This window comes from Schistocerca americana, chromosome 2 (genome assembly GCF_021461395.2).
Source record: "Schistocerca americana isolate TAMUIC-IGC-003095 chromosome 2, iqSchAmer2.1, whole genome shotgun sequence".
Taxonomy (NCBI): Eukaryota; Metazoa; Arthropoda; class Insecta; order Orthoptera; family Acrididae; genus Schistocerca; species Schistocerca americana.
In genome coordinates, this window is record NC_060120.1 from 134,365,667 (window position 1) to 134,437,755 (window position 72,089).

Consider the following 72,089-nt stretch of genomic DNA (forward strand, 5'->3'; position numbering starts at 1 on the left):
GTTGTTCTACCAAGAACCGACGGAAGATTCTGTTAACATGATTTTCATTTATGTTTTCTTGTTGGAATAGTACATATATTTGATGATGAAACTGTATGTAACTAGTTGCAGCACTGGATGAATAATCAAGTCCATAATGACAACACCAGTTAACAATAAAAGTAATATTGTAGAACAAAAGCAAACTGGTGCTTTTCATTTATTATAAATGAAAATGATTAGGAAATGAAACGGTAAACACATTTTGCTACTGATTGTTAGCTTCCAGGTTTTTATTAGTCAATTGTCTTCAAAAAGGTCCCGCTGTACCATTTTTTATACACCGAAACTAACAAATTCAGTGGAGTAACTGATGCAATGCTGAATGATAAAGAAATTGGTCAATCACATACAGATCATGTGGTTAGGAATTGGATACCCTTTTGGACGTGATATTTAATGTGGCTTTATTGTATCAAATTTTACTGTGACACTTTCCCTCCGCAAGACAGCCATAAAGCCCTCCAGACGACGTCCACAAATACTACGTACTTCAGTTGGATCAACATTCGTCCACCAATTGCAGCGCAATTCCATGACTTTCTGAAAAAAGTGGTAACCATATCTTCTGTGTTCGGCACCCACAACACTTTCTTTAAGTGAGAGCCGATCCACTGGGGTACTGAAACCAGATGGTGAACAGTTAAATTTGGTTCACTGTGTCGTTTGCCGTACAGTGCCCTGCAGTGTCTTGCTATATGAGATCAACACAGGACGCAGACAATTTTTTCCAAAATGATTGGTATAAGAGGCCTGTGCTCAACTGGTAACCGCCTAGTGTATGTACTTAGACAGACTGGTAGAATCCACGGAGCTGTGGGAATGGAAAAGTGTCACCGATTTTAGGATGAGTTATTGTCCATCAGACTCACATATGACTTCATCACGAAAGTATCGCGTTCGGTTGTAACTGATTATTTTTGTGTCTGCAAGGCGGACACTAATGAAAATACGTTTAAAAGTAAAGCTATACAGATAACTGTAAATTGAAGCATGTGAAACACAGTGACGCAATGCCATAAGAAGAAACAATAGCTAACTCCCAATGGCATTGTGAGAAACGCTTTATTAGTGGGTATGAGGGAGAAGTCTCATGCACCTGAAGGGTAATCCGCTGGTGGGCATTTAAGTAACTATTCATGTGTGCTGTGCCACGTGCAGTGACATACTTCAAGAAAATTAAAAGGCTTACATAATAATTTTTAATGAAGATAATCAATAACTTAGCACTTAGACATCTGAAACTAGTTAGCGCGTTACAAGTTACAGATGTTACGCATCTGTGATGAGAAGAAACAGTACGTAAAAAATGTGGCTGTTCGGCAATAAATTTATTTTTTATTTTAAAACCATTTAAAACTGCGTAGTGTATAAAAACACGTATAGAACAAACAAAGCAGTTGCACTACAACGTCGCAGAATCTGAAGCAAAGTGTTGCGGAATCAGTTAATGCTCTAAAAGACAGGATCAGCGTCTGACTTTCATGGTGTTAATATTACCTCAATCAATGCATCATTACGATCTTGGCTTCATCATTTACCTGAGGCAATATTACCTTGCTCATGGTTTTGGATTGGTCCTGTTATGTTGTCACAATCCATTATTTGCTAAATTGGTTATCAAAAGAGAGAGAATATCTTAAAGGAGGTGTTTCTCAGATACTTAAAATTAGTTTCTGATTGGCTGAAAATTTTACTTAACAGTAAGTGAAATACAAATCAGTAAATTAAGCTGTTCCTGAAATGTAAATTTTACGATAAGTAGAGGAATATAAATTGTCGCTTTTCTTGTACGACGTATTATTATACATTCATATGCTCATCTACACTTTTTGTCTAGTTTTCTCAGACATGGTTCGTCGTATCTAGTTGTCACACGTCCGTTGTTCAGATTCGTTGAAACCTTTTGTTGTTTTGCCTAGTGGTCAAACGAAGATCGTTCTATAATCCTGAACGCTATATTATGTAAGATTAGATGTAATTAAGCGTTAAAGAAACGTCGTGGACTTGCACCAGTAACATGGAAGATAGAATTCATGTTCACTAAGTACTTAATTTCATTTTTTTCGTTTTAAATTCGGTCTGTGTTATGACATAAATTGAATCACTGGGTAATCTATTTTAGATTGCTCATTTGGGAATGTTACGTGCGCAGTGTGCCCAATACCTTCGACACCTACGTGGTGATAAACAATTTTCTCAAAAAAGCGTTGTCCTGTTAGACTGGGCACTGATTTATTTTTAATTTAGTTACCTCGGTACTCGTCACTACCTCAGAACTCGCGTGACTGACCTACTTAGTTTATATTTCTAACCCAGCATGTTATCATATCAGTAACTAGTTTTATACTTTCGCAAAGTGATTAAATTTTTCTCTTTCGGGATCTATGTCTTTTTCACATCCAGTATACAATACAGAGCCATGTCTTTTTGGATCGTTATTATAGTCTGCGTCACCTGGAGTAGTCTTATACACTGGCCACCTACCCAATAGCCAGTATATCGACCTTGGCACGGATAAAAGCGACGACGCGCGTCGTTGCATGGAAGCAATGATGCCTTGGTAGGTCGCTGGAGGAAGTTGGAAGCACATTCGGTGCACTGTACGTTGAGACACACTTGTACTCTGTTCTGCATTACAGTTTGACGTTAGTTTCGCCTCCTTTCAGTCACATCCCAGATGTGATCGATCGGGTTCACATCCGGCAAGCTGGTGGGTTAGCACCTCAATTGGAACTCGCCACTGTGTTCCTCGAACAACGCCATCACGGTTCAAATGGTTCAGATGGCTCTGAGCACTATGGGACTTAACATCTGAGGTCGTCAGTCCCCTAGAACTTAGAACTACTTAAACCTAACTAACCCAAGGACGTCACACACATCCATCCATGCCCGAGGCAGGATTCGACCCTGCGACCGTAGCAGTCGCGCGGTACCGGACTGAAGCGCCTAGAACCGCGTGGCCACCGCGGTCGGCAACCCCATCATGGTCCTGACCACGTGACATGGCGCATTATCTTTTTCAAAAATGCTATTGCCGTCGGTAAATATGATCGTCATGAAGGGGTGTACGTGTACGACACCTTTTGGCCGTTGTGATGGCTGGCACGAGCTCCACTGAACCCATGGATGCCCACGTGAACATTCCCCACAGCATAAGGGAGCCGGCGTCCGCTTGTCTCTGCCCCGTAGAACTGTCGAGGAGCTCTTCCCCTGAAAGACGACAGATTTGTTCACTCCCATCGGCATGAAGAAGAAGGTATCGGGATTGATCACACCATGCAACGCTCTGACACGGCACCAACGTCCAGTGCCGATGATCACGTGCGTATTTCAGTCCTAGTCGCCGATGTCGTGATGTTAACATCGGCACAAGCACAGGTCGTCGGCTATGGAGGCCCATCGTTAGGACTGTCCGGTGCACTGCATGATCAGACACACTTGTGCTCTGCCCAACATTAAAATCTGGTGTTAGTTCCGCCACATTTCGCCGCCTGTCCTGTTTCTGATATAAAGCTGTGAGTGTGTGCTTTCAAAACACATGTTCCAAGACAGAGCAAATCATGAGAGTTCCGAAACATCTCCTAAAGTTGTGACGGGAGATGACCGCCCAGTCCCATGAGGCCTGGGCGTCATTTCATCTTAGTTTCGTCACGTGTTGAAGGTACTCACCGCAGTACTCCTCGAACACCCGAGACGTCGTACAGTTTCCGAAATGCTCTTTCCGAGCATCCGGTCCATCACAATCTGCCCTCCGTCAAACTCAGATAGATCGAGCGCTTTCCCCCATTCTACAGTCAGACAGCACGCTCGCTGATACTAATGCACCATGCGTGTTCTGACTGGCAGACATTCCTCGTCAGGTGACGCTGCTATAGCCTGGACGGGTTTATATCGATAGCAGGTCGGTGGTCATAATGTTATGGCTGATCAGTGTAGCTTCGCATTCAAGCATTCTTTCCAATGATCTTCAATTAGTATGCAGCTACATTGCACTTATGAATTGTCTGCATATATTTGGTCCAAGCCACTCTATAATGATGCGTGGTCTGGAGACAGAGGTGGCGGAGGGGGTTCTTTATGGAATATTTTCGTTCGTTTTACGCATGGAGCTATATCTCAGTGACCTCTGCATATGAATTAAACTATCGTAGCATATCCTTACAGTATTTGCACGAAAGGTGAAATCAGAATGATTACTTTAGTGTCTATCTAAATTGCTTTTTCTCTAAGACCACATGCTAGTGTTTCAGAGAACGTTTCTTTCATGTGTGTTTTGGAGTGAGCTTCATCAACTTGGGATGCTATTTTTTTCTGCCAATTTCGCCCCATAAATAATGCTGAAAGTCGTTATTATAAGCTGCGTAATTCTGTTTGAATATATCGGGTATTACTGTCATTTATGCTTGGTAAGGTATAGGATTGGTAAGCAGGGCACATGGGCTGCCGGAGTGAAATGCTGACCCCATTTGAGGATACAAAAATTTATTTCCACCGCGTTAAGTAAAACAGAGCTTTGGTAACAACACAATGATTAATTAGCATTTGCGAACTGCGGTGATCTACACCGACTATTCAACTGTATAAAAGCAATGAAAATTATTCAAAAAAATTTAACAGGGAAACAGCTTTATGGCCCCAACTTTAAATTAATAAAAAATTACTTTACACAAATATAACTTTAACATAACTGCAGATCTGAGCTCACCAGTTGTGAAATTAAGTCAATTACCAGGCCTTGTGAATATGAAAAAGAAAAATTTGTAAAATCTATCAAGTGTCAAAAATACTTAAATAGCAAGATCTCATAAATACGTGAATCATTATGGAAAACATTCGGCAATATGATGTTATGATAGCCTGAAAGATCTACGCAGCAATCAGCACTTTCTCGACGTTTGGCGTTCACATCGGCCGCTTGTGTGAATTCCGTGCTCGAGAGCTCAAGTGACAACAACAGGCAGGAGGGCCTCCGTACACCAGTAACGGCTTCTAGAACACACAAACCCAGTGTTAATACACAGTTCACTAAAATACTAAAACCAAGAGCCAAACACTGGCCAAATGCAGGAAGAGACGTTAAAGGTTATATTATGGCAACTGCAGTTACTATCAAAGCAATAGTTCACTAAACGATGTCCCAATACGTGAAATTTCACTAGAGAAATTTATAAACCACAACTAGCTCGAAGTCATAATGACCAGACAATCCGCACACAACCTTGAATACCAAAGCACCGCTCTACGGCGCAAAATTGTTACTATTGTAGTCGCCAACAAGAAAGAAGTTTGCAATACCAAATTAAATTAGCTCCTGAAGACTAATACAGAGAATAAAGTTTGATTCATAAAATTGACCACTTAACATATTAACAATAATAATAAAAAAAAGGAATCGCCGAATATCGGTCACACTTGTAATTAAAGACAAATGCAACGGAACCAGGGCTTGGCATAGTTACGTGGACTAGCAATACCATGTATACCGGACCCTGGTCCAAGTGGTTTAAGTAATGACTAGCGAAAATCGGGATGGCTACACGGAGCAATCACATCCAAAATTTCCACTAGAAAATGGCTCACCATTTAAAGTTAGTCCAGGAGCTCGCTGTTAACATACACGGCAGGGTGAACTCCCGCGCTCTCGACTCGCGATAAACACGGCTCATAAACAGAGCCTATGTTGACCGATGACTGCTTCCGCGCTCCAAGTCCGCCCGCCGCCGGACCCAGGCGCCGGAATGTCAACACCGCGCGTCCTCGCGGTACACCATGCGCCGATTGACTACTCGCGATGCTCCGTGCACTGTCTTCCCTCCGTCACTGCCCCGACCGAGTCTCACCTTGCGAGCCGCGGCCGTCATAAATAGAGGGCGCTAGCCAACAAGCACCCAGCAAAGTGCGTAACTTCGACAGAGAAACTATCCTGTCAAAAGCATCGCAGGAAGTCACTGCTCAGTGCTCTTCGTTACAGCAACATAATGCAAATAATACATAAGCTGAGATTCTCCACCGGCCGTGGTGGCCAAACGGTTCTAGGCGCTTCAGTCCGGAACCGTGCTACTGCTAGGTCGCAGGTTCGAATCCTGCCTCGGGCATGGATGTGTGTGATGTCCTTAGGTTAGTTAGGTTTAAGTGGTTCTAAGTTCTAGGGAACTGATGACCTCAGATGTTAAGTCCCATAGTGCTCCGAGCCATTTGAACTTTTTTTATTTATTTATTTATTTTTTTTTTTTTTTTAGATTCTCCGCTGTTAGCTTATTTTACACAGGCAGTGTCGTAACTCCGGCTACAAAAGGGTTCTTAAGTAAATCTGTCAGGGAGTGTAATACAAAATCCACTTATCTGACTTAAATTTAGCTGTGTAGGCATCCTACAGGCTAGTACAGAACAGCCTGAGAGATACACATACGGTCGAAAAGGTACCGTAACGTAATGATTGGCAACGTAGTGAGTTCGGCAGGCAGATTTCTCTCAATGGTGAACTGCGTGCTTTCTTCACGTCCATGACACTGCCCGTGTTAGTGGACCATCCACTTACGTTTGGGTCAGCCGCACCACTAACTTCGACTCTCGCTGTCGGCTCCACGTGCTCTGTCCTCCCAGCTTCCGGCATCGCCCCCCTGCATTGCTGGAATCCAGGTCACCCGCTCACTGCATCCGAGCTGCTTCAACACATCCTTCCGCCTCGTCCTCAGCCTTACATTGCAAATCACAGTAAAATACCTTTCAGGTGCAAATTAGTTTCATCTCAATTAATTAATTATTAATTAATTAGAAGTTCCATAGATTATATTCACGGCAAAGGTTATGATGTGGAACCCGTCAGCTGAACGAAGACGGAACGCGTATTTAATAAAAATGTCCAAAATCTCCGGATTTCTTTTGAAAAGAAACACTACATAATCTGCAATAAAGAAGCACAAAAATTCACGGACGGCTTATATAACAAAATTAAACAATCTCTACAACTTAAATATGTCAGTGAAACCATTGAGAACAATGGAATCGATTCGAAAGCCAACAAAATGAGGTGCCAAAAGATGCATACTGCACACAAAATACTTGCAGCAAGAAATTTATCTCCAAGCACACCAAACTAAGACATTACAACAAAGTAATTACACCAGAATGCCTCCATGTCTGAGAAACAATTATTTGAACGGGAAAACAGACATTGGAAAAACTGAAAGAAAGGAATACAAAATTGTAAGAAATAGTAAAGACCCAAAATTTGTAGACGAACAGTTGCGGCTGAGTAGCAAACAGAAAATCAAACAGTACACAAAAAATCAATAGTGACATTAGATAACTCAGGTTATGATTCCATGGGGACATTAAAAGAATGAAGCAATACACATTTACAAAACAAATAGTCGATTTCTTTGACAATACGAGCAAATCCGAAACGGACACAATGAAATGGGTTGACGAGATTAAAACTGATCTGAAATTGACAAGAATGAATCTGGAATACGTCCAAAATCGTGATATATTCATCACAAGTGGCTAGTTCACCAAGAGGAAAAAACCAAAGCAGACTGGAAGAACATGGTAAGAATGGAGAAAGGAAACCTACACGAAGGGAAGGAAAGAAATATGCAGACAAAGGAAGAGAATTGCTTACCTCTGAGTACTTTACGTAGTCCTAATGGGCTTATTCGCAAATAATAATAACAAAAATGAAAGATATATTACAAAGCGTCCCTTCTGTCTTGAGCACCATAAATGACTTTTTCTCCACAAGAAAAATAGAAAAGATATGTGTCAAGTGAATGCTATTTACCTATCGGTAGAATATTAGCCTGTGTGACTGCTTTTCTGTCACTCTGTTACCAAGGCAGGAACAGCAGTATGTTGTTTTTAAGCAACAACCTTAATTTTTATTCTGTAACCCACATACGACTTTTCCAGCTCAAGTTTTTATCAATAAACATACCTAAGAGTATAGAACTTCCCACCTTGTATACTGTATAATTCTCTTTCGATATACGTGGTTAGTAGGAGGTGGTATGTTTTTCACAGCGCAAAACAGGATGAGCTGTGTTTTGTCAAAGGTAAAAACCAGACCATTTGTTCAAAACCAGGAGGCAAATTTAACAAAAACGTCTTTGAATTTTTTCTTTGTTGATGCGCGTTTGTTCAGCTTCACAACAATTCTCATATCGTCCGAAAACAGGACTAATTCTTCCTTCTGAGTCAAGTAAAACGGCCGATCATTAATATTAAACAAGAGCAGTAGTATGGCGTCCCACTCTGTATTATTATTCTATTTGTTAGTAAGAACTAAACCAGGTATGTTCTGAACTACATTTTTCATAATAATTTAATTTCTCTAATAGAATGCAATGAGTGAAAGTATTAAAAGTGTTCGAAAAGTCACATAAGATCCAACCGGTGATACTATATCGTTAGCAGATTGGAAGACACGTGTATCTTTAGAAAAGCGCGGACAGCTCCCATTAGTAGGGACGTCAAGCCCAGATAACTCCAAGATATGCAAAATGTATAATTCTAATTCCCCAGTAAACAATCCGGAAACGTCGTAAAGTTGAATAGAATTAATTAAAAGCACACATATATTTTTTCATCAATTCAGGGCAACAGAAAGAAATGGACCATCATATCTCGTACTTCTATATACATGGTGAGTACTGACTCGTAAAGACATTGACAAAATTGAACGTGTCTTAGGCTTCTGCTCGTTGGGTACAACTGTCCCGTTAGATGTTTCCTCGAATTTGTGATCACCAGTTTGATGTACAAAAATGATTAAAATCATCTGAGAAGGGGCCTAAATCCTGATTCTCAGTACTACATAACACGTAGCAATAGAAGTAAGATCATGTCGCACAATGTCCGACAAACAACAATCAGCAAAACAAAACTCGTCGACCTCCTTCTTTCAGAATCAGGAACCGAATGGCATGCAAAGGAGAGCTATTTCTTACTGGCGGTTTATTTATCAATTAGAACATACGTGAGTCGTGAACCGAGGTCACACCAGTAACAAGACGGTTGTCATGCGACGTGACACAATCCCCGGCATTAGGTAACAAAGCATGTCCAGGTATTTTTGAAATAAAGCCGAAAGAATTAGAGCAGCAAATAATTGTATTGTCTCAGCCCATAAATAAAGAAACTTACAATCCAGCACAGGCACTCAAACCTAGAAGTACAAATTCATATTCACGACAAAATAACACATCATCATGTTCGCGTCTCACGATTTTTCAGCAAACAAAAATCTGTTTTATACTTCATGAGAGTGTAAGAACCTTGAATTTACAACACACTGAAGAAAACAGTTACTTTGCGTTGGTATAACCAACTTCCATTCAGCTAACTATGAGAAACCATTACCATCCATTTTATTATGCGCAAGTGCGTCGCCTCATGTTTACCAGTGGGCTGATCGCAGATAAGTAATGTCAGTCTAAACTTGCCACCTTCAATACTTTTGACCAAGGTAAATAAATTGAAACAATCTCACCAAATTCCTTAGTCATTGTAGAATCTGCATGATAAAAGCAGTCCAGTCAAGGCTCAACTAGCCATTCGAAATCAGAAACCAGAGTGGTGAATTCTCTTTCAAATAAGCACAACCTCAAGGTCTGATACCCACGAACAAATCTCATCGTTAGAAAGCAAAAACTGCGCTCCAACAGACTTAAAACTGTCACAGTAATCAGGCAAGGTCTGCTACAGTGCTTATAGCGACTAATCGAAACTTATTATAGCAGACTAGGGTAAATTATGGCGAAGATCAATATCGCTTTTCCCTAGAACAAGATATAATGGGAAGAAATGAAAGAACCGAATAAGCAGGCACCTTTCAAGATTTTGTCATGTGCTGATGTACAATACATGTTACAGTAGTACGGTTGTTTTGAAATTCAAATTGTAAAGGCTAAGACTGTGTAAGTTTTTACTGGTGGGTTATGTGGAAAGTGATTACTTACGCATGTTCAGGGCAACTACTCTGAAGGCAGGCTGTAAATGTTTTACACACATGATGTGTTCAGCTCGTACGGATCTCGGGAACTTCACGGAGACTAAAAGTCGACCTTGGCTGCACTGGATTTACTTTTAAAAACTTTTGAGCCGGTGTGGTATGGAGCCTCAGTGTCGTTTTCAGTTGTACTCTGTAACTATTGTTACTGTCATACGACACGTCTTTCCTCCTTAGTGAGCATTGCCTTAACGTAGCGGGCGAGGCGGTCTGCGTGTTACGGATCCGGGGGTGGGGGGGTGGGGGGGGGCTATTCCTACGGTAGCATAGCTGCCAAAAGGATCACCCAAGCCAGACAAGCCGAAGGGGAGCAGCTAGACGCAGTGTGTCCCACAACTGACTACTGGTCTCTCTATACTGTCCTAAGCCTAGCCTTCCCATATCCCGTTTTCACGTGACTTCCGCTTACAGGTAAAGGGTAGGGAAGACCCTTAGACGTCCGGAAGCAACCTCCCTAGGTCAGTAAACCCTTAAAAGGAGATCAGGCAGGTTGGAAAGCCCCAAAGTGGGGCACCACTACCCAAAAATTTTTGCGCAGCATTCGTAATGAGGTCAGGTGAATTTTACATTTACTACTAGTACCCAAAACAGCCTCGGGTCAATGTCAGATGCGCCGAAGAGACTAAGAATAAATGGATTGTTAATACAATCAGGGTAGCAACATAGAATGCCAGAGGTTTGGCAAACAAAAAGGAAGAGCTGTTAGAAATTTAACAAAATGCCACGGTAGATAGCGCTTCAGTAACACAAACAAAGAAAAAGCTACAGAGTAACAAATATGTAGGAGACTATTTGATGTTACATAGCGGAACACAAAAACTGGATAGAGAAAGCAAAGGGGTTACCATTTTCATACATAAGACATGGGAAAAGAGAATTATAGGGTACAGTTACTGAGGCGTGTGCGGCTCGCGTTCTTGCTATTCTTAACCTGGCATCTTCTAATAGCGGTAGTGGCGTCTCGTTTCCTTCTTGTGTTAATGTCAGCACTGAGTTTGCTAGTGTTGTTTGTCCGCGAGTGGCAGCGGCAGCGGTTATGGATAGCCTGTACTGTGGTACTATCTTTGGTGCGACCACTTGTATTTCCGGGTCGTTGTGTGTGTCAGACAGTTGGACTTCCGACAGAGCAGCGAGGAGTGGGCAGGCTGGGACCACTGGCGGAGTGCATGGGCTGTAGCCGACGATCGAACCCAGGACGTTTGAAGTTGAGTGAACCTTATCCAGTAGTGAAATCTCCACTGTTTGAGATCTTGCGTTGTTTGCATGATGCTGCTTCCAGGGTCGGTGAGATCAGGTTGACGGAAACTATTAGCCACCTTCTACTGTTTGATATTCGTTTGAATTTGATGTTATTATTGGTGAAGTGCAACCCGCGGTATCTTACTGCCTAGTAGCCGCTAACGCCCCAGTTATCTGCCCTGGAGGTTAGCGTAATTTACAGTAGTGTACTTTTCCTCGTCTTGCCAATGCTGTCGGACATGGCGTGTAATTTGACAGCATCCTTGATTGGGGTATGAATAACTGTTTCCTTGTCTACCTTGGATATAGTGGCCGGACTCTGGAGACGCAGAGCTGTCTGTAACTTCGCCCTCGCCTGAATTATTCCATCGTTGTACTGGCTATTTGGCGTTAGATGGATTTGGTAAGAATGTTGGTCGGCGTTTAAGCCATCTCTAGTTTGAGTTGCCCTCCTTAGGTGAACATTATTCTTGGCTGCCAGTCTCACCGCTTACACAGCTGTAGCGACCTGCAGGTCGATCCAGGGCAACTCTGTCTTACTTGGTCAAGTTGTCATAATTGTTTAAAATTTACCTTAATGTTTTAACATGTAATTGCTCTCCGTGGCCTTCAGCTGACAAATAATTTTCAATTCTGTCTTAATAAGGCCTTCAGCCATCACTATAGCCTGTTACAGTTTGTTAAGATTGTTTAAAAAGATTTTGGTATTTTTAACGTGTAATTGTCTTCCTTACTTGTGATTCAGGCCTTCAGCCGTTGAGTATTCTGAAATTGCTTGTGGCCTTAGCCGACAAATAATTTTGAATCCTTTCTTAATCAGACCTTCAGCCATTAAATGAATGTAACATTGCTTGTGGCTTACAGCCGATAAATAATTTTCAGTTCTGTCTTGATAAGGCCTTCAGCCTCATTAAAGTTTGTTACAGTTTGTTAAGATTATTTAAAAAAAGGGTTTTAGTATTTTTAAAGTATAATTGCCGTCCTCATTTGTAATTCAGGCCTTCAGCCATTGATTGTGTGTAACATTTCTTGTGGCCTTCAGCCGACAAATGATTTGCAATTTTTTCTTAATGAGGCCTTCAGCCGTTACTATAGCTTGTTACAGTTTTTGATTGCTTAAGAAGAAAATATCTTAGTATTTCTTAACGTGTAGCTGCCTTCCTCACTTGTAATTCAGGCCCTCAGCTGTTGAGTACTCTGAAGTTGCTTGTGGCCTTCAACCGACCAATAATTTTGAATTCTTTCTTAGTAAGGCCTTCAGTTTTCAGTGTGGTAAATTCCTTTAAAATGATTTTTGAAAATTATTTCTTCAAATAAAGTGTATGGGTTTATTGTAGCCAACGAAAGCTGATTACGGCCCCATCCACAATCCTGCCTCTGCCTGACTACCACATCACAGTTACATAAATAAAAGAATTACAGTTTTAACTGTCAAAGTGGAGAGATAGAACTTGACTATTATTGAGGTTTACGCCCCTGATGAAGAGAAAAAAGGAGAGTCTATAGATTTACATGACAAACTGCAGTCGATTCTGGACAAGTTTAACAATAAGCATCAAATAATACTGACAGGAGATATAAACACAATGATAGGGAATACACTCATCCCAAATATTGTAGGAACGATAGGAGAAACGTCGTAAAGAATAATGGAAGATTGCCTAGAGATTTTGTTCCTTTTAAGAACCTACTGATAAACAATATGTTCATCCACAAACATTCATGGCTATCTTGAGGATTTACGTCTCTTACTGACTAAATTATTGTTACTGAAAAGTTGGAAGGAAAAGTAAGAGACACAAGAGTGTACAGGGGATATAACATAAGTTCTGTCCATTCCTTGGTGATATCTCAAATAGTGTAATACATAGGCTAGGCTGCTACAAAGGAACAAATTCACTGCTTTGACAGGTTACAAATAGTTGCTGCGTACGGAATTATAGTGTTTTAAATTCACAAAAACGCTATTACAAAGGGCGTATAAAAAGTTTTCCACAGTCGTCTCTAATATTTTTATTCTTTGCAGGAGGAGAATGAAATTTTTTGTGAACATACTTGGAACATTTAGCTGTACATTGAGACTACTCATTGTAGTCTCCAACAGCTGTGACGCATCTGGGCCAACGTTCTTTCCATGATGCAAATGCACTTTGGTAAAATTCTGGGGATTGACTTTTGCACCATCGCCTGACACAGGAAATAAGGTCTTTCTCACTATCAAATGTTTTACCACGCAGGTGGGTCTTCAGACGACCAAAGAGATAAAAATCAGACGGAACCAAGTCTGGACTATAGGGAGGATGAGGACCAATTTTCCAACCCTTTTCCGTGATTTTCTCCTGCGTCATAAGGGCTGTAAGGCGTTTGACATTGTCATGGTGTAGTCTGATGAGCTGACCCTGAAGCTGTGGTCTGTGCGTCTTGATGGAACCTCGCTGAGTGTCCAGTGACAAACAGCAACGGTCCAGGTTAATTGTGGAGCCAGGTTCCAAAATGTCAATGAAAATGACACCTTCTTCCCAGAAGAAGGAGGCCATCACCTTCCGGCCTGCTGTTCGTGAAAGTCTTGGTTTCTTCTTCCGAGGGAGCCCGGATGACGCCACTCCATGTATTGGGTTTTGCTCTCAGGTTCGAACAAAAAGAACTATGTTTCATCCTGGGTAATGACGCAGTGTAAACACTGTTTGCACTCTCCAATAATGGTTTTCATGAGACCCTCGACAACATTTTTCCTCATCGTTTTGATTTCTCTTGTCAATAATCTAGGCACCGAACGTGCACAGATTTTTCTGTATCCTAGTGACTGTACTAGTGATACCACACTACCCAATGACAAACGAGTCATTTAAGCAAGCTGTCGTGTCGCTACACATCTGTCATTTTGGATGATTTGATCAATGGTCACCTTATTCATATCACTTACTGCCGTCGATGGTCTAACGCACTGTGGATTCTTGAGTAGAGAGAAATCACCTTCTTAAAACATCTGCAACCACCGCTGGATACTGCTGTGATCCACTGTGTCCTCCCCATAAACAGGGAGCAACTTCCTGTGAATCTATGTGGCAGAGTCAGCGCCGGTCTTGAAGAGGAACTCCATTACCGACCGTTGCCGCAACCTTACATCTACTTCACGGTTCATTACGGCTCACCTGTAAATAAAAGAAAATACTTTTATATGTCAACTTGTAGGTAATTGTTCCAAATATGTTCACAAAAAATTTCATTCTCCTCCTGTAAAGAATAAAAAAATTAGATACGACTGTGCATAACTTTTTGAACGCCCTTTGCATATCGTTGTTACAATAGTTATTTGCCACTGGATGTATACATAGAAATCCAAAAAAAGCAAGCTTTCTTCTTAAGCAATATATTGCACGAAAGACAAAAACGAGAAGGAAGTCAAATGTTTAAGGCAAAGAGAAGGCCATTAGAGACGTGGTCTAAGTCTGTTGAAGGATAACGAATAGTGGAACTGAAATTAAACTATGTTTGAGTTGTTTAAACTACAGGATACATAATGCTGGAGGGTAAACTTTCGTTTGACACCCGTTATTCTTGAACTGCATCGAACGGGACGGACATAGGATGCAACTTTATACTTAGCTGTGTGCAGGTGAAGTACGAGTATAGACGACGTACAGATAGGATCAGCAGCACTATAGACATTTCCACCATTTGGCTGTATAAACTTCTTTATTTTACGTTACTATCATGATTTCAACCTTAAGTCATAGTCAAATAAATGGCGGAAATATATTTCAAACAGTATAAGTTTGTTCGTTGACGACTTGGCTGTGTAGAGGAAAGTATCGCCTATGGAGACTCCTAAGGAATTGCAGAAAGACTTGGCCTAAATTTTCATTTTTAATCTGGACTAATGTAATAACAATAAGAAAGAGTAAGAAGCTCGTATATCAAATTAGAAGATTAATTGTGAACATCTTAAGCAAGTGGGATCGTACAAGTCCACTCTAAGAGGAAAAGAAAAACACGCGCCATGGGGGAATTATGCGAATGGGACGGACGTTGGTAGATGTGATATACGGGTGTAGACAAACAAATGGTTAAAATTTCAGAAAAATTGGATGATGTATGCAACAGAAAGTGCTTCAGAAATTGAGCAAGTTGATAACGCGTTAGTCCACCTATGGCCCGCTTGCAAGCAGATATTCGGCTTGACACTGGTTGATAAGAATTGTTGGATATCCTCCTGAGAGGGTACCGTACCAAATTGTGTTTAACTAGGGCATTAGGTCGTCAAAATCTCCAGCTAGTTGGAGAGCCCTACCCATTATCGTTCTCAACTGGGTGGAGATCTTGCAACCTTGCTAGCAAAGGCAGGGTCTGGCAACCATGGAGACAAGTAGTAGAAACTCTCGCCGTGTGAGGCCGGGGATTGCTGAAATGTAAGTCCAGGATGTCTTGCCATGAAGGGCTAGAAAACGAGGCGTAGAATACAGCCGACGTGCTGCTGTCCTGTAACAATGCTGCGGATGAAAACGTGATCTTGAAATGAAAAGAAATGGCACCCTAGCGCCTCACTCCTGAGTGTCGTGCCGTGCTGCAGGCGACAGTCAGAGTGGTATCCTGTTCAGGACATCTCCAGACACGTCTTCGCTGGACATCAGGGCTCAGTTCGAGGTAGGATTCATCACTGAAGACAATTGTACTCCAGTGAGATCCCAGGCTGAATGTGCCCGCCATCGCTATAAACTAGCTTCTTGGTGTACAGATGCTAATGGTAAGCCGGGGTAAGGCACGCCGTGACCTTAATGTTTATGACGACATATCTCCTGAATTACGTGCGCTATCATGATATAATTTTGTAGTTGCATTTAGCGGCCTATGTGGATACTGTTTGCTAAATTATTGCGAATAGAGTTAGCAACACAAAAATAAAAAAAAAAAAAAAAAAAAAATAGACGTCATGCATGATGAGGTAGTTTCCCATACATCTCATTGTTTATGACGTCATATTTCCTTAACTGTCTGTTCTATTGTCTGACAGAAAGGCATATACGTACCTAGTTTGGTTCAAAACGGTCCAGTGATTTAGAAGGAGATGTGGATCATACATACTTTAATGAAATTAAATAAAAAAAATAAACAGCTACCCTTTTTTAAATTTGTTTTTAGTTAATTTGCCTTTCTTTCTTTCTGTCAGTACGAACTTCGTTGTAGAACCTCTTATTTACGTGTGGTAATAAAAATTCATTTAGACAGAATTAAGTACATTTGAAATTACGTGAACTTAGTCAACCCTCTCATGCTGATAAATTCACATTAACTGATTAAGAATATTTAGTTGAGAATTAAATCTTGTACATAATTCGGCCTTGGCACACATTTTCTAAATTCAGTGTTTTTTTTTTTTAAATATTTACTGAATTCCTTCCCGGCGGTAGCTATGGAACATAAGACTGTCTCTATTAGCAGAAAATGGTTAAATATTGCCAAGCCGACGTTTAATTATCATTGATAAAACACGCTTCACTATACATTTAAGTTATCTGAAAGAACCAACAAATCGTTAAATTTCAACGTTAACTATCCGCCTATGAATGCACAAATGTGAAACTAGTAATAAATTCCGTCAGTCTCAGGATCGCTGTAAAAGAAAAACATTTTCTTAATTCACTGCTAATTTTTATCTGCTCCCGATTTACGGGTTTGGTTAATTTTTCTTAGCGGAACAATTTTTTAAATGTGCCGCCGCTGCAAATCGTTCGGTCGCGGCAGAGCCCAGCAACACCGCTAAAAATGCTGAAAATTCTTTAAAGAAATATTATAGATGACGTGGGCAAGCTAATTTACATTAGTAATACACAATTTTGATAAATTATAATGTATTTAGACCACAACAATAATTCAACTTAGTTTAGTTTTTAATTTCTCCTCTAATGGCGGCTAAATCTAGATACAGACAAATGAAGTCTACCCATTCATAAAATGCTACATCACAGGTTCCTCTCTCTCTCAGCTCTCGAGGAAGAAGACAAAGAATGCACACTATGTATTCCTATTTATATCACTATCAACCGTCAATGTCTCTTTGCAATCTGCGTCTGTATTTTACATTTTTGTTATCGCAGATATTGACACATTTCGTAATTACATTATGAGTATAGAAATATTACAATCATAAATACATCGAGAATATTTCTACAGAAAATATTACAATAATAACGAATGTCCTTTACACAAAATTAAATAATATTTTTTGTTAAATAATTACAGTATATACAAATTGCTTCATAGCGGCGTATATAGTACAATTAAATTTTAGTTTATTAATAGTGTGTGTTTTTCCAGGGAACGTTACTATACATACACACACGCAAACACCCACACACATTTTCATTTCTTTTTTAAGTAAACAAAAATAAATTGCCGCATATATGAAAGATAATCACCTGAAAAAGGGTTGGTTGGTTGTTTTTATGTGGTCATCACTGTCAGGACAAGGTTCATATGGAAAAAAATTGGAAAATCCAACGAAAAAATCGTAAATTAACATTAATTTCTGCATGTATGAAATATCATCAATTATGAACGGCTTCACAGATTTAGTTTGTCTTTCTTGTGCTCGTAATTGTCAGGTCAAGCCTTGCATGAAAGAAAATTAGTGAAAAATACACCACAAAAGTCGAAAATTAAATGAACTCCGAAAGATCATCACTTGAGAACAGCTCTACCGATTTGATTGATTTTTTCCTTGTTTTTGTGTGAGTGTAATTGTAAATTTGTGGGAAGGTCTTATGGGACCAAACTGCTGAGGTCATCGGTCCCTAAGCTTACACACTACTTAATCTAACTTAAACTAACTTACGCTAAGGACGACACACGCACCCATGCCCCAGGGAGTACTGGAACCTCCCACAGGGGAAGTCGCGTGGACCGTGACAAGACGCCTCAGAACGCTCGGCTACCCCGCGCGGATTTGTGTGAGTGTGTGTGTGTTCGTAATTGTGGGTGGTAATGGTACTTTTGGTACGAAAAAGGAAATAAAAGAGTTTTTATGTTCAGTTTGAGAATTCTACTGTCATGTTTTAATAACAAAAAATGATCAGTTTGACAGTTATATGTATAATATGAAGGTTCATATGTAATATGTAAGTGTGGAACGTTGTGTTGGAGGATCTCGAATGTTCTTGTCGAATTTACTTCAAATTTCTACATGACAATAAGGAATGTTTGGATTGAAAAGCTTTATAGTAACATCGGACAGACATGGGCTACATATTTTTGTACTATATTGCATGTATAAATATATATGTAATATTTAAAGGGGAAATGTTGTTAGCACAACTCTCGAAAAGATCTTAACAGATTTACTTCAAATTTTTACACGATTCTCTACTGAACCTGACCTAGGGAGGTGGAGGAGGAGATGAACGGACGAAGGAAGAGGAGATTGCGGGCAGAGAGCTGGAGCTGGGGGATGGGGGTGGGAGGAGCAGATGTACGGAGAGAGGGAGAGGGGGATGATAAGATGGGCAGAGAGAAGGGGGCTGGGATGTAGGATGTATGTTGAGTTCCAATTCATATTTAGCAATTGCGAAGCATTGCCGGATTCACTAGTTTGTAATATGTACGGATATGAAAATGTAATTGCCTTGTGGTCTCGCTGTGAATGGTGGAAGATCGAAATCAGGTTGAGGGAATGAGACAGCTGTTACGTGAACTCATTCGTCATAAAGTTTGCAGCGCCGCCCCTGCTACGTGACTGGTGCAGCCGACAAGCTGTGTGATTAGGGCAGCGGAGAACCCAGACGTGCCTCTCCGCAGGTGGCAGTTAGAGCCTTCCTAGGTATCGCAGCAGACATCTAATCACGGCTGCGGCCTACCACAACCCATTCGATCGCCAGAGTTATTCCCTTCCTAACCGCTGCGAGGCCATAAAATGATGCGCATTTCGTTACTTCTACGCGTAACTCTTTCCCCATGAGTTATGGCACATCTCGGGATCTTGATCCGAGGACGCGAGTATAGCGATACAGACGAGTGGAATGAACGCTGTAGCATCTGCAATTTGTTCTTCATTCTCGCTTCTACACAATGCAGGTTTGATCCTTATAAATGCCCATGAATACTGCGCCAATGATAACTTCTGTACGGTGTGTCTCATGAAGTTTATGGGTTTGGATGTAGAATAGAAACCGAAGGCAGCGTTTAATAGTTACATAAACCTGAAATGGACAGGTCTTATATTTCGACGAGAGGCAAAATATCAGCCGATAACTGTTTTCAGTTTCTGCTCGAATGGTTGCACTTTCGGTATGAAGTTATGCTAACTGTCACTTCTTGATGTGAAACGACTTAATCATGTTACTTACTTTTGCTCTTCTTTCATGCCCCATCTTTTCTTCAATTTTGTGTCCCATTATTAGAAGTGGTAACTTCGACGTAACAACTAGTGGAATGAAGTATCTGATCTCTGAATGTGAAGGAAAATTTCTGTTACCTTAGATATTCTGTAACCGATCGTTACAATAGTTTACAACAGTTTTCGGTTTTCCTTGGGAATTTTATATATACATAATCAGACAAATAGAAAGCCTTCCGAAAGATGATACCTCATATAAGGCAGCTGTATTTCATCTTAAAATGTATTACCGCGTGACATGAACCAACATACCAGATAACACTACATTTCAACTGCTGTGGTCAAAACGGACTACAGTTCCAACACTGTGCTTCACTGACATGGACCGCCTAGAGTGCGAGGTCGCAATATGACCGTGTAGTGCATAAGAGAAACAACGGATATTCGAGGGAGGACAAGGTGCACTTGTTACAAAAACTGGTTTTTGTGCGTTTCAAGGATGCTGGATAAAATTTACAGGATCTGGATCATAGTGACGTACTGCGTTATACACATCAAACTGCGCGCGATATAGATCATACTGATTTAAAGGGAAGCAGTGAATAGCTGTATAATTTCAAACAGTGATACAGGATTGGGCCAACGGCCTTATCGCAGTAATAGCCTCGGTTCCCGTCAGATCACCGAAGTTAGGCGCTGTCGGGCTGAGCTAGAACTTCTATGGGTGACCATCCGGTCTGCCGAGCGCTGTTGGCAAGCAGCCCTTGTGTGAGACAAACGGAGAAGCCGCTTGGTCGAGAGGAAGCGGCTCCGGTTTCGTAATCTGACATATGGCCAGGAGAGCGGTGTGCTGACCACATGCCTCTCCATATCCACATACATTGACGCCTGTGGGCTGAGGATGACACGGCGGCCAGGCGGTACCGCTAGGCCTTCATGGCCTGTTCGGGCAGAGTTTAGTTTTTAGCTACAGAGCTGAAAGATGTAATATAACGACGACGATGCACAGCGAACTGCGGAGTCGACCCAGAAATTTGTGGATGAGAAAAGTAAGAGGTAACAAAAGAGTTGTATCAAGATCGATTATATTGAAAGGGTCCTGTAGCCACCTTTCATTAGTCCGGTAGCCCATTTTCATTACCATTTCTCTTTCTTTTCCTTGTTTCTCTATTCTCTTTACTCTCATAGTAGTGTGATTGAATGAATGTGGTTGTGTGTCACGTTGCTAGACGGTGGCGTAGTCTGCTGCAGAAAGTCTGCGATAGTCGTACAGATTCAGCAGCAGTTGCGCAGAATAACCAACTCTCGTAGTGGGCAAGTCGGCAAAGAGGTTTCCGCTACTTGTGAGAAATCCACCTGCGTTAGGTTGGTGGCGGAAATGGCATCTTGGGGTTTTTCCGGTCCACGCGGAGCGTGGAAGAGGCTGGAGAAGCGGGAGGCAGTCTGCCGCCGGTACGGGAAGCGTCCACAGCTGTGCTCCAGTCGAAGAAGGGTGAGTTAGACTGACCGCGTGGCGCGTTGTTACTTGGCGAGGGGAGAGCTGTTAGCCTTTGGTCTCGCTTTTCAAATCTGGAAGATTGCTTTGCCTTGTCGCAGCAAGGAATGCAAAACTTTGGCAGATTTTTCTTTTAGCAAATTTCTGTAGCAGACTTGGATCCGCCGGAAGAGCGCCACACAAAGTTGTCGATAAGAGGTGAGCACTCGCTTCTGTATGAATGCCTGTTTGCCTTCAGCTGTGCCTGTAAAAGCTTTCACCTTTCTAAATATTTAGAGTCTTGCCTTCTCGTAAATTTTCCTTACTTTCCGTGTCTTTCGTCCGTGGGGAGCCAACCACGTGGTAGAACATTATAGTTGTTGGGCTACCGGCATCACTAACTGTCCGATCGCATGTTTCTTTTAGAAAATGTTAACATGATTGTATGATGTGATATTGTTGGAATTTGGCACTATACCTAGAAATTGTGCCTCCACAAACCACGTGTTATCAGGAATCGTGTACATGCCTCACATCCTTAGTTTAGGAATAAATGATTTTATCTACAATTTTCTCTTGTGTTCCGAGATTACGTTTTTGCGCCTAAGCCACTCACCTCGTAGCTTTCCCATTAGCACATCCAATGCGTTTCCTTATGCACAGGTCCAGTGATTAGTCTCCTCTTGTATTTTATAACAAATGCTTTAGATTAAGTCATATTTTCAGGTGTGTTGCTGGGAGCTGATCTTATGCAGTGTTCATGCATTTTCTATTTTATTTTAAATGTTTGATTGTCGTGAACAGCGCACGGGCAATACTACTAATTATATCGTATCCGCTGTGAGCGACCTCACAACGTATGCATTTTTTGTGAGTTTTTGGTCTGTGATCAAATTACTTTATTTTCCGACTCGACCAAATCTTTGATTAGTTGTATGGTTTGAGTCAGTGGCGACCCTATTCTTCTCACGTTGATTTCATAAGCAATAAGTATTTCCATTCCCAATAATAAGGAATAACCCGTAGTAACCGGTTAGTTACAATATCAATGCTTTAACGCATTCATATACAATAATTATGTCATCTGTCAATCCGCATGGTAAATTGGTTGAAAAACTATTTACCTGGTATTGTGCTGAGAGAAGTTGGAGGTGTTCTGCCCCCTACGATTATTTCTCTTGTGAGAGATCTTGCAAGGGCAGTAGGGAATATTTACGTTACAGCAAGCAAGAGTGGAAAAATTGGCGTAAGAGAACTACAACTTTAGTATGAGCACTGACTTTGGTCAAATGCTAATCCAAATAACTTGCTGTTGCTTGATTCCTGGTCTGCATATAAAAATCAACTCCTTAGAACAAACTATCCACCTGAAAAGTGTGTGACATTGCAGTTCATCACCACTGAAGAAATTCAGCCTCTGGATGTTTGATTTTCCATGCGTATAAAACATATTATCACACTACCTGCAGCTACGCCTTAAAGGATAGCCAGTTCCAGGATAAGCTCCACGACAGACTGTTTCGTATTCGGTAAAATGCTACCACATTCCGTCAGTTCTCACCACCCCTTTCAGTATGATTGTACACGCATACCTAACTGAGCGTCCTGCACGGTTTGTACACTCGCCAACCTATAGGTATGTCCATCTATACGTATGTCCACATTTGGCACGGATAACAGCGGCGACGCGTCGTGGCTTGTAAGCAAAGAGGCTTGGTAGGTCGCTGGACGGAATCACATCTGCACACACTAAGTCACATAATTCCCGTAAATGCCGGCTAGAGTGCGATGAGCTCTGACGCCCCGTTCAGTCACATCCCAGACGAGTCCCATCGGTTTCAGATCTGGAGAGTTGAGGGGCCAACACATCAACTGGAACTCGCCACTGTGTTCCTCGAAACACTCCATCACACTCCCGACCTTGTGGCATTATGCATTACCTTGTCGAAAAATACCACTGTCATCGGGAAACATGATCGTCATCAAAGGGTGCACGTGGTCTGCAACCAGTGTACCGTACTCCTTGTCCGTCTCCATTATGCTCTAAGGAACATTCACGTGGGCATCCACGGGTCCTGTGACGAGCTAGGTGTTGTTTCCGTCCAGCAGAACAAGTATCAAGAAGCTGTCCACCCCACCCTCCCCCTCTCCAAATCTGCATGACGAAGAACGTATCGGGATTCATCAGACCATGCAACGCTCTGCCACTACAACGTCCAGTGCTAGTGGTCACGTGCCCATTTCAGTCGTAATTGTCTATGTAGTTGTGTTAAGATTGGGGCATGCATGGGTCGTCGGCTGCGGAGGCCCTTTATTCGAAGTATTTGGTGCACTGTATGTCCAGACACACTTGTACTCTGACCAGCGTTAAAGTATAATGTTAGTTCCACCACGGTTCGCCGCCTGTCGTGTTTTACCAGTCTGACCAGCCTACGATGTCCGATATCTGCAGTGAGTGAAGGAGGAGTCTTACTAGGGATTGAACCTGCCACCTCGCATCCAAGGGATTCCTGTGAGACGAGTTTCTGTATATCTAGTGCTAGTAAACAGATTTTTAGAGTTAAATGAGGGATTTCTGCTGGTACTGTATGGACATTTTGTAGCTGTAAGGATAAAAAATCACTGATTACAGGTAAGCTGATTACGATGTATTAGTATCTGTTCCAAATGAAAGCATGCTTTTGTTATCTTACTTTTTAGTACCTCATTTGCTATTTACATCCACGGCGTTTAGAAAGTCAAGGTATTTCAGTGCTAAATCCATCCCAAGGGAAGTTTTCAGGAACCGTAAGAGCTCGTGGATGAATCTCTCAGCCTACTTGGACCATAAAGCCCACACCTTTAGACAGCAATAACGAGATATTTATTCAACACTTTCAGCGGCAGTTACAGCGGATTTCTTTGCAAAATTTTAAATCTATTAAAAGTTCGTATTTGTACCGAAGCATTTGACTGCACCTTGTGGCTTCCTGCCAGTTAATTGTCTTCTAATTTTTGGCTTTTTCAGGCGGCAGATTTGTAAAGAATAGCTAGAGAGCAGATTACCGACTTTTTGATGCTCTTTCTCGGAGTATTCAGTAGTTCTGTAGACTTCACACACTTTTACGTACATTTTCATACTGCTTCCCTGAACACTTATCACACTCATGGCTGGAATGACATACATGTATAGTCAAATTTGGTGTGTCCCACTATTGTGGTCGTCCATTGATCCCTCCAGTTTTAAATTAATTAGTTACACCAACCCATCTTTTCTTACAGAATGGGCAGTCGGAACTTTTTCGCCTATCTTATATGTCCACGTAATTCATTTACAACGTTTTCCACAATAGTTTTACAAATTTTATCGGTGTCTTGGCTCTTCCACTACTCGCATTTCGTTTCCCGTACTTCTTTCCCTTACAGCAGGCTATCGATGAATACTTCCCATTCATCTGTTACTTGTTCTGTTCTTGACAGAAAATTAGTCGCTGAATTTCGGACATTAACACGTACTCTTTAGAGTTATCAGAAGCTGTGTTCTCTCGTACAATTCACCTAAATATCTTCGTGTTCTTCTTTTCACATTTGGCTTGATCTTCTTTCTACCAATTATTTAATTCCTAACTATACTGCAGGCACAGTTTTGTTGCCTACCCAGAGCGCTGTTTTCTTCTTTCATCTGTTAACAAGGCTTTGTTTTCAGTTATGTCTGACATTACCAGATTCTTCACTAATGCATTTTCTGCTTTTTACTACGTTCCATTTCGCTTGTCTACATCTACATCTACATTTATACTCCGGAAGCCACCCAACGGTGTGTGGCGGAGGGCACTTTACGTGCCACTGTCATTACCTCCCTTTCCTGTTCCAGTCGCGTATGGTCCGCGGGAAGAACGACTGTCTGAAAGCATCCGTGCGCGCTCTAATCTCTCTAATTTTACATTCGTGATCTCCTCGGGAGGTATAAGTAGGGGGAAGCAATATATTCGATACCTCATCCAGAAACGCACCCTCTCGAAACCTGGCGAGCAAGCTACACCGCGATGCAGAGCGCCTCTCTTGCAGAGTCTGCCACTTGAGTTTGTTAAACATCTCCGTAACGCTATCATGGTTACCAAATAACCCTGTGACGAAACGCGCTGCTCTTCTTTGGATCTTCTCTATCTCCTCCGTCAACCCGATCTGGTCCGTACCAGCAATACTCAAGTATAGGTCGAACGAGTGTTTCGTAAGCCACCTCCTTTGTTGATGGACTACATTTTCTAAGGACTCTGCCAATGAATCTCAACCTGGTACCCGCCTTACCAACAATTAACTTTATATGATCATTCCACTTCAAATCGTTCCGCACGCATACTCCCAGATATTTTACAGAAGTAACTGCTACCAGTGTTTGTTCCGCTATCATATAATCATACAATAAAGGATCCTTCTTTCTATGTATTCGCAATACATTACATTTGTCTATGTTAAAGGTCAGTTGCCACTCCCTGCACCAAGTGCCTATCCGCTGCAGATCTTCCTGCATTTCGCTACAATTTTCTAATGCTGCAACTTCTCTGTATACTACAGCATCATCCGCGAAAAGCCGCATGGAACTTCCGACACTATCTACTAGGTCATTTATATATATTGTGAAAAGCAATGGTCCCATAATACTCCCCTGTGGCACGCCAGAGGTTACTTTGGCGTCTGTAGACGCCTCTCCATTGATAACAACATTCTGTGTTCTGTTTGCTAAAAACTCTTCAATCCAGCCACACAGCTGGTCTGATATTCCGTAGGCTCTTACTTTGTTTATCAGGCGACAGTGCGGAACTGTATCGAACGCCTTCCGGAAGTCAAGAAAAATAGCATCTACCTGGGAGCCTGTATCTAATATTTTCTGGGTCTCATGAACAAATAAAGCGAGTTGGGTCTCACACGATCGCTGTTTCCGGAATCCATGTTGATTCCTACATAGTAGATTCTGGGTTTCCAAAAACGACATGATACTCGAGCAAAAAACATGTTCTAAAATTCTACAACAGATCGACGTCAGAGATATAGGTCTATAGTTTTGCGCATCTGCTCGACGACCCTTCTTGAAGACTGGGACTACCTGTGCTCTTTTCCAATCATTTGGAACCTTCCGTTCCTCTAGAGACTTGCGGTACACGGCTGTTAGAAGGGGGGCAAGTTCTTTCGCGTACTATGTGTAGAATCGAATTGGTATCCCGTTAGGTCCAGTTGTAAGTAGGCTGTTTATGTTTTCTCTATGTAAGTAGGCTGTTTATGTTTTCTTATTGGCAATGTTACGTAGCGCTCAATATGAAAATCACTGGCTGTGCTGTGTGCAGTCTGTAGCTGCTTTGCATTGTTGTAATACTCGCCATTGTAGTGTTAGGCAGCTGGCTGTGAACAGCACGTAGCGTTGCGCAGTTGGAGGTGAGCCGCCAGCAGTGGTGGATGTGGGGAGAGAGATGGCGGAGTTTTGTAATTTTTCATGAACTGCTATATTTATATATGATGATATCAAGGTAAATACATTGTTTGTTCTCTATTAATATCTTTCATTTGCTAACTATCCCTATCAGTAGTTAGTGCCTTCAGTAGTTTGAATCTTTTATTTAGCTGGCAGTAGTGGCGCACGCTGTATTGCAGTAGCTTGAGCAGCGAAGATTTTTGTGAGGTAAGTGATTTGTGAAAGGTATAGTTTAATGTTAGTCAGGGCCATTCTTTTGTAGGGAATTTTGAAAGTCAGATTGCGTTGCGCTAACAAAATATTGTGTGTCAGGTTAAGCACAGTCTCGTGTATAATTGTTCAAAGGGGACGTTTCATATGTCGACCCTTAGCCGAGGATACCTCACTGGAATCTTCTGATTTTTCTTGTAGTTTGTGTAATTAGTGTAGATTTTGTTTATTGCTAGCGCGTAGTTATAGAGAGAATTTCCTTTGTAGTTGCAGTCTTTCATTGTTGTATAGTAAAACAGTTGTGGCATGCATGTAGATTTGCACTAAGTATTTCGCAGCTGCGCTTGCAATTAACTAGATATTATTTTCAGTGCTATGTTAATGTGTTCTCTTATTTTTGCTCTTCAAATTGTGCTTTTCTGTGTTGTCGTGTGAAATATTGTGACAATAATGGCGTGTAAAAAACGTAATACTAGGCTCCAAAGTAAACTGAGAAATGACAGTGAAAATGAAAGCAGTGTGTTAGCGCCACCGAGTAATGAATTAACTGATGTTCAAAGTAGTAATTTGGTAATTGTGCATAGGGAAATGGAGCGGGCGGCAAACAATGGCACGGACAGTGAAACAATTAGTGAAGAGGGAAGCATTATCGATCGATCGGTCGGCAACAGCTCGCCTCAGGAATCCGAAATGACAGGACACAATTTTGCAAATACTGTAGATTCAGGTTTTGCGTCCTCACCGTTTTCTCAAATGAGTCAAGACACATTTTCCGCTTGTCAAAATGTGAATGTTGCCGGTGCAAATTCACTGCCGAAAAGCACTGAGGAACATGTTTCAGACACCAGTGCATTGTTATTACAGTTAATGCAACAAATGGGACAAAAGCTTGAAAAGTTAGACACAATGGAACAAAATCTTCAAAAGTTAGACACAATGGAACAACACCAGAGACAAACACAGCAACAGTTAGACGCAATGGGACAAAATCTTCAAAAGTTAGACACTACACTTGAACAAACACGTGAAGATTTAACCACTGAGTTACATAACATCGAATCGAAATGTCAAAAGGTCTGTAATGACGTAAAAACGCAACTTTGTGAGCATTTTCAACCTATTTTTTCGCGGCATGAAAATGCATTACGGAATCACGAAGCAGCCATAAAAGAACTGCAAACTATTGTTCATGAAAATCATGAGACCTTGCAAGCTAAATTTGACTCAGTTGCATCTACCGATTCGGTTACGCAACTTGCAAAAACTCAGGAAAACTTAAAGGACACAGTAGATACTCTGAAACTTGGTTCAGAAAAACACACTGAGGAAATAAGTACACTATCGGATAAAGTAGCCGAACTTTCAGATCAGTTCACTAACTTATCTACAAAGGTAGATGATGATCTGAATGACACAACACCTGTAGCCTTCACTGACACAGAAGAGTATGAACAAATTAGGAAATTCAAACAAAATCAGAATCAAATTAATACGCAACACCAAAGAGAAATCCGGGAAGTACAAGATCAGCTGACACAGGTAATACAAGAATTACGTATTTCAGAGGACACTCGCGCCCCAACACGGGAAGAGGGACTTAGAAATACGGAAAAGACGCAAAATAATAACACAGGGCATTTCGGAAGTTATGAAAGAAACTGGCAATGTGCACCGAATTTCGAGTTGGAACGGCCGACACGACCTAACAATGACCGATATGCGACTCGCCGACATGATGATTTTGACTATAAGCTGTTCATTACTACACGTAAATTCAAAACATTTAAGAATTCAGGCAACGACATTCATCCACAAGCATGGCTCCATCAATTCTCTCATTGTTTTCCTCCCAACTGGTCGTTAGAACACAGATTAGAATTTATGTGTGGCTACTTAGAGAATGAACCAGCTGTAAGAATGCGATCGGTCATTCACGATTGTCACAGTGAAGGAGAATTTTATCATGCCTTCCTCTCAGCATATTGGTCTCAAGCCACACAAGACCGCGTAAAACATGGCATCATAATGATGAAACATTTCGAACAATCTGAATTCTCCAGTCTTGTGAAATATTTTGAAGACATGTTGCACAAGAATCAATATCTTTCAAACCCATACAGCCCCTCAGAACTCATCCGCATTTGCTTACTCAAATTGCCTGAACATTTACGACATATTATTTTAGCAGGACGTTGCAAAGATGACATTGAAGCATTTCAGGGTCTGTTACAAGAATTGGAAATTGACACTGACAATCGGGGAACGCGGAAACAGGAGCACAACAATTACAGGTCACATCTGTCACAATTCCACGATGAAAGAAGTAATAACTGGACACGACAAGGCTATTCTCACAACACATATCGTGACCAAAACAGACACCACCCGTATGACAACCGTCGGCAGAGTAGTAATAACTACAGAGAAAGATCGCATTTCCGTAGTAATGAATATGACAGAGATAACCATAGAAACAGACAATATGGGAACCAAAATAATTATTATCAAGGGAGACAGAATAACTTCAGACGCAACAGTTCGGCGCACAGTTACGATTCAGGGAGAAATTCTCCACCACGTGACGGACAAGGAAGAAACTACGGAACCCACCGACATGACGACAGACGATGTGATCGTAACGACAGACCTGAATTGCATCAGAACTGGCGGGATTTAAACAGGGCAGGGCCCTCTCGTCACGGTGAATTTGTAGAAGTTAGGTCTCCAAATCCCAATAACGACGCGCGCCAACAAAGGAACAGACAATGACTCGCACAGCAGGCAGCCGCGTGCGCCCGCTGGCTCCGAGAAAAATAACATAAGACGCTAACCTTGAGAAAAATTCCAGTATTCCTTACCAACGTATACCGCATGACAATTGCATTCAAGTTCAAACTCTGAGTACTATGAAGAGTAAAGGTTTACACCACATTTCACATGTAAAACCGCTTATTGAAAGATAATCTGCTTTTTAACTTAGTCTTTGTCATAAAATTTTTCGCTTCACATTACTAATATGCTTTGTCAGATTTAGAATCTGTTAACATGTAACAATGTTTGAAGTGAAATATCCAGTCAAGAGCCAAGAGAACTTATTTAAACAGAAATGACGAATGCATTGTTATAGTGAACAGACGACACAGTGTTGTTAATTGTACATTCTTGCTTGTTAGTTGCACGATTACGTAACGACTATCAGGCTTACGTACTTAGGACACATACTGGTACTGCTAATGAGATTTTAATGCAACTTTTGGTTTACTTGAAAATACATTCTGGGTTTAAAGTACTTTCTGTGAGATACCAGAGGACACAGTGGTTAGTTTATGTGACAGCTACACGATGTTATCACGACGCTACTAATGAGTGACAATTCACAATGTTGCTTTTGCAGTGTATCTGTTTTATATCTGCACAGTTTTCTGAATTCTTCTAGGAAGAAAAACATGTTTTAGTAGTAACTTTTGTAGTATAGCTACAATGAGACTGCCTTTTCCGTAGCACAACAATACGTTACAGTACAGTACTTTCTTCATCACGGCAATAAGCGTAATAACTAAGACATTTATACGCAAAGCATTTCACCTTTGTGTATTATGAGGTAAGTACATTGACTTCTGCAGAACTTAGCTTTCGGAGGACGATAACTACGATACTTCCACACAGATTATGTTGCCACAAGACGCACATTTATCGCTACAGTACACGTATTTGAGTGATTAATTTTGTACTAAAAACATTTATTTTTAAAGATTTTTTGAATTACAAAGAAAGTTTTCCGTGATACATTTCATTCCATTGCTGTAATCTGTAACACCTGAGGGTATAATTACATTAATCCTCAGGGGGGTACACACTCACTTTGTGTACAATGTGTGTGGCAAGCACAAGGAACCCTAGCTAATATGGTATTTGCTTATACAACTTTACACATCGGTACCATATTTCTCTAACACAGAATTACACAGCTATCTGATTATTTGACAGAGAAACAAACATTCTTTTTACTATGTCAGTGACACATGTTTACGCAATTACACAGTTGGATAACTTCACACTTATGAAATTGTATTTTGTCTGTACTTTGTGAAATGCTCATATTTTTTCGGAACCATTGTGATACTATGAGAGCTTTGAATGATGTATTTGGTATGGATTCATGATTTTTAAAGTACGTTTGAGGCAGATGACACTTTTGGCATGAGCAGAGAATTTTTTTAATTATTGGAGGAAGCTATGACGATTTTGAGATTTGACTGAGGTGTTATGATATTTTTTATGACGACGATGTGTGTTATGCTGCTGAGGTATGTTTATGATTACTAAGCTGGTGCTATATAAGGAATTTGGTTGTGCTATGTATTTATTATGATGAAATATTGAAGTGTCGTCGCAAGGTTGACGTGTCGACGAATATAAATATGTGTAATAAGGTAAGGAGTAATGAATAGTGATTAGGGACTCTGACTTATGGAAAAGGATGTTGGAAACCAAGAATCGTACTTTAGAATTATGAAATGTGTGTACATGTGTGAATCATGTGTGAATGTATCACAATGCCACTGAAAATTTTTTTGGACACTGTTATATTCATAGGATTTTGTTTCTACACATTTGCAAAGTAAATTCTCGACCTGTGAAATTTTGTATATATGACTGTTACTGTAGCTGAAACTGCTGTCGTAAATATTTCCGTACGAAAGTTAAGTGACCACCTGCACATAATGCGTCGTGGGCACCCAGGTGTGTCAGACGCCTGGAGAACAAGCCATTAGTGTGAGTGCCTCGTCAGAAGCACAGGTAGAAAAAAAAAGAAAGGGAAGGCCAATGTCCGCGCTACTGACATCTCCTTGTTGAAAGCATACTGTGGAGCTCGTAATTTATGATATTTACTGAAATGCCTAATGAAACGATGAGAAACATTTCACAGCTATTGCCTTGCTAGTTAAGAAAAATGCCATATGGCTTGCTTTATGTATTTATTTACACATTTTGTTTAATATCAAGTTTCTAGCTGCACTGCAACATTGGTTAAAATAAAATTTTATAGATGTACTAATATAAATATTTTCTGTCTACAGATCGAGTATATAATAATTTTTTTCAAAAAAATGAGGGAGCAGAAAGCGACATTTACCTTCACAGGAACTGCATTCATAATTTTCTTTTCAAGTACTTGGTAATTTCTTTTGTAGAATAAATTGTGATGCATCACTCTAGTGTTAAGATGTGATATAGGTATTAGACATGGCCATTTTTAGTGTAATATTTTTTTCTGCTTGAGCTATGTCATGTTTTGATATAAGTTATTACAATTGCTGCTGCTAGCTTTGCCAATCTGTACTTTTTGTCATTGCTGCTTGTGTTAATTGTTTTATGTGCTGCTGCATTGCCTCGTCCCTTAGTTTAGCATCTGAGCTCAGTAGATTTAAGTTAGCTTAAGAGGGGTAGACTATATAAGAAACTAACTATGATGAATTGGAAGAAATGCATTTAGACGCTATAAGAAAATGGTTTGGCCAAAAAAAAAGTATTTTAGGTAGGATTTTCTTGGAAATAAATGATGAGGTAAGATAATGGAAAATAAAAATGAGGTAAGAAATGTGTGAACATATAAACACAGAAAGCATGCTTAGTTAGAATTTTTTTTGGTGGAAACAAAGGATGAAATAAGAGGAAAGATGTATGAAGTTTTGGGTTGGACTGCAGTACCAAATGTTACACTGAAAACGAACCCTGTCCTTTCCTATTGGTGTTATCCCACTATGTGTGTGTGTGTACCCTTGTGTGTTTGTTTTCTTCCTGTCTCTGTGTAGTTTCATAGAATTTTTTCTTCTTTTAATATTAAGCTACATTCACTATGATGAGGAATACTGTTATCCTCGAATATAATTGGCATTAATAATATGTTATTTACTTTGTAAAGATGTTTAGACATTATTTACTCTGTTTTGTGTTAATGCTAATGTGTGAAGTTGATGTTTCAAAAGTTATTGTGATCTTTTATGTATGTACTTATGTCATAATTCCTGTAACACAGATGTATATGTCTATTTCTATTCTTTTGTAAAGCCTGTTTTGCTACAAATGTTATCTGTATTGTTATGTTCTTTAATGATGTATTCTGTACCTTTGTTATTGTATTCTCATGTTATAAAATTGTAATTGACACCAGTTTATCAAACTAAGTAACATGTAAGCATTCATTTCATTGCACACATTTCCGTTGGTCATAGTATATGGACAATATGTGACAAGTAGGGACTGTTAGTGTTTGCACGTGTGTTAATAACTCAGCAAGGGACTGGATAACAGCATTGCTGGTTCTAAGGACAATTTCAAAAACTTTGTGAGTGCACAAGTGGTGGTTATGGACTTACTATATTATCCGCAAGACTCTTCAACGGTGATTGTGCACCTGCACAGTCACAACAGATGGCTGCTGGCTATCTCTCCAAGGACTACAGTGGGTCTGCATCTTTGATGACCCACCAGTACCATTATCTCTACAAGGACTACAGTGGGTCTGCATCTATGATGACCCACCATGCCATTATTTCTACAAGGACTGCAGTGGGTCTGCACCTCTGGTGGCCCACCAATACCGTAATCTCTACCAGGACTACAGTGGGTCTGCTCGGTGATGACCTACCTACCAATATTCATCAAAACTTCGACTGACTCTGCAGTGGGTTTGCTCTGTTGTGACCCAATACTTGTCTGCATGTCGAGAGTCAGCACTGTCTTTCCGTTGGAAGGACAACACTACTTCTTCAAGACTGCATGGAAATCCACTACTTCCGTGTGCATTTTCTTTTACTGCTCAGACTTTGAGAAAAACACTGATATTCTACTGTAATGAATGATCAGGACTATCTTTATGGACTGTGAGAAAATTTTAGCTTTTGACCAACATTGTATCAATAAGTGTGTGCATTTGATTTCTTTGTTATTGTAATTATGAAAAATTTTATCAAATCATTATTGGCCACTGCCCAAAAAAATTTTGTAAAATTTTTTGTGGGGAGCATGGGGGCTATGTAAGTAGGCTGTTTATGTTTTCTCTATGTAAGTAGGCTGTTTATGTTTTCTTATTGGCAATGTTACGTAGCGCTCAATATGAAAATCACTGGCTGTGCTGTGTGCAGTCTGTGGCTGCTTTGCATTGTTGTAATACTCGCCATTGTAGTGTTAGGCAGCTGGCTGTGAACAGCACGTAGCGTTGCACAGTTGGAGGTGAGCCGCCAGCAGTGGTGGATGTGGGGAGAGAGATGGCGGAGTTTTGTAATTTTTCATGAACTGCTATATTTATATATGATGATATAAAGGTAAATACATTGTTTGTTCTCTATTAATATCTTTCATTTGCTAACTATCCCTATCAGTAGTTAGTGCCTTCAGTAGTTTGAATCTTTTATTTAGCTGGCAGTAGTGGCGCACGCTGTATTGCAGTAGCTTGAGCAGCGAAGATTTTTGTGAGGTAAGTGATTTGTGAAAGGTATAGTTTAATGTTAGTCAGGGCCATTCTTTTGTAGGGAATTTTGAAAGTCAGATTGCGTTGCGCTAACAAAGTATTGTGTGTCAGGTTAAGCACAGTCTCGTGTATAATTGTTCAAAGGGGACGTTTCACAGTGGACTTTCCTCTGTTGAGTGATTCCGGTTGCTTTTCTATTCCTTGGACACTTATTTCGATGTCAGCCATTTTTTCGTTTGTGCGAGGATTTAGAGAAGGAACTGCAGTGCGGTCTTCCTCTGTGAAACAGCTTTGGAAAAAGGTGTTTTATATTTCAGCTTTACGCGTGTCATCCTCTGTTTCAATGCCATCATCATCCCGGAGTGTGTGGATATGCTGTTTCGAGCCACTTACTGATTTAACGTAAGACCAGAACTTGTGCTGACTTGTTCTCGATATTTATGCTAACCCCGGTATTAATAGCGGTATAGAATATCGCGAAACTCTCGGTTTTCTTAATTTGTTTGGTGTCTCATTTCCTATACTAATGGCACAAAAGTTTTTATTTTCCTTACTTTTCAAATTTCGTCTCCTTTTTCTTTATTGTTATGATCTGGGAGGGCTTTGGAGTTTAGAATAATAGTTTCTAAACCCTTATCTATGAATATTTTCTTCCCGCGTAATTTGGTCATTTTGAACGAAATCTTTGCATTCTTGCGGTTTCACAACAGCATGCTATCCACAATTATTTGTACCTCTCGTAGAATTCTGGTGGTGTTCCCCTTCTCTTGTGCGTTGTAATTTGACATGTTCTTCGAAATTCAGCCACTTTCCCTTTGTCCTTAATCGACTGTCTGGAATTTGTGTCCTCTGGGCTAGGATGGAGTAGTAGCTGGGAATCCCTAAACTCCCAAAATATCCAGGAAAAGAGCAAGCATTGACTGTTTGCCAATCAGTGGAGAATTCGGGGTAACTGATAAAATTCACGCATTTGGTGTGACAGGACAGTAAGAAACATGAGTCGACTAAATTGATCCTGTACAAACGTGGAAACATTGTTCACTCGTGATTTATGGAACTTTCCTTGTCACCGCTATATTCTTTTGTGAACTGTGTCGACAAGCTAATGAGTACCATTAATGGTCCTTGCACGATGATTTGAAAAGATTTAGAGGAACATGGATGAAGCTTTTCACCATGGCTTACGTAATGAAGCTCTATCATTCTCGGATTTCTTGAACAACTCATTTCCGTGCAGAAAGTACAGCGAGATGATTACTGAATATGTTCGGTGTTGACAATGATCTCTCTTGGAGGCATTCTGAAGAATGAGTATCATTCCAAGTGTCAGTTGATAGATTATCATTACACTGATAGGTGAATCAGTAAAGCTACAGTAAAAAAAAAATTGGTTTCTGAAACTGTGACTCTAAACTTTTTTGATGGCGATGTTTCATCAGTGTTTAAAGCAAACTTGGAGAAAGCTATACTGCAAGCAGAGGAAGGTGAAGAAGGATAAAAGAAAAAGAATGAGAAAAGCTCACCGAAGAGGTACATTCTGAATCAAAGTGATTTTTCATCCTTGGCAAATATTAGTTTGTGGTCTTTTATAACTCCTGGTACAAAACGAATTAACAGGCTGTATTCTGTCAACACAAAGACCCTCATTATACATCTACCTCTACATCTACATGGAGACTCTGCAAATCACATTTAAGTGCCTGGAAGAGGGTTCATCGAACCACATTCACAATTCTCTATTATTCCAATATCGTATAGCGTGCGGAAAGAATGAACACCTGTATCTTTCCGTACGAGCTCTGATTTCCCTTACTTTATCTTGGTGATCGTTCCTCCCTATGTAGGTCGGTGTCAACAAAATATTTTCGCATTCGGTGGAGAAAGTTGGTGACTGGAATTTCGTGAGAAGATTCCGTCGCATCGAAAAACGCCTTTCTTTTAATGATGTCCAGCCCAAACACTGTATTATTTCTGTGACTCTCTCTCCCATATTTCGGAATAATACAAAACGTGCTGCCTTTCTTTGAACATTTTCGATGTACTGCGTCAGTCCTATCTGGTAAGGATCCCACACCGCGGAGCAGTATTCTAAAAGAGGACGGACATGCGTAGTGTAGGGAGTCTTCTTAGTAGGTCTGTTACATTTTCTAACTGTTCTGCCAATAAAACGCAGTCTTTGGTTAGCCTTCCCCATGACACTTTCTATGTGTTCCTTCCAATTTAAGTTGTTATTTATTGTAATACCTAGGTATTTAGTTGAAATTGCGGCCTGTAGATTAGAATGATTTATCGTGTAACTGAAGTTTAACGAGTGCCTTTTAGCACTCATGTGGGACCAAACGGATCAGGAGATAGCTGTTGTGAACGAAATAGTAGAGAGTGACATTAAACTCATTTAGCATTACAACAACATTGTCACTAAAGATGAAAAGTTTTACAGATTGTTGCTAGAGAGTATAGAGTTCTCAACAGCTATTAAATCCTCTCTCTGCATAAAAATACAAGTAATGTTTAATGTCTGTTCCCTCACATCACCTTTTTATAGCACAGAAGTTGTAATGAAAAGTTCGTTTCTCTTATGAAGTTGTGTGCATTATTAACAGATAATAAATACTCTTAAAATTTCCTCGTTTTTGAGGTAATTTTGGAAGTTAATTTTGGAAACTATCTTTGGAAACTTTGGTTCAAACACTTTTGACAAATATGAGTTGGCTTCGATCTGTCGCCATATAGTTCTATTACAGTTGAAAGAAAACATTGTAGATAGGGAAGAGCATACTTCTGAACGGAATTAACAGTTGCATGTACTATGCTCAAAATACTGGAATTGCCTAACAGTTGTCCATTTGAATAGAAACTTTACACAGTGTTTTCCTTGTTGATTGAAAGAGGACTGGGAGGTGGGAGGAGAAAAATATTAGCTTACAGAAAATTACCTGTGGCTAAAGGCATTATGGGCATAATTTGCCAAAGTTTCAATGTGCGTTAAAACAAAACACATTCATTTGTGACAGAGGACAAATTCTCTACGCAATCAAAACCTGTTTTTCTGCAAGCACATTGTGTTTCAAATTACACAGATTCGTGCTTCAAAGTCTTTCCGACAGACCTTTTCTACCAGGCGAGGTGTTACAAGCAAGCACAAAAATTTCTGTGCGTTCGTGCTGAATTGAAGATAGAGTATTTTTAGAATGTGAACAATACCGCGACGTGGGAGTGGCCTTATCGTTATTCACGCCTGGGAGGCCAGCCGTGAGCAGCAATAGCACCGCGGGAAGTGGTGGAGGGGGAGGGGGGGAGGGGGCGGGCCCTACTTGGCGTCGATAGGCGGAACGTCTGTCCTGGGGGTCTGGCGCAGAAGCGAGGCGAGGCGGCCTAATTGACGTAAGCGGATTCGCAGGCGCACGCCACGGGTGGCTGCCGGCGGATCTCACCGCTGCACGGGTCGTCGAACGCTCTTGAGATCCGGCAGCTTGCAGGTGAAGTGTGCCACTGCATCCGTTTGTATTCCATCTGGGATTTGGTTTAAACTGAGCGGTCTAGGGGCAACAATTCTGTTTCACTCTGTTTTCACTCTAAAGGGGTAATAACCCCAAACATTGCCTATTATTATGCTTATTACGTTCCAGTAGTTACATTAGCTACCATGTACCCCTCGACATTACTACTACAGGGTGGCCCACTGATCGTGACCGAGCCAAAAATCTCACGAAATAAGCGTAAAACGAAAAAATTACGAAGGACGAAACTTGTCTAACTTGAAGAGGGAAATCAGATGGCGCTATGGTTGGCCCGTTAGATGGCGCTGCCATCGGTCAAACGGATCTCAACTGCGCTTTTTAAAATAAGAACCCCCTTTTTTTTATTACATATTCATGTAGTACGTAAAGAAATGTGAATGTTTTAGTTGGACCACTTTTTTCGCTTTGTGATGATGGCGCTGTAATAGTCACAAACATATGGCTCACAATTTTAGACGTACTGTTGGTAACAGGTAGGTTTTTTAAAATTAAAATACAGAACGTAGATACGTTTGAACATTTTACTTCGGTTGTTCCAATGTGATTCATATACCTTTTTGAACTTATCATGTCTGAGAACGCATGCTGTTACAGCGTGATTACCTGTAAATAACACATTAATGAAATAATGCTCAAAATGATGTCCGTCATCCTCAGTGCATTTGGCAGTACGTGTAACGACATTCCTGTCGAGTAGTTCACCTTCCGTAATGTTCGCACATGCATTGACAATGCGCTGACGTATGTTGTCAGGTGTTGCCTGTCGATCACGATAGCAAATATCCTTCAACTCTTCCCGCAGAAAGAAATCCGGGGACATCAGATCCGGTGGACGTGCTGTCCATGGTATGGTGCTTCGACGACCAATCCACCTGTCGTGAAATATGATATTCAATACCGCATCAACCGCACGTGAGCTATGTGCCGGACATCCATCATGTTGGAAGTACATCGCCATTCTGTCATGCAGTGGAACATCTTGTAGAAACATCGGTAGAACATTTCGTAGGAAATCAGCATACTTTGCACCATTTAGATTGCCATCGATAAAATGGGGGCCAATTGTCCTTCCTCCCATAATGCCGCATCATGCATTAACCCGCCAAGGTCGCTGATGTTCCAGTTGTCGCAGCCATCGTGGCTTTTCCGTTGTCCAGTAGTGCATATTATGCCGGTTTACGTTACCGCTGTTGGTGAATGACACCTCGTCGCTAAATAGAACGTGTGCAAAAAATCTGTCATCGTTCAGTAATTTCTCTTGTGCCCAGTGGCAGAACTGTACACGACGTTCAAAGTCGTCGCCATGCAATTCCTTGTGCATAGAAATATGGTACGGGTGCAATCGATGTTAATTTAGCATTCTCAACACCGACGTTTTTGAGATTCCAGATTCTCGCGCTTTTTGACTGCTACTGATGTGCGGATGAGCCTACTTGGGCATCATCATTTGTTGCAAGTCGTGGTTGACGTTTCACATATGGCTGAACACTTCCCGTCTCCTTAAATAAAATAACTATGTGGTGAACGGTCCGAACACTTGGATGATGTCGTCCAGGATACCGACCGGCACATATAGCACACGCCCGTTGGGCATTTTGATCACAATAGCCATACATCAAGACGATATCGACCTTTTCCGCAATTGGTAAACGGTCCATTTTAACACGAGTAATGTATCACGAAGCAAATACCGTCCGCATTGGCGGAATGTTACGTGACACCACGTATTTATACGTTTGTGACTATTACAGCGCCATCATCACAAAGCGGAAAAAGTGGTCCAACTAAAACATTCATATTTCTTTACGTACTAAACGAATATGTAATAAAAATGGGGGTCCTATTTAAAAAATCGTAGTTAATATCCGTTTGATCAATGGCAGCGCCATCTAGCGGGCCAACCATAGCACCATCTATTTTCCCCCTTCAAGCTAGACGAGTTTCGTTCTTTGTAGTTTTTTCGTTTGATGCTTATTTCGTGAGATATTTAGCCCGGTCACTATGAACGGACCACCCTGTATATCTAGAGTAATGACGGAAAGCAGGGAGAGAGCAATTAGTTTAGGTAAATATCGTCTCATTCTTGTCCACAGTGCCTGCAGTGTTGACAGTTCGAGATAATTTACAAACTTCATCAAAACCTTGGGATTTTATTGAGGTTCGGAAAAATCCCTGTCATACGGTTCACTACATGTGGAACGTTATTAAATTATATTTTGAATCTAAAAAGATTTGGTTTCTTTATCTTTTGAGGGGACGGCTATAGGATGTGGGAGTGCATTGCGAGGGTGAATATTTGGAAAGCAAGTCTGAATAAAACTAGTGGTATTGTAATGATCAGCAACCCCCTTGAAACACATGAACTGATATCAATTATAGCGTCCCAAGTTTGCAACACAACGATGCTTAACTAAAATTACTGGGGAAATGCAGTGTGGATATTTTCTGTGGCAAACAGATGAGAACTGAGAGACCATACGAAGAGGAGAGTAATCCTGCACTGATGTTGGAATGATCACGTACAACACAGTGACTACTACAGACCTACTACAGACAATTCGTTCTCCACCATCACTGAACCACAGAGATGAAAGACGATAATTAATAATAAATTCTTTAATTACCACTATATTTGAAAAAAATTGTGCAAATTGGTGTTCATTCTGCATAGAACCACTTATTCTACTCAGCAGAAAAGCTTTCACTCACGATATACTTACTTTGTTCACACATGAGATCGGGCCGCACAAATGTTACTTTGCCAAAAACAGAGAAACAACTTCAAATTCTACGGACAAATTTACGTAAATACACATCAAAACTACAAAATGATCTATTTAAAAAAATAAAGAAACCGCCGAACAGTTTCTTAATGCGCACTCTTTTTACTGTGAAGACGACCGGTTTCGGAATACTTAAAGTTCCATCAACTGGTGTAAACTGTAATAATAAAAATATTCCGTTATACGCGAATGGGATGCTTAAGTCAGAAATATCAGATAAGGAACTATGCGGCTAAAATTTTTAAATTAAAACAAATTAAAAGAGCGAACGGGACAATACTTATAAATAAAATCACCTAATCATCTGAGTCATCCTCAGTTCAATATTATCATGGAACCAAAGGTTCCGTATCGAAAGGGTGAAGGGACCTAAAAATAAGTAACCACAGTAATGAAACATGTAAAAGGCAAGAAAAAGGGGGGGGGGGGGGGAAGCAATCGCACATCACGTTGGAGTTGTATCTTCACATCAGTACTCTTTCCGTTCAACGTCCCACGTAATCTCGATCTCTGCATTGCGGAGACTGGCCATGCCTTATCCTTACTACTCATCCCAAATACACTTTGATCAGTCACAGAGATCTGACCATCGGTGTCTAAAATCCCGTTAGTCATTCATCCTAACATTGAGTATCGGGTAGCCGATACTGGATGATTCGCTCTCCTCCTCAACCAGAGTTTGTTGGAGCTCTTCAAAATCTATGTAGAAACCCATGTGTACATTTAGACTTATATCAAGATTGTCCAGTGTGGCCTAGTCAATTCTTTGATGCGTCATTTTCTTCTCCACCCTGTTCTTTCATTTATATATCTGCATTTTTGATTTCTAGGAGGTCACGATTTGATCTTCACTCCTCTCTACCAAAATTCGCTCTATCATTTATTTAGATCTACATCTGAATCTCTACTTTGCGAACCACTCTGAAGTGCATGGCAGAGGGTATGTCCCATTGTACTCGTTATTAGGACTTCTTTCCCTTCCATTTACGTAGGTAGGGAGCGTGGGAAGAATGATTGTTTAAATGACTTTGTGATTAATCTCATCTAATACTTTCCATCCCTATAGGAGCAATACGTAAGAGGTTGCAGTATATTCCTAGTGTCGCCGTTGAGAGCAAATTGTTGAAACTTCGTAAGCAGGCATTCTCGGTGTAGTTAACGTCTACTTGCAGCAGTCTGCCAGCATCTCTGTAATACTCTCCCGAAGGTCAAACAAACCTGTGAGCACTCGTGCTGCTCTTCTCTGCATGCGTTCAGCATCCCCTGTTAGTATATCTGGTACGTGTTGCACACACTGTAGGAATCTCCTAGAATTTGTCACATGAGTGATTTTCAAGCGATCTCCTTTCCACACTGACAGCATTTCCCCAGTATTCTGTCAATAAACCAATGTTGCCATCTGTTTTATCCATGACTGATCCTATGTGATCATTCCATTTCATTTCCTTACACAAAGATATTTGATTCCAACGGTGACTCATCCATATTATGCTCATATGACACTACGTTTTCTCGTTTTATGAAGTGCACAATCATACATTTCTGAACATGTAAAGCCAATTGGCCGTCTTTGAACTACTTTGAAATCTTTTCAAGATATGACTGCATATTTATGCAGTTTGTGTTAGACAGTATTCCATTATAGATAACTGCGAAAAGTCTGAGGAAACTATTAATATTGTTCGCGAGGTCATTAATATACAACATGGTTCAAACGACTCTGAGCACTAGGGACCCAACTGCTGAGGACATTAGTCCCCTAGAACTTAGAACTAGTTAAACCTAACTAACCTAAGGACATCACAAACATCCATGCCCGAGGTAGGATTCGAACCTGCGACCGAATATACAACATGATTAGTAAGAGTCTCAAGATACTTCCCTGGGACCCACGTGAAGTTACCGCCACATCTGTCGATGACTCTGCATCAAGGTAACTTTCTGCGTGCTCTCTACCAATAAATGCTCAGTTCAGTCACAAATTTCGCCTGATACCCCATACGATCATACTTTTGATAATAAGCGTACATGTGGTAGTGAGACAAATGCTTTTCAGAAATCGAGAATTCCTTTACCCGATTGCCTTGATCCAAGGCTTTCAGTGTGTCATGTGAGGAAAAAAAAATGGTTCAAATGGCTCTGAGCACTATGGGACTTAACTTCTGAGGTCATCAGTCTCCTAGAACTTAGAACTACTTAAACCTAACTAACCTAAGGACATCACACACATCCATGCCCGAGACAGGATTCTAACCTGCGACCGTAGTGGTCGTGCGGTTCCAGACTGTAGCGCCTAGAACCGCTCGGCCACCCCGGCCGGCAATAAGGCTTCCATCGGGCCCGTGAAATTTGTTTGGTTTTAACGATTCCAGCTGTTTCTCAACGCCACTGACAATGTCTATTTCGTTTGTATTCTCAGTGGTATAAGAATTAAATCGGGACTGTACTCCTGGCTTTTCCTTGCTAATGGGACATTTGAAAACAGAGTGAAGAATTTCTGCTTTTTCTTGTCTATCCTCAATTTCATTTCCTGTCTCGTCCACAAGTGACTGGATGGTAGCTTCGGTGCCACAAACAGTCTTTACATACAACTAGAATTTTCTTAGGTCTTCTGAAAGATCTTTCGACATCGTGGTTATTCCGTCGAGACCATTGGCCCCTCTGCAAGTTTATCTTCCACCAAACTGTTTTGCTGGAGTGCATGCCGTGATTCACAAGAAAGTCTCCGTTTTCCTCACCGGAATATTTAAACACACACACACACACACACACACACACACACACACACACACTAAACCGCTTTCTGCGCCATGGAGTATATGAGAAGAGTAAGCTGGCTATTACACAAAATAAATGTTGTAGCACAATAAGTATTCTCTTTCCAAGAGACTTTAACACACAGAAAAAACATCTGTGCAACTTATAAACGAGGTTACGAAGCAGTTATCATACGAGAAAATATGAATGCGAAGTTAGACAGCCCCGTTTTAAGCTCACGTTGTTTATGAGAACTCAACGCCTGACGGAAACAGCCAATTTGTGAATGTTGTAGCTCGGCCAAGACGGAACTGCTCATCATTAAAAAGATATATTCTCAGTCATCTGACATAGTTACCCTGGCTCCCGTGTTGTTTATTTCTTGTGAGCGTACGCTGATATACGCACACTGCTATTTCTGTTGCCAGGAAGAATTATCGAAAGAGAACTAATGGAAAATTTTATTCTACTTTTTATCAAAGTTTCGTTTTTGAATGAAAGCGTTCACAAATTTTCTGCATTAAAGCCATGTCATTAGGTTCCCAAACCGTGTCTGCCAGTATGTCAGTGAAGAGGCGTATAATAATAAGCCGTGTTCTGCTGAGTTTGCTACCGGACGTTGTCAATTATTTGTGCCGATGACTGGCCTGTGTACCTTCATGTCATGTGAAGCTAAGACCAGCACAGCAACTTGCTTTGATGTCAGCGAGAAACTGCTAGAGGCCACAGTATTAAAATTCATAGGTGTTAATTATGGGTGTCGCATATGTTTAAAATGCTCATTCTATGTCATTTTGAAACCGAACTTTGCTGGGCTTAGCAACATAAACTAAGAAACGTCTTCAACAGCCTCATTTCTGGCAGATTCTCTCCACTTTCCCAAATGGACAGCGCTTCCATGTACCTTTCTAGACCGTGGAAGAAAAGATATCGCGGAGAATTGTTTGGCCACAACCTAGAGGTTGTTACCGGAATACATATTACACTCTGAAATGCAGAATGTTCTCCTGTGAGATTTTCTAAAACATTAAAACTTCGTGCCGGACCGAGACAAGAGTCTAGATTTGCAGGTACTGCTCTTACAGGTTGAACTATCCAGCCATGAGTCAAGAGGACAGAGACTTATTAGATACTAACTTTTCAAGAAGAGATAACGAAATTTCTTTAGTTGTAGACTGTCGACATATGTCAAGATACGATTACAAAGCACTTAAAATAGTGCTGTAATAGCTCTTAAATTTCAGTGAGAGCCAGCCATGCACATAAACACAAATGCACAAAAATGATAGTATAATGTGAAACTGCGATATACAGTTTACCCCGCTCCTAAACTGACGTCAGATTATGTTGCTATTGAAGGAAACCTAAAAATAAATATATAGAATCGGTAAACTGTACATGTAGCAGTTTATGAGTGAATGTATCGAGTGATCCGAGGATGGCGCACAGTCTCTGGAAGTTGTGCGGAGCCGCAGAAGGTTTTACTTGTCATTAGGAGCTGTTTCGAGTATCAGACATTTCCTCACATCCTCATCTGCACTCCACAAGCCACCTTTCGGTGTGTGTGTGTGTGTGTGTGTGTGTGTGTGTGTGTGTGTGTGTTGTGTATGCGGCGGAGAGTACGTTGGGTGTATGTGCTTTAGCATAGTTAACAAATGTAACACTGAACATTTAGAAATGATTATTATATTCCCATGTCTACCGACTAAGACAATTTTTACGAGATGTCTTCTAACTTCCATAAACCCGAAGTGGATAAAAATTTTATAAATGCTACATCCATACTATCGAAGATCCATAAAACTAAATACTGTAAGGAATATCAGTGTCACATTACTGGAGAAATGAACAATACCCTGAAAAAACACTGTAACAAGAAAGATAAGACCAAGTAACTTATCTGAATCCAAAGTTAATAATTAGTGAATAGTAGTTTTGAATGTAAAGAGAACAGAAATCAACTCCAAAATTAGCGCCAGACAAATTTTCGTTTGTGGTCAGACCGCGTAGGCTCTTTATCCAACTTTATGAGGCATCATTAAATGCTGATTTAGTGTTGGCCGTACTTTTATAATCGACAGCTTTTAGTATTACAAATTTAATGTATTTCTGATCCGTATTTCAGGAGTCTGGAAACAGTGTAACAGTACGTATTATACTGAGTGGTAATATGTACCAATTAAAGGGACCATTTTTGCTACAGTATAAATGATCTGGTGAGTAATATGAAAGGAAGAGAGGACACATTCATTTCGGTAAGTCGCACCAAGGGATTCAACCATTAACTGGTTTAAGTGGTTGCTAATAATGCTGATTATTTGTGATAAAGACCAAAGCTATAACAATAACTCCTAATCTCGAAGACTGAATAAATTTAAAAGTTTGTTGATTTAGATACAGAGATAATGTAAGATAATAGAAACAAACAAAATGGGGTCACTCAGTACCTAGATTACTTCAAGAAGAAGTAACTTCTTTGGATATGAGCACGAGTCACAAAGACGAGCCATCCGACAGTAAATATCGCGAAATGACCCAACACATTTTTGCTATTCAGATCTGTAAAGCCGCTACTTCTGGGGAACATACTTTCAAATTTTTTTTGTAAAATAATGCAAAGAATAGAGCGATGGTACAGTTGCAGCTTGATTTCCGAAAATGTGTTTAGAATTTGGTCAAGAGTTTTGATGGTGGCCTTCAGTCCGTATATTTATTATTTCGTATCGTCAATTATCAATGTTTTCAGTAACTTAATATTCGTATTCCTGTACTTGCTACATTTCTTTTCTTCGTTATCACCTCCCGAATTTAATACAACTTATTTTTGAAAATATCTCTCTAAGTCCTATCTTTGAGATCGTTAATGAATGATATTTGCCAGCCGCGGTGGCCGAGCGGTTCTAGGCGCTTCAGTCCGGAACCGCGCGACTGCTACGGTCGCAGGTTCGAATCCTGCCTCGGACATGGATGTGTGTGATGTCCTTAGGTTGGTTAGGTTTAAGTAGTTCTAAGTTCTAGGGGACTGATGACCTCAGATATTAAGTCCCATGGTGCTCACAAGGGAACATCCCCATCGCACCCCCCTCAGATTTAGTTATAAGTTGGCACAGTGGATAGGCCTTGAAAAACTGAACACAGATCAATCGAGAAAACAGGAAGAAGTTGTGTGGAACTATGAAAAAATGAGCAAAATATACAAACTGGGTCGTCCATGTGTAAGATAGGCAACATTAAGGGCAACATGAGTCGAGGACCGCCGTGGTCCCGTGGTTAGCGTGAACACCTGTGGAACGAGAGGTCCAGGCTCAGAAAAGCTAAATTGCTAAACTACAACAATAAACAGTGCAAGAAACAACTAAAAAAACCTCTGAATGACAGACTTTCGAAAAATATTAAAAAAAAAAATTAAAAAAAAGATACAAAATGAAATCATTACCTGGACAGTACAGTAACAGAAAAATAAAAATAAAGAATGGATTGTCTCGTCTTTACAAGTAAAATGTAAACTGTATTTTGTAAAACGAAATTTTTATTTTGTAAATAAAAGTCTAAATACGTTTAAAAAAAAAAAAAGGTTCAAATCTGACGTCGACTGAAAATTTTAATTTTTTATTTTCAGTTTATGTGAAAAACTCTTATGTTTTCATCATTTTTTTTGGAGTGATTATTACATCCACAAGAAAACCTAAATCGGGCAAGGTAGAAGAATCTTTTCACCCATTCGCCAAGTGTACTAGTTAGGTGGGTCGACAACATATTCCTGTCATGTGACGCACATGCTGTCACCAGTGTCGTATAGAATATATCAGACGTGTTTTCCTGTGGAGGAATCGGTTGACCAATGACCTTGCGATCAAATGTTTTCGGTTCCCATTGGAGAGGCACGTACTTTCGTCAACTAATCACACGGTTTTGCGGTGCGGTCGCAAAACACAGACACTAAACTTATTACAGTGAACAGAGACGTCAATGAACGAACGGACAGATCATAACTTTGCGAAAATAAAGAAAGCAAAATTTTCAGTCGAGGGCAGATTTGAACGAATGACCTCTCGTTCCGCAGCTGTTCACGCTAACCACGGGACCACGGTACTCCTCGCCAAACATTGCCCTTAATGTTGCCTATCTTACTCATGGACGACCCAGTTTGTATATTTTGCTTATTTTTTTCATAGTTCCACACAACTTCTTCCTGTTTTCTCGATTGATCTGTGTTCAGTTTTTCAAGGCCTATCCACTGTGCCAACTTATAACTGAATCTGAGGGGGGTGCGATGGGGATGTTCCCTTGTCAGAGCCATTTGAACCATTTTTGAATGATATTTCTTCAGCGGTGATCCAAAGGAGTAAGGTTCGATTCGTGCTAATGGAAAAGGTCATTGTAATTTAGCCTGCAAGTAGATGAGTCAGTGTCCTGCTGTTTCTGAATACCGAAGTGTACATCATTTTCATTGGGAAATGATTGTATGATTTGGTACATATTTACCGATTCTAAAGGCTTAGTTTATTAACAAAACCAAAGAAGTCCTATTAATTTTCATAATCGCTAACTTCATGACAGCGATGGGAATACAACAGTGTTGTTGCTGTTGCTAGCTCGCAATATGGTCGAAATGGTAGATTTCCAAGTGAGTTACGGCAACCCCGATTTGAACGAGCAAGCGTTAATACACTCTGGAAGAGGAGCATACCCGAAAATGCACACTTATTGGGGCAAGTAAAACTGCAATGCGGCTATCTGGCGGAAACGTGCTTGCATCAATGGTACTCTCGAAACCATCTAACGTCATTGTTTTCTCAGTATTATTCGTAATTTTGGTAACCAAGGAGAGTCGTACGAGATTATTATACAAGGTACTTTACGTTCCTGTTATTGGAAACTATAAGACAAAGTTTTGATATCCGTAGTGCGAAATTAAGCAGAAAGAAACTCATCGACTTATACTAGGTTACTTATGATTGGTCGAGAATAGCTTCAAAAGAGTAGCACTGGTACGTCTCGTCTCTCTTTTTTTTTCCTCCGAGGCGTAATTGGTTGTATTAACCAAGGAAGTTCTATCGCCAGGGTGTCAGGTGAGGAGGCAGTGTTTATATCTTATGTCTGATGATAAATAATTACCTACAATGTTCTTTCTGTAACAGTCAAACACTGGTTCTAACCATTCTGTTTGCACAGTGTGGACTGTAATCTGCAGTGGCCTTTGTCGTAACAACCACGTGGTTAAGGTGAGCGCCAGAGATGAAGTCACCCTGAAGGTAGGATGCTCGAAAAGAAACCTAAATCCTGACTCCAGAATTCAGTACATTAACGTCTATGGCGATCATATCACGGGGACGGTAAGCGCCGACGTTCTATTGGTGCTACTGTAGAAGGTGACGGAACCAAGTTAATCCTGTCCGTGTTTTTTTATTTTTATTTGTGACTATTCGTACTAACTTCAAGCCCAAATCTACAACATTCGTTACAGTAAACCACACGTTACGGTGTAAGTTCCGTCTTGTATCTTCTGCCTATTATACCAAGTGTGTAGCAATTTTTAACTCGGAAACGACATTTTGTCGTCGGAGAATGTGAGTGACTAAATTGTTAACTTTTTATTTTCAGCTGACATAAACACAAACCTCTTCGAAATATTAGCTGGTATTGAACTACACTGGCCGTTTTGAGAACCTTAAAATGAAAGTAGCAAATGGTATTCCAAAGACACCTAATACTTCGTCAAACAGATAGTACATCTTTTTGTCATCACCATTTGATGCTTTCATTTTATGGTTCTTACAGTGGCTAGTGTACACCAACACGGTTACAATTTTGAGCTATTTTGTGATAGCGTGCAATTAAACTGAAGTGTTAACAATTTAGTCGGTGACATTTTACGACGATGTCATTCGTCGCAAGCTTTTCATTGCTGCAAACTTGAGACACCACGCACAGAAAAGGAAAGGAGACCTACTTCACCACTGCACACATGAACACACATTACAGTGAATTATAACGTCCAGACACGAACTGATTACTGCATGCATTGCTTCAATGGTACATTGCTAAAAACTATTTCTATTTATTTGAGGTCGATGCTAACCAAACGGAATGTTTGTTTTCCTAAATAGTTATTTGCTTATCTCAATTTTCTTGTCAGTTTCTGCTTCTTTAGCTGTTTACTGACACACCGTATGCGGCTTTTACGTGTTTACCGTACCCCTCCCGTAACTGATAAGTCTTTCGTATTTATTTTTGTTTCTGTTGCTTCCTATTTGTCTTACGACATCGTTATTTGGAATTCCAAAATTAAGTTAGTGGAAGTATCAGCGATTAGCATCGGCCTCACTAGTAGTTGCGTTCACACTCAGTGGTACTGACTGTAAATCCGTAATTTATGTGGTGAATCATCTAGATAGGATGACAGGCTAGTGGGGGCGAGAGTGGGGGAGGCGTATAAGCCTCACAGTTTCTTTCAAACAAAATGCTATTGCTATCCACAGGCATTAAATGGTTCCTGTTTTTCTTCGCACACTGTTGCTGTTGTTATGAATCTGTTTTGTCTTCGTTGCTCGTTCATCACGTAAACCAAGCAGCAGAGGAGCTACAATATCATCGTTGTCACCCGTTTTTTTGACACGGGCGTGGCAGGTGACTGTACGTGTTTATGTCCCTGGAGTGTGTGGTGGCCGTGTTAGCATGTGTCACTCCCCGAGGGATGTTCTGGAACCTAACTGCCTGTCGGGGCCCGTGCGGTCTCCGCAGGCACTGGAGGCGCATGTGGGATGGTCGTAGTCGCCCCACGCAAACCACTAATCTTAAACAGAACGACAAAATGCAGTTGCCACTATTCTGAGGTAGTATACAATGAAGAATACCGACTCTTTCTACCTGTTAAGCACTTACTGCTGCAAGCGTGGACAGAAAACGGCAGCAGTAGCTTAATTCACTTAGAACACAACATCGTTAACTACAGCGAAAGATAGAAGAGATGATCAAAAGTGCAAGGTGGAGAGCAGATAAATTTCAGAAATGAGAATGTAAACTACAACATCTGCAAGAACTAGTGAAAAGAAAAAAGCGATCTATTAACATTATAATTTGTTCAATAAACACAGACGTGATCGCATTTAATTTTTTATTTGTATTTTTAAATGACCCGTTTAGATCTTCTAAGCGATCATCATCAGATATACGTTCCTTGATGATAGTAGGAATCGCTGGCGTGGAGTAGGTCCATCTGTGCAGACGTTAACACTGCTGAGAAAGTTGTAAGACAAGATAGATGCTTGTAGGTACTGTTCTTAAGTTGACAAGATAAAGGAATCAGAAGATGACTTAAGTACAGAAACAATGACGGAAGGGTAAGAGGTACTAATGATAACACTATAAGATTTTCAGGCAATTAAGTCTTTGTGGCAGAAATTTAGAACGGTTCAATGGAGTAGGCAGCTTGCTAAACGTATATTTAAGTCAAGTATAAAAATACAATACCGGCAATAATGATGACTAGCAGAAGGAAGAAAAGCTACTTGAGAACACTAGTACTGGAAAAGACACGTTAGAAGACGCTACGCAGAAGCGAGATCAAAGAGAATGGTTGAAGCGCCCGAAACATAGGAACTACGCGGTCTTGGGCCAATATAAAAGCGCTCTTTTAGCATAAAATACTGACACTTAGTTGAGGGAGACGTTTCCGAAAGTACACTCCTCGACAACAGCACTACATGGAGAAAAAACTTCCTCTGTGAGAAAACTGTGGCAAAGGAAACATGTAAACTATGCCATAATAGAATGACCAGACTAGACAGAATGATGTACTAAAATGTCAAGATTAACAACAGAGAGTACGACCTAAGTGAAATCTAAAGGCATTGGGCCATATGGTGTGTATAATGACTACTGCATATATCCGACCAAGACTGCCGTCAACAGAAAAAAATTCAACACTAAATAAGTGTTTAAAAAGTTCTTGCCTTTATAAACTAACAAGTCCAGATTAACATAAACAAAACATCGTGCGATGGTTATTAATTCATGTGACGCGTGAACATTAGGTCGAGAAAACTGATAATTACACAAATTAAACGAGTTTCCTTGAATTTTTAAGGACTATTCATGGAGCAGCAGTCTGTAACAGTTTTTGACCGTGAACTGCGTTTTTATGCTGTAACAAGTTTTATCAGAATCGATGTACGCATTGGGAGTCGCCTACAGATGTTCTTACGTGGTGCCGGAAGCAAACACTACTCAAAACATCGCGTACAGCGTTTGAAGCCGAACACAACTAAATGATCATGTTTCGCACGTACACAAATTCACAGCTTTATCGCTTCCTAAGTGTCAGGAGACATACAACAAATTTTCAGGAGGAGTGTGAGAACACACCCGTAGTAAACGTCTCACCTACTGCCACCGAGTTTTTCAACAAAACTGAAATCTGGCAAAACGAAGTTCATGATAAAAAAAGAAAAAGTTTTCCATTAACGCACCACGTGTAGCATTTCGAGCAGTTTTGATTTTTTGTATAAACGCAGTACGGCTGATCAGCGTTACCTCTATGTGATATCTTGAAAATGGCATCAATATTTCAGATTCAACGCAACAAAGAACATACCGAAAAATTGATGAAATTAATAATCCTGCCCCAGACGCCGCATATTCACATCCTGCACTTGGATAAGCAGTTTATTGTGACAGTGCGTTCTGTATCGATACACGCCAGGTCAGAATAAGTTGTGGTGTGGGGAGCAATGTCAAATGGTTTCTAATTATATTAATTAATGCTGTTGTCGATGTTGTCTCCAATCCGGCGACTAGTTTAATGCAGATCTCTGTAACTGTCTCTCCCGTGGAAGTCTCTTCATCTCAGCATAACTAATGCAACAAACATTCATTTGAACTTGCTTGCTGTGGTCAGCTCTTGGTCTTCTCAATAATTTTTACCCTCCCCCCCCACTTCCATCCAGTACCAAATTTACTGTTCCTCGATGCTTCACGATTTTTCATATCTAATCAAGTTGCGGCATAAATTTCTTTTCTCCTCAACTGAATTCACTACCACTTCATAAGCATTATTCTGTAGAGTTATGTTTCGGAAGCTATTTCTTTCTTCTTATGGCAGTATTTTAGCTCTCGCGTTTCATTTGTACACTATGTTCCATACTTGTAGAAAACATTTTCTTACACTTAAATTTATATTCAACATCAACAAATTTCTATTTTCCCCAAACAGTTTCTTGCAATTGCGAGTCTTGATTTTATATCGTCTCTATTTCGACCATAGTCAAATATGCTGACTAAATAGTAAAGCGCATTTCCTAATTTTAGAACCTCGGTTTCTATTCAAATTAGTTAGCATCACATGACTAGTACCGATTACATTTCATTGTCTTTGTTTCAAAATTGTTAACGTTCATCACTTAACACTTCTGGGCTGAGATGCCGTGGTCCATACATGAGACTCTCCCCTGACGTTTCGCCTTCCGCAGTCGAAGGGGAAACGTCAGGGTAGAGTCTTATGTATGGACCACGGCATCTCAGCCCGGAAGTGTTAAGTGATGACAACACCTGTTAACGTTCAATTTATAGCTTTCTTCAAGGCACTAAACATTGCTTGAACTGATCCTCCAAGTCTCTTACCGACCCTGACATTAGCTAAGCTCAAAGTGTTTATTTCTTATTCCTTTAATTTCCTTTCCAAATTTATCTTTCGATGTCACTACTGCTTGCTCCTGTACAGATTCAGTGAAATCGGGACAGCCTACAACTCTGTCTTACTTCCTTCTCACCCACTGCATCTCATTCATGTCCTTGGACTCTTAGAACTGTTGTCTTATTTTTGTACAAGTTGTAGACATTATTTTTCTGTCTGCATTTTATTGTTTTTATTTTCTGAATTTCCGGCCAACATTATCGAAAGTTTAGTCTAAATCTACAAACGCTATAAAAGTACATTTGTTATTCTTCATTTTATCTTCTACGAAAAGTGGTAGGGTCATTTCTACATTACACCGGTACCAAAACTAATGTTCCCCATTGTCAGCTTCTATGAGTCTTACGTTCTTGCTCTCAATAAGTCGCGTCCGTACTTTACAGTAGTCACTTAGCAATCTGACAGCTCTGCAGTATTAGCTTCTGTCAGTACTTTTCAGTATTCAACTAGCAGATTGATAGTTCTGCATTATTGACATCTGTCAGCACTTGCCTACTTTTCGACTGGAAGTATTGTATTTTTATTGAACTATGCGGGTATTCCGCCGGTCTCTTATCTGGTATGTTCTTGCAAGGATTTCAGTAGTTCAGGCAGAATATCATGTACTCCGAATGTCTTTTTTCGACTTAGGTATTCTCGCAGTATCATGTCGCCCGTCTCATCTTCACCGAGTTCTGTCTCAATAACGTAATATAATATGGATTTTCCCATGAATAAATCAGTTACAATTCCCCAATGCAAGGATTTCTGTAGGTTTTTCGCTGTCATCAGACCAATGTCACAACTGGAAATTCCTTTCCTAAGATTCTTAATGGGAAAACCCTCTGCCCCACTGCCACTCTATTGGGATACTCAACTGAAGAAATCGACGTCCCACAACAACCGATCCTGCTCTCACGAGTTGAGAATGAAATGTAAGAAAAAGAAGTTCGAAGCCACGTTATGGCCCTTCCATGTAGTCCTTTCACATTTCATCCTTGCCTTCTTTGCTTTGCTCTTGTTTGCCATCGGAGATCTTTATACTCACAGAGCTGCTCCTCTTTTCCCTAAATGATTATTCATTTTTACTAGAGGCAGAATCCTTCTTTCTCACACTCATACATCCACTCCAGTCCCACACTTACCATTGTCTATTCCGTATCAATCTCATTTTTTAGATTATTCCTATCTGTTCCAACAGTTGCAGATTAATTTACTACCCCATGTGTTGTCTACTGAGCCTTCTCTTTTTCGCTATCTGATGCTCTGCTATACTCACTATTTCATCTCCGATAGCTACCCGTTCGTCATTTATTGCATTACTTTCCTCTGTTTCAGTCAGTCGTTACCTAAAGCTCGCTTTAACACTCTCCCCTACTGAAAAGCTCGAACTGCTGTTTTACCGACGATGCCCTGTATAACTGCTTAGTAGGCAACTATCGTGAAGAACACGCCCTCGAAAATCACGTCATCACTTTTGACTACAGGATTTCAATGCTTGGCGCGTTTGTTGCTGGAAGACGTATTGAACGTGCTATAGCTTTGTAATTTCGAAGCACCGACAGTTAGCTGACAGAGGACGGTCCCGTGAAAATTATAGTAACGACTGATCGCGTCATCGCCCTTCATTAGAAGATTTAAATGCCCGGCGCGCTCTTTCCAGGCAGCGCTGTGTTGCCCTGTAATTTCAAAGCACCGAGAATTAGTGCCCCCATTGAGATGCCCGACAAGTTGGCTAATTATAATGCCGAGGGCAGCGTTAGTCAGTTCAGTCGGCCGCGTCGCTGCTGTCACAGAGAATTGTCTGCATGTTAGCTCGGTGAAGTTGCTCGTAGGACGGTTACGGTGTGGCAATCTGCTCGTGCGCCCTAATGCTGCCCATAGCCTGTCGCAAAAAGCCTCATTACGGGTCTTTACGTGCTCAGATGTAATATTTGAAGCTGGCAGCAGTGTGATAATTTGATTGCTTGAATTTACTCGTATTTTAACGCGTTACCAAATGGAACTGTAATGAACGAACAGAAGCTGTGAGATGTGTACAGCATCGACTCAGTCAGTTTGCAGAAGATTTTGGGATTATGTGTAATAATAACTGTTTAGTAGACGTAAAGCTTCGAAACATTTTTTTGAGTGAAGATTCATTACGAAATATTTTTGACTGAAGTAATTATTCAAGTAGCTTTGCTTCTGGAACTTGTCAAGTGGAATATGCACATGCCAAGTAACAGTCGCTTGTCTCTCATGATATGCCAAATTTCACAATTTTGTTGCAACCGACGCTACGGTTAAACGCTGGGGAAAGTAATGAACATTGGAAAACTTTTCAGACTTCTTTTCTGTTGTGCCATACGAAAATACACTCACGGCAGAACGGTGGGTTCCTTGGTCTGCTCCGGGAGGACGTTGCTCAGAACCTTAACATATAAATTATTAGTTCACTTTTTTACAGTAAAGACACGAAGATTTACCTAACTTTGTGCAACTGAATTCGCAAACAATGTTCCAAGTATCGACAACTGTCTCACTTGATAAAGACAAATTTGTAAGAGTCTTCTCTTGAAGTCTTACAGGCATAATGTTCACATGAATGTTCTACCTAAACGTTTAGTACACTGACGACCTATCTAAGACGATACTGTCGTCTTGATCATTGACTGCAAATTGGGGGGAGATTTCCTCTGTTCAGCCGTAAGTAGACAATCCGTTGTGGTGGCGACGAGAAGCTAGTAGCGTTTCTTATTCATTGGTGCTGCAAGCAGTGCCAATTGTGCTTTGGCACCGTGCTCTTCGGATGACACTACATTTTCTTAAAGCATTTCTTAACGATGGTATTTACTTTTTACGTACTGCAGTCTTTTTCTGAAATTGCAAACATTATTTCAGAAAATTATAGTTTTTCCAAATGAGAAAACATGTTTGTACAACATGTTCATCTACCTAGGAACAAATGTTCTGTTGAAATTTAAAAGCGTTGATATCGAGAAAATTTTGTTAGTAATTAGTCGTCTAACTGTTACATTATCAGTAAGTGAAATCAAATTAAGTAGAAGCATTAATGAAACAGTTACAAGATAAATACATTTTGAAACTGAAGCTATTGGTAACTAAAACAAATTCCCATTAACAAGACGGGTAAAATTTGCTAAGATATTAACAAAACTCTGTTAATTTTTCAAACATCGCATGTTCTACGATAAAACACTTTCTTCTGCTTCAAGGTGCAAGATAGTGCACGACTGACGAAGTAGGGTTTAATCGTCTACACGATGTATAAGTGGTTTTAAAAATATAAAATATTTTCTTACCATAACTTTCTGTTACTGAAGAATAAACAATAAATTCCCAAAAGTTTTAATTTCTTTATCAGAAATTAAATATGTAGAACTCATAATATTGACAAATGTTAGACAAAACACAACTTCATGTCTAACATCAAGAAAAATGTATGCAATGTCGGAAAATGCTTAGAGCACTCTGTAATGCGCATTCCTTCACGCTGGCCATTGTGGCCGAGCGGTTCTAGGCACTTCAATCTGTAACCGCGCGCGGTCGCAGGTTCGAATCTTGTGTCGGACATGGATGTGTGTGATGTGCTCAGGTTAGTTAGGTTTAGGTAGTTCTAAGTTCTACGGGACTGGTGACCTCAGATGTTAAGTCCCATAGTGCTCAGAGCCATTTGAACCATTCCTTCATGTGATTCTAAAATGAGCCACTAAACTGAAATACTAACCAATAAAGGTCATATATCTCGAAGTACGCTTTCCCCTAAGAACAATCGTCTCTCCTGATTACCTTTTGTTAACGTCTAACTCATAAAATGTCAAATAGTTTCTTACTTTCAATGAACAAGAAATATCGAAAAGTGTAAGGCAACTAGTAGAACAGACATTAATGATTTTAATAATGGCCACTCACCAGAGCTTAATATTCTGAAATGAAATGTTCATGATGTCGCGTGACATCGTAGAGATTGATGTGAAAAAATTATTAACGTCCCGTCGACGAGGAAATCATTAGAGACGAAGCACAGGCTCAGATTGTGGACTGATAGGGGAGGAAATCGATGGTGCTCTTTCAAAGGAAGCATCCTGGAGTCTGCCTTCGACGAAAAACTTAAATCTAGATGATAGCACAGGATTTGAACTTTCCTCCGTCAGAATATGAGTCCATTGTCTTAACACGGCGCCACCTCGCTCAGTATTTGAAGATACAATTGCTTTTATCATCGTTGAAAAACATTACAACTGGTTTCTGCCAAATTCAGACCATCTTCAGGCACAATCACTAAATTTCTATTCCGTATGGAAGCGTTAGCATCGGTTACAGCCAGCGAGCTGTCTCGTGAATATGTAGCCTACACTGAAGTGACGCTTCCGTAGGAATAAATCAGTTGAGTTGATTTTTGTTTAGAGTCAGTTTTTTTTGTTTTGTTTTTGGGGCTGTATAAGGTCCAAAGTTATGTTTGAGGTAGCGCCTTATATCTGACTAACATGTGAAAGTTCCTACATCTCTGCAAAAATACTTGAACTGCTTACTGCTTGCTCTGATCAAGCGTCAGTGTCCGTTTACAATATTTACTCTCTTGCTTTCCTTCATAACCAAATCAATGATTTCTTTATGCTTCTGAACGTGTCCTACCTGTTCTTCCTTTCAGTCACGTTGCGCCATAAAGGTCTTTTTGTTGTGGCTGCCTACTCGTCCAATATAGGATGCCTAGGAAACCTGCTTTCTCGGATCGCTAGACAATTCAAGCATCGTATCAATGGATTTTTATTACAGTAAGATAAGTGACAATACTTTGAGAAATATACAATGAGATGTCGCAAGCAAAGGGCGACAGGAAATATAAGCAATCTCTTCAGTATATACAAGTCCTAATACAAGTGAAACAATACTGTTCATAAGTTACTGCTGTAGCGTTCGTAGGATGGCTCGTCTTCAACTCCGCTGCGGTCAGACTGAGTGGCGCTTATATTGTCTTCGCCTAGAGGCCGCTGCTGTCACGGTGTCGTCCTGGAGAGGGGTCGGTCAGCCTGCTATTGGCTGACGTCGTCTCACAGCCCTCTCTGCTCTAACGTTCTTGACCGTTGTGACGGCGCTTGACGTTACGCCGGAACACTTTTAATCTCGGTTCGATGCAGTATCTCTACATTATCTACTCACTGTAGCCACCGTATCTTCAGCTTTCTTTTGCAGCATCACACTGAAAAAGCTTCTATCCTCATCTTGTCTGTGCTGTGCGTTGTCCTCATTTCACTTCCATTTAAGGTTATGTTTCAAATACTTTCCAGAAATAATTTCCGTCATTAAAATTGGTATTCTGTGTTAACAAATTTACTTTCCTCGCAAACACCTTTCGTGCTACTGACAATCTACATTTTATAATCACTGTACTTCAGCCATTATCGGATTTTTGCAACCCAAATAAACTTAGGTGTGTTATTGCCTCGTATTCTTCCCCCCCCCCCCCCCCCCCCCCCCCCCCTGAATCATCTGATTAAGTTCGAATATTTCGCATTATCCTCGAGTTTCTTATGTTGATGTTTGTCTTATAACCTCTTTTCAGAACACTATCCATTCCGTTCAAGTGATCTGCAAAGTGTTTTACTGTCTGTGATAAAATCACAATGTCATCGTGAATGTGTGTGTAACGGCTTTGGATGGTGTTTGACTGGTATCGTATTTGACTGATATCACATGTTCCTAATAATCGATGTTTCATCTGTATGACATCTGTTATTTAATATTGCGTCTGAACTTGAACTTGGAGTGTAAACAGAGGCCACTAAAGAAACTGAACTCTTAATGCTATACACCAAACAGCTAAGCGTAAAGGAATACGTAATTCGACCCACAAAAAACAATTGAACATTAAAGCCTAACACCTTATATTAGACATTAGACAACTGAGTGTAGCGGAGCATACTCTGAACTACTCAATAAATGATTAAGGATAAAAGCACGTAGTACAGCTGAATTACTCCATCATTCTGTAATGAAAAGAAATACCGGATAACGTTCCTGACGTCATTCTGTGCCCATCTATTTGTACTTTAATTATTTCGTACCGAACAACGTCTGAAACGTCGTAGCACCAAAGTGAAACACTAGCATAATTTACGACTTACCTGAAATCTTGCAGGTACAGACAGCGTCCTTCATCGGAGTAATAGGCTGAAAGGAAAGTAGTAGTGAACGATACATTATAATAACTGCTTTTGTTATGGGCGAGCTCCTCCCTGACCACGTGGGACACACACACTGGAACAAATACGTGTAAGAAAAAACGAAATTTTACACTCCAGTTAAAATTCATGAAAGCAAATCTAGGTTCAGAAATTCCGTTTACCACAGAAGTAATATAAATATAGGAATGTAGAACTGAAAACTGAGCCAAAATCACATCGTGTCATGGGTAATACTGAAACACATTAGACAAATCCTCCGTTTGAAATCATGCAATAACTGTGTGCTTGGAACAAAACTACAGACCAAAGTACAGTAGAAAGTAGTACAGAATAAAATATGAGTAGAAATATTTGAGAGATACACACAAATAATCCAAGCACTTAGTAGCCTTCTCAAATTCGGGAGATACTTACGTTGGGGATGAACAGGGCCGACTTTCCCACATTCAAATAGCAGTTCAGGGATTAACTCGAAGACCGCTACAAATTCTTGCACACCCTGAAAGAGCACTTTTCTGCTATTGAGATTACACTTATCGAGGCCTTGTTAAGCGTACTTTATTAGAAAAATGACTCATTTCAGTGTTCACTATGACCGTATGGTTTTCAACGTTCCGATTCACGAAAATAATTTACTTTTCAAAATGACACAAATGTAAACAATATTTCAGTAGTAAGACTCTTTAGTTACTTACATAATGCGAGAAAAATACTTACCTTGCTACGTCTATTCACAAAGCTTTATATCTTCTGAAATTTCTTTGAAAATAATTCTGGGGCTCAAAGAGTTATCGTAACTAATAAGAAAGAGTATGTGAAACTGATGACCTAGCGGAAGGTCCCGTTGGCACAGAAGATGTACCACCGACTCAATGGACTCTATTATATAGACTGAAGCTGCGAGTAAAAATGTATAAATTTTCACTCACCGCTTCGGTCTATAAGTTATTCATATCTGCATGAGACCAGTAAGTCTCTTGAAACTATGTCATTTCATTTGCACAATAGACCCTAATTTTTAATTTTACACATCTGATAACATTCTCAAAACGTTTTCCAATACATGGCAGTAATATATGATGAAGCAAGAAATAGTCTTGGTTACAGGGATGTATTTATTATTTATTTAATAATTACATGTTTCGCCTGATTCAGGCATCTTCAGATTGGCTGAATATTAGATGGTGTTAGGTACATGGGATACCGAGAATACGTCCCATCAAATAATTGCTCCTAATAAATATTAGGAAACATTATGCAGTGTCTTCTGAGATACTATGTTCATAGCCCGTGTATGAGCAACTATACCTCCGACATGTTTGCATGATGACAGATAACGTCTGATCCTGTTTTCATTGTTTGGACTACGTCGCATGTCTCAACAAGGACACTGGAAATGTTTCTAATCATTTGACGAGGGCAATTATTTCATGGGACTTTCTGTGTACTTGGTATTCCATGTACCAAACCCCATCTAATATTCAGCCAATCTGAAGATCCCTGAATCAGACGAAACGCGTCGCTGGTAAATCTATATAAATTAAAAACAGTTGCCGTATGTATGAAAGATCATTACCTGAAAACAGATTGACCGATTTGATTGTTATTTTGCTGTAGTTTTTGTTATTGTCATGACAAGGTTTATTTGAAAGAATTTTTTTAGAAAATGCAAAGTCTTAAATTAACATCAATTCCCGCATGTTCGAAATATCATCAAAACTAAGTACGGCCAGACAGATATTGTTGATTTTTGTCTTTATTGTGTTCGTAATTGTCAGGACAAGGTTCGCATGGAAGAAACTTTTTGTAAAATCCACCGGAAAAGTCGGAGATTAAAATCAGTTCTGAAAGATGATCACCCGAGATTGTCTCAACCTCTTTTTTTACGATAAAGAAATTGCGTTCAGCTTGGCAAATCTGCTGTTACATGTTTTAATAACAAAAACAACTGTTTGACAGTTACACACGTAATATCTAAATACCTATTTAATATATGCAATGGATCTGTTGTTACTGAAAATTACGAAAAGTTCTTGAGTGATTTTCTACAACTCTTACATGACGTTTTAATGACCTTTCGGATAGAAACAGGCTGCATATTTTTGTAATATATACGTATCTATGTAATGTATAAAGGGGAAGCGTAGTTAATTCAAATCTCGAAAAGTTTTTTACCGATTTAGTTTAAATTTTTAGACGATTTCTATTGAACATTCAGGCAGAAATGGACTTAGAGAGGGGAGAGGAGGAGGTGGAAAGAGAGAGAGAGAGAGAGAGAGAGGGCAAGGAGGTTATATACACAGAGACGGGGCGAGGAGGAGATGTGTGGAGTTACTGAACATTCAGACAGAAATGGAGAGGGGGGAGGAGAAGATGGACATAGAGAGGGGGGCGAGAGATTTGGGCGGTTAGGTGGAGAGTAAATGTAGGGAGAGCGAAGGGGAATGAGAAGATGGTCAGAGAGAGGGGGCAAGGAATGTAGGATGTAATAGCAATTCTCATACATATTTAAGAACTGTGAAGCGTTGCAGGCTTCGCTGGTTAATAATAAGTAAGTCGCTGCAACCCAAACTAATCTTCCCACAGGTACGCCTGTACCTGCCATTCCATGCTTCTGCAGATAATTGGTCTTAGTTTTTTATTAGCCAGTAACTACTAATAAAGAAAGTAAGATTATTTTGGGGGGCGGTGTCTTACAGTTTATAGAAATTTTTACAAAATTATCGTTTGCATACAGCTTTATTTTCACTTTATTAAGCAGTTAGTTTCGGTCAGAACCCGATCATCCGCAGGTATAATGTGACACGATTAATGCGTTGCCTAGCAGATCATAACTTTTAAGGAACAACATGCCATAAACTAACGTGCTTCCTAGTCTTGCCATGTGCTTCGCAAAATTATATACCGTGGGCTGTGTGTACTCCACCACTATACTTGTATTTAACGTATTAGTTTAAGGCAGGGGCCGTCATAGTGGTCAGGCGAGACCCCCTGGGGCCCGCAGAAAGTTACAGAGCGGGTGCAGGCTTTCATCAAAATATTTGATTTTCATATTATTGTAAGAAAAAGACTTCCGCTGAATAAATATTGCTACCGAAAGATTCTCATGTCGATGTACCAAGTTAGTAAGCTCCCCAATCATTAATTTGCTGTCTTATTTCACAAGAACTGACCAGTAGATCCTGTCATGAGAAACTATCAGTGATCACATCCAGGGTTAGCTGGTTACCAAGCAGTTAATAATGACAATGTGACCGCTACTTCTTTGCAACGCTGACTACAATAGTAGATTGTTCTGAGAGCTATTGAGGCTATCCACACGATATCAGCCAAGCTTACGAAGTCAGTTCAAAAGTAGTAAGTTTGCTAGAAATTGAATTAAAATTGTGGTCAGTGGATGTTGTTAACGGGGTTTAAAATAAACTAATACAAGTTCCAACATTCCCAAAGATAAGTGACTGATTCCCAGTGGTAACAAGAGATCCCAGGGCATTGGTTCACCACGTGTCCCCTCTCTCTCAAAAGTATGCAGGTCTAATAAGGAAAAAGATTCAGTTTTAATCCAAGTACATTCTTCTTTCGCGTCTTCCTCTGTTATTATCAGCGACGTTAGTTTTAAACCCATAATCAAAAAGCATAAAGTTCAAATTGATTATCTCATACTAAGTTTTACCTGATATCTTTTGAATAACAAATAAAGCAACAACGTGTTTTTGATTTCAGCCTGCGACAGCTGGAAGATTATAAAACCAAAAAGCTGGCTGCAGACAAAACATACAGACTACGTTAGTAAACCCAACCAATTTTTTTATTGTCATGAACAACAACTAAGAGATAGCGTCAGATTCCTCTAAAACCATATATCAGTTCCTAAGAAATCCCTCCTGCGAACATTCAAGATGTATCCTACTTAATTGCAAAATCTAAATCACCAAGCATTACGTCTTCCCCTATCCGTCAAGAATACGTGGAGAGCGATTTGGAGACAATCTGAAGCCGATAGCGCTCGCAGATGATACCGTGATCGTCGTATTGATGCAACAACCTCAGACATGAAAAATTAATTGCTACCACATCTTCATGGTAGCCCAGAATTCGCCCTGCAGCTTGATGAGAATACTGATGTCGGAAATCTTTCCCTGCTTCCTGTTTTTGTACGCTACTGCTATGAAATTGAAATGTACATGAATTTTCTGTTTTGTAAAGCTCTAGAAGGGAGGACTACAGGCGAAGATATTTTCTTTCTTGTGAATTCCCTTTTCGTTGGCAACTATAGGTAATGGACAAACGATGTTGGTACATCTGCCACCGATGCAGCGACAGCATAGTTGTTACTGGAACCAAAACGAGGTTCAAGGGAGCGCGGTTCTGTTTCTTAATGAAAAATAGCTTCCGATATTGTTCTGCTTCGACTTCGTTTTTGAGAATCTGAATGATCTTAACAATCATTTCAAGGCCGAAATACTAATATAATTTTTCTGGGGGTAAAAATGTTTGCAATTAAGAGAGGACTGGGACTTTGAAAAACACTGATGGAGAAGAGTAACTGCGAGATTTTATTTTGTGTAAATGATTTTATGACGGGAAGTGAGTGGTATGTGCGCAAAATTAGTAGAATGGGCGTAGTACATCTCGAAAACCTTCGTCAACAATTCGAGGATAAACCTTCATTTGATCATGACTGGATCCACAACCTTTTCGATACCATGATTTCAGACCACTAATCAGACATTTGTCAAGAGCAGAACATGTTGTGCTAATAGAACTCTCAAGTGACAGAGGATTTCGAAATGAATTTAAATAGAAGTCTCTTGAACATTTCTGAGTGCAGACTCGCAATGATTATCCAAATTCATCAAGAAGGGCAGTGGACATGATATTATCCTTCACATCAACTTGTACGAGTCAACATGTCCTGAAGCGTCTTCACAGTTGCAATTTTAGTCTTGTTTATTTCCTTTTTGGATGATCAGCTGAAATATAGCAATTTTTAAACTGGCTTTCAAATGCTGATTATTGTTCTGTCGTCATTTGTATGTCTTGATATTTCAAATATTAAAACATTCTAAATGAATTAGAAACAATATAGAGGGAAACAGTTAAACTTTAACTCATTTTGAAATACATGGTAGGTAGTGAAACACACATATGTATTCAGTTCCATTAATTGCAAACACAACCTTCACTATTTATAAACTAGATGTAATCACTAAATTACAGTGCCTTTGAATAATTCAAATGTATGATAATCAAAAAAATGTTTAACTCTGATGTTGTTGAAGAACACACTTTAATTATTATTATTAATAATAATACTATTATTGTTATTGCAACTGACAGTTGCTAAATTTGGAAGTAAATAGATACCGTGGGCCGTTTTTCTGCCAAGTATGAGAAGTACTGATGAAGGAAAGAAAAGTAGGGGACGGCAAAATAATTTACGTTTCAGAAAGGGGGGGGGGGGGGGTCAAGTTTGAGGACCTCTGGAGCGCGATGTTTGCTAAGAGTTATGACTTGACATGCATCTGATTATGATATCACTGTATACCTTAGGATAGTCCATTTCTGACCGAAGCTGGTTGTTTAGTAAAGTGACGATACAGCTGCCTGTAAACCATACTTTTAAAAAAAAGTGTTTGTTATTAGAAACTTTTATACGACAAGAGAGCCTCACGTTTGCGTAAAATCGAACGTTGGTACGGCTAGACGGCAGCTTTAAGAGCAGTGGCGGATTACTTTTGACGAGCTGGATGAGTCAAAACACGCTTCATTTGCATGTGAATGAGCCGCGCAGCTTAAAACAGCTGAGGGCGCGGGCCACGCGATGCGATGCGATGTGTAGGCCTGAACGCTATTGATCTGACCACAGGCCGCACCTGCAGCCTGGCTCGCTGCTTGTTCCGGCCGCTTTCGCTTTCGGCTGGAGCCCGGCTCAAACTGCGTGCGTGCCACCCGCTTTCATGCGCGGGCAATTACTTCCGTGCAACGAGATGCGTCCAGTGCACGTCGTGGATCATTCACTCCACCACGCTTATCACTGCTGACTCGCTAATGTCAAGAAGGTCTGTAATTGGCGTGAGAGATTTTCTGGCACTTGGCGTTTCCGTTATACCATCAGTGAAGCCAGTATATACGTCCGATATCACCCAGAGCATAAAAATGCCCACATCAGCTTGTGTACGTGTAGGACGCTCTAGTAGATTTTTACCCTCCACACTGCCCTCCAGTACTAAATTGGTGATCCCTTGACGCCTCAGAACACGTCCTACCAACCGATCCCTTCTTCTAGTCAAGTTGTGCCACAAACCCCTCTTCTAGCCAATTCTATTCAATACCTCCTCATTAGTTATGTAATCTACCCATCTAATCTTCAGCATTCTTCTGTAGCACCACATTTCGAAAGCTTCTATTCTCTTCTTTTCCAAACTATTTATCGTCCATGTTTCACTTCCATACATGGCTACACTCCATACAAATACTTTCAGAAACGACTTCCTGACACTTAAATCTATACTCGATGTTAACAAATTTCTCTTCTTTAGAATCGCTTTCCCTGCCATTGCCAGTCAACATTTTATATCCTGTCTACTTCCACCATCATCAGTTATTTTTCTCCTCAAATAGCAAAACTCCTTTACAACTTTAAGTGTCTCATTTCCTAATCTAATTCCCTCAGCATCACCCGACTTAATTCGACTACATTCCATTATCCTCGTTTTGCTTTTGTTGATGTTCATCTTATACCCTCCTTTCAAGGCACTGTCGATTCCGTTCAACTGCTCTTCCAAGTCCTTTGCTGTCTCTGACAGAATTACAAAGTCATCGGCGAACCTCAAAGTTTTTATTTCTTCTCCATGGATTTTAATACCTAATCCGAATTTTTCTTTTGTTTCCTTCACTGCTTGCTCAATATACAGATTGAATAACATCGGGGAGAGGATACACCCTGCCTCACTCCCTTCCCAACCACTGCTTCCCTTTCAAGTCCCTCGACTCTTATAACTGCCATCTGCTCTTCCAAGTCCTTTGCTGTCTCTGACAGAATTACAAAGTCATCGGCGAACCTCAAAGTTTTTATTTCTTCTCCATGGATTTTAATACCTAATCCGAATTTTTCTTTTGTTTCCTTCACTGCTTGCTCAATATACAGATTGAATAACATCGGGGAGAGGATACACCCTGCCTCACTCCCTTCCCAACCACTGCTTCCCTTTCAAGTCCCTCGACTCTTATAACTGCCATCTGGTTTCTGTACAAATTGTAAATAGCCTTTCGCTCCCTGTATTTTTACCCCTGCCACCTTCAGAATTTGAAAGAATCAACATTGTCAAAAGCTTTCTCTAAGTCTACAAATGCTAGAAACGTAGGTTTGCCTTTCCTTAATCTTTCTTATAAGATAAGTCGTAGGGTCAGTATTGCCTCACGTGTTCCAACATTTCTACGGAATCCAAACTGATCTTCCCCGAGGCCGGCTTCTACCAGTTTTTCCATTCGCCTGTAAAGAATTCGCGTTAGTATTTTGCAGCTGTGACTTATTAAACTGGTTTCATACTAGACTGTCGTGTTCCCAGTTTGGCACAGCTTTGCCACAAGGAACACGAAAGCGGTCGAAGACGTCCATCTTCTGGTCGGCCCCTGATCGTTGTCGGAAGGAGGCTAGTATTTGATTACGCAAAGACTTCTACTATTTGGAAAAGAACAACCCGGATTTCTTTACGTAATCAGTATGAAATTTATAATCACCTAAAGGACCTTTAACAATGAAAAATAAAAAAAAATTCCATTTGCAAATGAAATCATTAACAAATGGGGCAGCTATGAGTTGTATAGAAGACAAGGGGCGGCCCTCTGTCTACGACCAGGATGCCTCAGTATTCTCTGCTGTAGTAAAGGCTGTTTGATGTTTACAAAAATAATATGACATGGAGGTAAAAAAAATATAAAGGAAAAGAATAGAATAAGAAATCTGGTAAACACTGTATATATTCAAACAATTCTCGCAAGCAATTGGGGTTTATTTATAAACAGAATAACTTACATAAGTACTTTTCTAACTGTATGGTGCGATCAGATTTCACTCTGTCCTGTGCTAGCTCCTTGGTTCACGTTTTTGTCACAAATTGCAGTCATTACTTTTATCCTTCCTTCGAGACAATTCTTGCACCGCTCAACACCTTCATAACAATAACTTGCCGATTTACAGTTTCGAAATTAAATTAATTGAATTTTATTAATCAATAACTGTTGTCTGCACGCTGGGAAGACTGCTCACGTTTTTGGCTTAAAGGAGACCTTCTTTACACTTTCACATTACAAGCAGAAGTACGATAAAATCTGAAGATCTACAAAAGTTTTTACAGTCATCTTTTATTTAGATCGAAGCGGAACGTTCAGTTCAGCTTCTGTTAAAATGTTTCTTTGACTGCGCAATCGATGTATTAGCGTCCGCGCTAGATGCGCATCTTTACAGTTACGAAAATTATATAAAACAAATGTCTTTCAAAGAATAGGTCTCATCTCATAAGTTGATCATTTAATATACAGATAGGTGAATGCCTTTCCAAGGGTACTCACAGCTTTCATACGACGGAAATCCCAATAATATTACAACGCACATTTACAGCTACCGTTCCGCCCAGTAACTAGTAATAATAGCTACACATGGACACATGGACATTACACTTAATACAGTTTTACAGACAGTTCTGGCGCCCCGTGAAAGAAAAAGTAGATAACAAATAATTTAATGTTTAACAATGATGACTATTAATGAAATTCAATGGATAATAATAAATGCATAGGTAGGTATCCAATCGTGTGTGTTCTGCAGGCATATTTCTTGCAATAATGCAAGTTACTCTGCGAGGACTAAGTTTCAAGTATATGGTTTACTTAAGCACTCTCAACTGTTTGGCTATAATGGGAACAACACATCCAATCTTCTCATTTCTGCGCTAAACATGAGATGAGACATGTGGTAACTCAGTAACAATTGCAATAGCAAAGGTTAAATACAAATAAGTAGTCGGCACTTATAACTTCAAGTTTTTTTGTCTTCATGAAAGAACTTCATAATTAAGAGAGTGACTCGCTTCTGAGGCATTACAGTAACAAACTTTTTTAGCTTTACGTACGCTTATGTATGCGAATATGCGAACAGTTGAAATGTGCGTTCTGCTCCTGTGAATGCTCTGAGCAGACACGATGAATATCCAGTTAGAAAATGTCGCTCATCGCAAAAGACAGACGTTAGTCGATGGGCTAGAAACAGCGAAATAGCATGTACAATATTAACTTTGGATCACGTACAAGTAAGTAATGATAAAAAGTGCGTATAGCCTCCTCAAAAAAAGTAAATATAATCATCGATGTTGCACTGCCCCAAACGTTCATGGGAATCATATTATTAATAGAGCCATTAAATAGGTCATATAACATTTTCCTTGTCACCAAAATTACTCTGTCAGTTTCTAGATATACATAACATTCGTATATAACAGTTTTGAGTTCTGTGCTGTCTTACAGTCACAAAGTATTTTAGAAAAGCACAACAAAGTACTGTACATTAAAGCTATTCGCATTCATACTTAATAGTCACGTTCACGTTAAGTCAATTGTCCTGTAGACAAACATACAGCTCTACACAGTGAATGAACAACGATGTGACAAGTACATATACTTATGGGGTACCTAGCTGAATAATTAAATGGGAGAATAATCATTGACATTCCTCCAATGAGAACATATTTATAGGCGTACAACAACATTTTTAGATACAAAAGTCTTATTCAGTTTCGCTCTGAGTGCTAAGGTACCACTGCATCATTCAAATAAAAGAATCAAATTTAATTTGTACATTTTTTGATTTATTCGGATATTCCCAGGTACTGTGCATTGGCTGATAGGCCTAATGTAGTGTTGTTGTTAGGTTGGTGCATGTTGGTGCATGATGGTGCATGTTGGTGCATGACACACAGATGTTGACTTTATTTATATTTTACACTGACCGGTTTCGGTTATAAACCATGTTCACCGTCCTGTACGAAATAAAAAATCAAAGACACGACAAAATGCAGAAATGAAATTACCTATGAAGTCACAAGATTATTGTTAAGTTAACAACAGCAAAATTACTTACGTCTAAAAATTAATCTGCCACAAAAATTATATTTCAGAACTAAAAGTATGTTTCATTTCGAACATTACAAGAATGACATCTGTGCGAAGAACATTTAACTGAAGAGGATCAACACAAAACGGACACTGGCACTACAGGGCGGGGAACTCAACCTAAACAATTCACTGACCAAAGATTACGAAGATATCACATTCGTAGGCAGGCTGAAAGATATCGTAACAAAACTTTATTCCAACCAAACATTTTCACGTAGACACAGTAATAAACATTTAATATTAGATTACATAATGCTTTTTTGAATTGTTGTTGAATATGTTTGCTGAAGTAGGAACCAGAATTATATCAATCATCAACAAAAGCATCAAATTCGTCAGCTGAGTGGATTGGTGGGGAGATTGTGATCCAACTCCAGGACAATAGGTCAGTAATACAGCACGCTTGAAAATGGCAGAACTGTACAACCAGTATTAGACTACTAAAACATAATGGTCTTCCTAGAAGAATGTTTACCATCAATACATGGTTTTGTAAGAGCAGAAGGGCGAAGAGGAATAATAATCCTAGTAAACGTCTTATACATACTAATCGGTGCAATTTAATTCTCTCGATAGTCAGAGGAACGAATATTCCATTTACTGATAGCGTCTTTATTCGATTCGTCGTTAATCCACAGCTGTCACTCAAGACATACGCAAGGTTCATGTCAAAGAGTAACTTGAAAGTTGCTGTCTCAGTTCGTCCCCTTCGAAGGTACGCAGTACGCTGTAGATCTAATGACAATGACCTCTGTTATGTGTATGTAACACTACAACTGTGCATGATGTCCACTTCTCGACATGGTGCTGGCAACGATTTTGTTTGAGGACTCACCACAATCAAGCACGTAAGGAACAAAATACTACATTACCATACAAGTACGAGGGTTGGATGTTTAATAGTGGCAACTATTTATTTACAGCTCGTAGAAAATAGATATGTGTTTCAAAGTTTTAGTGACCTTCAAAGTCGTCACCAGCGATGTGGAAGTCGTGGGATACTCTTAGCAGTGCCAGTTGTGTTGACAGTTCGAGCAGCGCGGCCTTTTGCCCGACGAATTTGTAGCAGTTCTGAAGCGAATGACGTGAATTGTTTCCTTCAGTTCAGAAATCGAGTTGAACTTATGAGGGCTTAAGTCAGGGGAGTGCAGTAGGTGGTATAGCACTTAGGAGCCCCATCAGTCAAACAAATCAGTAATGGCTTGCACTGTACGTACTTCAGCATTGTCCTGCAAGATGATGGTCAGGTTCTGCAGAAAGTGTAATCACTTCTGTGCCTATGCTGTTCATTTTTGGAACAAAACCTACGACCAGCTTAGAGGCTAGTGTAGACATAGCTAAGGTCCCCAGAAAAAAAAAAGACAGATAGTTGCACAAAATCCGTACCTCGTGGTCTTGCGGTAGCTTTCTCGCTTCCCGCGAACAGGGTCCCGGGTTCGATTCCCGGCGGCGTCAGGGATTTTCCCTGCCTCGAGATGACTAGATGTTGTGTCGTCTTCTTCATCATCATTCATCCCCATTACGGTCCGAGGAAGGCAATGGCAACCCACCTCCACTAGGACCTCGCTTAGTCAGCGGTGCGGGTCTCCCTCATCGTTCACTACGCTCCTCGGAATATGGGGCCTCATCATCATCATCAGATGCACGAACATAGGTGCAACATGCCCGACTGACACCGGCGGGTAGATGGAGGCCGGTTTGTAAACGTCCATACGTTGTCGCTTGAGTGAGTTCCCTGTGCCCAATCACTATTTCTTCACGGTGTTCAGAGACAAGGCTGTTGCACGACACTGGACATTGGTAGGCCGAAGTTACCTAGGTTTCTGGGGGAGGGTGAGTGATCTAAAGTTTTAGAAAGCTTTTTACACACATCAAAAAAGTTTTCCATAACCTCGGTTCCGAGAGTTCCGGAACCAGTACAGAAAATTGGAATAAAGGTCAACATAAACACTATTTCCGCTCTTTTTATTCCTCACGAAAATCGCGCATTGTATGTTATACCACCATACAGCGACACCTACAGAGGTGGTGGTCCAGATTGCTGTACACACTGGTACCTTTAATACCCAGTAGCACGCTCTCTTGCACTGATGCATACCTCGTGGCATACTACCCACATGTTCATCAACGCACTGTTGGTCCAGATTGTCCCACTCATCAATGGTATTACGGCGTAGATCCCTCAGAGTGGCCGGTATGTTACGTTGTCCATAAACAGCCCTTTTCAATGTATCCAAGGCATGTTCGATAGGGTTCATGTCTGGAGTACGTGCTGGCCACTCTAGACGAGCGATGTCGTTATCCTGAAGGAAGTCATTTACAATTGTCGTCCATGAAGACGAATGCCTCGCCAATATGCTGCTGATACGGTTCCACTGTCGGTCGGTGGATGGCATTCACGTATCGTACAGCCATTACGGCGCCTTCCATGACCACCAGCGGCGTACGTCGGTCCCACATAATGCCACCCCAAAACAGCAGGGAACCTCCACCTTGCTGCACTCACTGGACAGTGTGCCTAAGGCGTTCAGCCTGACCAGGTTGCCTCCAAACATGTCTCCAACTATTTTCTGGTTAAAGGCATATGCGACACCCATCGGTGAAGAGAACGTGACGCCAATCCTAAGCGGTCCATTCGGCATGTTGTTGGGCCCATCTGTACCGCACTTCATGGTGTCGTTGTTGCAAAGATGGACCTCGCCATGGACGTCGGGAGTGAAGTCGCGCATCATGCAGCCTATTGAACACAGTTTGAGTCGTAACATGACGTC